The sequence below is a fragment of the Lissotriton vulgaris genome, chromosome 8 (genome assembly GCF_964263255.1).
Source record: "Lissotriton vulgaris chromosome 8, aLisVul1.2, whole genome shotgun sequence".
Classification (NCBI taxonomy): domain Eukaryota; kingdom Metazoa; phylum Chordata; class Amphibia; order Caudata; family Salamandridae; genus Lissotriton; species Lissotriton vulgaris.
Genome location: NC_141696.1, coordinates 23,880,633 through 23,952,721, shown reverse-complemented (window position 1 = coordinate 23,952,721; position 72,089 = coordinate 23,880,633).

The window sequence follows — 72,089 nt, the reverse complement described above, 5'->3', positions numbered from 1 at the left end:
GAATTGTCAAGAATCATAAAAGAATTGGAAGAAGAAATATATAACATCAAAACGGATTTAGGAACACGAATGGAAAGGGAACCTTGGGATAAATTTCTAGCAGATTTGGATATAAAACTTGATAAGTACGGGAAAGAGCTACAAGAAACGAAATTACGAAAATTCAAACGCGACACGATTGATTATAAGCTCAACGAAGCTTACACCTGGGCAGAGGTCTATGCAAAAAGAAGGTACACAAGCAAAAAGCAGCAACCAACAACATCGGATGAGAGTGGTGTTTCAGACAGTGATACCAGTACATCGAGGCAACCCCTAACAAAACAACAAGCCGCCCCATCAACTTCAACAGATACCACAAGCAGTTCAGCTCCCATTTCGGACCCTTTTTTAGAGGTGGGCCCCCAGGCCAGCAAACCGCCAGATCAGGCGACAATAACACAGGCAGACAAAAAACGAGACGAGGAAAAGGAAAAGGAAAAACAAAGGAAAGCGAGTCTAAGGAGTCAGACCAAAGCCTCGTGATAAATATATCTGAGTATCCTTTGACGACTTTTGAGAAAGATCTACTGAACAAAGGAACATCATTTGTAAGCACCTATCAAACAAATGAGCTAGAGACAGAAGTTGCGTTTTTTAAATTCATGCGTTCATTAAGGCTCAAGCATTTCTTCACGATGGTAAATCCGATACAAACTGAGGACAACGAAGATATCAAGTTCAAACCAAAGAGCACTTTTTTAGCTCCCATTTCACACAAAACACTTGACACCTTTGAAACACTAGTTAAGGCGGATCTAAGCAAAATACACTTTAAAAGGAAACTGAATAATCTAACCAAGGCTGAACATAGTGCTTTGCAAACATTAGCCAAAAATCCTGCAATCACTATCCAGAAAGCGGACAAAGGAGGGGGTCTAGTGATAATGGATTCCACATTTTACCAACAAAAAGGCACAGAGCATGTAAATGACGCAACAACATATGCTAAATTGAATAATGATCCGACTGCAATGATAGCGCAAACTTTGGACAAAATACTAAATAAAGCCGAAGAATTAAATTGGATTAACCCAACAGTCAAGCGTTATCTGAGACAAATCTATCCAAGGAGGCCGAGAATTTACTTCTTGCCAAAAATACATAAAGACCTGTACAACCCACCATTCAGACCTATAGTGTCTGGTTGTTCTTCAATATTTGAGAACTTAGGCATATTTATTGACAGCCACATGCAATCGTTCATACAGCAATGGCCCACATATCTGGAGGACACTTCTGATTTTTTAAGAAACCTCGAAACTATTGATGCTAAATCAGCAAGTGAATGGACCATCTGTACAATAGACGTCACAGCATTGTACACATCTATACCGCACAAACAGGGTCTAGAAGCCATGGAATGGGCTTTGCAGAAGGGAGAAAAGCCAGAAGAAGTCAAATGCATGGTTATCCAACTGTTGGAGTTTTGTCTAGAAAATAGCTATTTTACTTGGCAAAAGGATTTCTTCTTACAATTGAATGGTACAGCCTTGGGCTTTCCTGGGGCCTGTATCTATGCCAACGTCTTTATGGCGAAATTTGAAGATGATCATATTTTGAAACATCCAGAGTGGCAAGTAGGCTTGGTCTACTACAAAAGATTCATAGACGACATCTTTATAATTTGGAAAGAATCACAGGCAAAACTCATTGAAAATATTCAAGATTTGAATACCATTGATCCACGAATTCAATTTACATACAACATGAGCACTGAAGCTTTGCCATTTTTAGATGTTCTAGTCGAAATCAAAAATGAGTCCATACACACAAGTGTCTATAAAAAACCTACAGACAAAAACAACGCGTTACTATATGGGAGCTTCCATCCTGCAAGTTTAATTAATAACTTACCTGTGTCACAGTTCATGCGGATAAAGAGAATTACGTCAAACTCAGAGATTTGTGACAAAACTATTGAGGAACAAAAACAAAGGTATTTGGACAGAGGATATCCAAGAAAACTTCTAGAGGCACATGTTGAAAAAATTAAAACTATTCCTAGAGATGAACTATTGCAAAAAAAAACCAAAAAAACGAATAAAAGGATGGTATTTGTGACAAAATATTCCACAGCATCTTGGGAGATCAAGAAAATAGTTAACAAAAGATGGGAAATTTTACAAGCCGAAAAAGACTTTGGCTCTCTCTTTAGTGAACAACCTTTATTCGCCTACAAAAGGGCTCAAAACCTCAAAGAAATGCTCAGTAAACCCAATAGATCCAAAGGAGACATTGGACCAACAACTTACAAAGGAACAACAAAATGTCACAATTGCAAAAACTGCAATAATGTAATAACAGGGAGCGTAATCCTACACCCAAGAACCGGCGAACAAATCCAACTAAGGCACAACACCACCTGCAATTCTGAGCATGTGATTTATACTATCAAATGCCCATGCGGACTCCTATACGTAGGAAATACAGATAGAAAAATAAAAGTGAGATTAACGGAGCATAAAAGTCGCATAAGACTTAAGAACACTACGTCCCCGCTGGCACAGCACTGGATTGAAAGTAGACACACAATTGCTCAGTTGAGATTCCAAATAGTAGAACAAGTCCCACAAAAACTAGGTTTTGATAACGCAAAGACCCTGCTCCAGCGAGAAGCTTACTGGATACGGAGGTTACAGACACTTGTCCCTTTCGGGCTTAATGATAAAATGGAAATGGTATGTTTCCTTTAAACAGTTATAAAATAAGGCCAGATCTGATACCCCGAGAATTCAGGCACCGCGATGAATTGAGTAATAAAGCATACGTATAAAGTTTTAGAAAAAACACATAGCAATATATGATCATAAGACAAACTACATATAACAACCATGGTTCAGATTGTAAATAGGCAGGCATATAGAAAAATCTCTTGTGTATATATGAGTGTCGTACAACAATTGTTTTTGTAATTGGCATGTTATTTTTTATAATAACAAATGACTACTTCTCTAAATTCTTTATTTCCTTCACCACTTATTTTCATTTGCTTTAGATTAATATTTTTTCCGCTTGCGATCAAATAACTGATAGCCATTAAAATTGCCCAAAACGTGGAATGCAATCCGAAATTACGAGCACATATGCTTTAAGACATTCAAAGATGGCCGCTTTAAAATGACACGCTAGTCCTTCACTTATTTCCATGCCAACATTGACTACCAATATAGATGTAGGACTTAGAGTCCTTTGACGGCAAGAAGCTACCGAGCACAGAACCCAGCAGGACAGAGCGCTGAGAGAATATCTCGGTAAGACGCGTGAGCGTTGTATTTAAAAGACAAGATGCTTTTGAGCATTCTTTCGGCTTCGTCAATAACAATCTTTTAACACGTGGTTCGTATTTTTACAGACCACGCTGTCAACACATACTGCGGAACCGAAGCGTCCACGCCTAGGACCGCAGGTAAAAGCTGCCTTGAATTTTTGATAAAGTCACGCTAGCAATTGCCAAACTGCTAGCGAGTGCGTTTATAGACAGCTCGCTGGAGCTTTAAGTTAAACTAAAATAGCTTCTTCAACTTTTCAATAGGTTGTTGTAAGCTGGTCATACAAAGAGAAGAAAGGCGTAAACAATACTTCAGAAAGAGGTAAACAATGGCTCATTATGAATATAACAAACAAACATTTTTTACAAACCAGATTTTAATTTGGTTCCTTTTCTTACCAGAAAAGTTTCATTTGTCCTGAGCACAAGAGCGAGACCGACGCACCACACATAGGCTCGTAAGGTAACCGCAAAGGTGGAATATGACATACTTTTAATACTGTTTAAATATGTGGTGCAGTAAGTTACCCCACAATTATTCTTTATTTCTCTATAGGCAAGCTGCATACCTACAAGATTAACTTCTGGATAACGGTAGGCAGGCTTAACAAAAAGCATAGCACTCATTCAATAATATGTCTCAAATATACTTATGTGAATGCAACTCACTTTGTGTAGTAAAATAGCTCCTAAAGTAACATGAAGAGAGAAAGAATCTCATAAAATTCAGAAACTGTAAATGATTCAATGATAAAATAACTGTGAAACCTCTAAGCATTGAGAGTAACGAGTTTTCTTATTCTCTTTTTCCTTTTATTTTTTTTCCTCTTCACTAACCCTTTTGTCTATATGTATGTTTACGTAGACCCCTGACGAAGGGGCCTAATGGTCCCGAAATGCATTGGGTTGATGTATTTTATATTGCATTTTCTGTTTGATTAGACTGTGATGTGATGCACGTAATTTTGAAAAAGATGAATATTATTTGAATATGTTTGATGCATAGGTGAAACACAACATATAAATAATGGAATAAAAAAGAAGTTGAATGTTTAAAGTTTGCTAAGAGTTTACTCATTTAAGAGTGCACCCTAGAGTCCTGGCAGCCTTCAGGTGCCAGGCTAAATACATATCAGTGAACCAGGGGGCAGAGACTCGCTTATGTGTTAAACGGGGGGCCATTGCAGGAGCGAGATCATTCAGTCTCTCGGTTAGCCACACCTGCAGGGACTCTAAGTCCTTCTCCAGGTCTCCCGTAAGAGGGCAGGGATGGTCCAGAGCAGCCTGAGCCAACATATCTGGAGTCACCCGGTGATACGCCCTAGAAGCTCGTCCCTGCTGTCTGAAAGTGGTGCTAGATGGCTTCACTGTACCACATATATAAAATTTGACCAGTCTGTGGTCTGACCAAAGCACCGGTAGGAGTGCCATCACCTCTATGGGGGACGTGGAAAAAACCTGATCCAAGGTATGGCCCTTTTCATGCGTTGGTCCCGAGAGATAGGGGACAAAGCCCAAAGGGGCCGTGATATCAAACAGTTTAATAGTGTAAGTGTCCAAACACTCATCCATATGAAAATTAAAATCCCCGGCCAAAACAGAGTGCTCGGCTCTCAAAGCCAACATCGAGATTGCCGACTGGAGCTCATCAAAGAAAGATCCAGGTGGTCCGGGTGGCCTGTACACTAAAAGGCCCTTAAAGGATTGATGAGATGCCAATGCTATAGAAAAAGCAAGGGATTCAGATCCTGTGATGCCATCCATCGGCAGAATGGAACATGTGGCGAGTTTATTCACCACCAGTGAACACCACCACCCCTCCCCTTCGACCTATCATGCCTGAAGATATTGTAATCTGGGGGAATAGCTGTAGCTATATCGGGATTGGACGATTCCCCTAACCAGGTCTCTGTCAACATCAGACAGAGCGGGTTTTCCAAGACCAGGAGATCATAGAGATCCTGAGCATGTCTGCATACTGATCTAGTGTTTAAAATCAGGCAAAGATGCTTCACACGGTCCATCTCCCTATCTGGTAATGTGGCCGGAGCATAGCCTGGTAACCACCCACAACCAGGACATTGTTTCTTACCCTTATGTCGCCCGGGAAAAACTTTGTAACAGCCGCAAGATACCTTTTGCAGAGACCGAAGCTCGAGCGATGTATAACATACCGTAGTGGTAGCAGGAGTTGGTAATCGCAAAGATAGAGCCCAGCCCGCTGCTCCGCTCGCCTCCGGGACGCTAATGGGCGCAGACGGGCTGGACTCTGGCGTGACTCCGGCAGTGATCCGGCATTCCTGCTGCGCGTGACCGCTGCGCGTCAACATGACTTCCTTTAAGAGGAGGTCGATCGTCCTTGGGCGCTAGAGCGTGCACTCCACCCCCGGCGTCCTACCCTCACCCAATATGGCCGCTGCACAACTAAAGCTGCAGAGAGGCAGAGAATAAGGGATCCGGGACCCGCCAAGCGCAGTGATTTCAACTATTAAAGTTTCTTGGTCGGATTTGCATCCGGGGCAATAAGACGGGGATGAGTCGGCCCATTTACTAGTAAGGGTGCGTAGCGGTACGCTACCATACCTCCATTGGAGATACAGTTTCATAATTGATGTTGGGGCTATAATGTCTAGCAATTTCAAACCTATATCTGTCCTTAATTATTAAAAAAGATGACGTTAGGGTGACGGGGGAAGTTCCTTGCATATGGATAGCAAATTTGCTTTCCTGGTACTGGATAATAAGCTGCCTCCGTGTAACCCCGGGACAGAATCTAAGCGGGTCAGACCATAGGGTAGGAATCCCCAATTTCATTAGTTCTTTCTTAATGAAATTTAGCCATGGGATTTTCCCGATGTTTGGGAAAGTGAGAATTTCTTGCAGTTCTTCCCTATAATTGGCTAGCTCAGGAACTGTCCAAATCCTACGCCAGAATAACAATGGCTGCAGGCCCATGTCTTTGTCCAGAGGTCTCAGGGCCAGGTCGAGTCTAATAGGCAGCAAGGGTGTGCTAGAAGGAAGTAATAGAAGCTGTCTGATAAAATTGTTCTCGGTTACTACCAGATCACGATTGCACATGTGGCCCCAGAGTTCACTACCATACATAGCCGCTCCCCTGGCTTGTGCTCTGTAGATCTCTAGGGCGGGACCCACCGGCTTAAAAGTGGATTTATTCTTGGCTACTAATTTGATAATTCCGCCTGCTATTTGGGCCAACTTTAATTGCGCTTTCTCCCGTTGGTGTGCCCATGACATTTTTTCGTTTAGGGTAATCCCTAGATAGTCAAAGGTTCGGACCCTCTCCAGCTTGTTTGATCCAATGCATGGATTAGAGCGAACTTGAGATGGGGGGTTGAAGACCATATATTTGGTCTACAAAGCATTGATCTCTAAGCCATGATCTTTGCAAAATGCCTCGAAACCTCTGAGAACTCGCTGAATTCCCATTGGGGACTTGGAGAGCAGGAGGGCGTCATCCGCAAACATAATTGCGGGCACCCTGCTGTTTCCAAGTCTGGGAGCATCAGTATTCTCAACGCCATTCAAGTGCGCTATTACCCCGTTGACAAAGAGGCAGAACAGGGTCGGTGCAAGCACATAGCCCTGCCTAACCCCCCTGTCAACGGGGAATTTATTGGAGAGGGTCCCTTCGCGGCCACATCTTACCTGGGCGTAATTATCAGTATGTAGTCTGACAATCATAGTTAATAGGTGTTGTGGGACCCCCAGACCAGAGAGCACGGACCAAAGTTTCATACGCAGTACTAGATCGAAAGCCGCTCTTAGGTCAACGAATACAGTGTAGAGGCTGCCACCCTCCAGCTGTACCGTTTTCCAGAATATCATAGAAAGTCGAAAGACTTGATCTACAGTGGACACTTTATTCCTGAAACTCGCCTGGTATGGGCTCAGGACTGAGTGATCTTCGGTCCATTCTAGTAAACGGTCCAAGATCAACCTAGCAAAGATCTTTTGGGGGACGTCTATTAAACTAATAGGCCTGTAGTTGGCTGGGAGCAGAGAAGAGCCCTTCTTAAAGATGGGTACAATCTCTGCGCTCAGTCAAGTAGCAGGCACCGGCATCCCCTCCAGGATTGCGTTATATAGAACCTGCAGATATGGGGCCCAGATCGTGGGTTCGCTTTTAAATAGGTCGCCAGGAAGTTTGTCCAACCCAGGAGCTTTTTCGTGTCCAGAAGTGGCGTAGGGGTCGAACCCGTCATCGGATCTACTTGAACCTGATTGAGGTCCATATCAGCCTCAGTGTATAGAGATCTGAAATGATCCTCCCACACACTGGGTGCGATATTGGCCTCCACTGCCGGAGTAGGGTCAGCCGAACCGTTTTTGAGGATCTGCCAAAATGTCCTGGCGTCTTGGTGTTTAAGCGCATCGGTCATGTCTGCCAAATACCGTGGTCCCATTCAGTCTTAGCGTTGGCAATGAGGCATTTATACTCCCTTCTCTTAGTTCTTACCAGGTAGATATTGTGCTGCTGCTTCATCGCCGCTAGTAGATCAGTTTTAGCCTTTCCACAGGCGGCATTGAACCATGGGGCACAAGTCCCCCTTCCTTTGCCTTTAAGTTGCTTCTGCTCCGGGTACAGAACACCAGCTAAAGTGGTGCACATCTCTTAGTGGAGTACACCGAGTTCTCTATAAGTCTCTTCAGGCTAGAAAGGGTGGAACATAAGGTTGTCAACTTTTTGCAAAACAGGAACAACCTTTGCATATAGCCTCTGGATGTCCTGGGGATTTCCTGCAATTTTGGACCAGCGAACTCTACGCCGGTTTGTAGATAAAATCAATCTCGGATCTGCACAGTCACCACCACCCTGTTTTTGTGTAGTTACGCCCGGGGTTAAAAATTTTAAAATCAGCGCATTATGGTTGCTGTCGGCTCGAGGCCTCTCTGACTCCGTGAGAAGAGGTCGCTCTCCCACGTTCCCTGCCTGAATATCGCAGCGCTTGGGTCGGACTGCTTGCCTTTCTAAACACTGCTGCTTGGGTATCGTAGCTCTGACTGCTTGGCTTTATAAATACTGCTAGCGCTTGTGAACATTATTTGCTAAGATCCTGTGCCTGCTATTGTCCGCTTTGGCTCTGACTTTGCTCGCATGTAAATTCTGGCGCTCGCATTGCTAGAGTTCAAAATAAGTATTATTGCCTGATTGCGCTGGTACCACCGCCCATAGCGTCATTCATCTGTGTGCCCCAATCTCGTCCTGCTTCAGGTTTGTTTGCACTGCCATTTTGTTTGTTGTGCCTCGTAGCCAGCCTCCCCACCCCGCCACCGCCTCCCAGATGCTCCTCCCTCCCACAGACTGATTAGGCTCGTTCGTTGTTTGCAGCGCTGTGACCTCTCTGACTCCGTGAGAAGAGGTCGCTCCCCCACGCTCCCTGCCTGAATATCGCAGCGCTTGGGTCGGACTGCTTGCCTTTCTAAACACTGCCGCTTGGGTATCGTAGCTCTGACTGCTTGGCTTTATAAATACTGCTAGCGCTTGTGAACATTATTTGCTAAGATCCTGTGCCTGCTATTGTCCGCTTTGGCTCTGACTTTGCTCGCATGTAAATTCTGGCGCTCGCATTGCTAGAGTTCAAAATAAGTATTATTGCCTGATTGCGCTGGTACCACCGCCCATAGCGTCATTTATCTGTGTGCCCCAATCTCGTCCTGCTTCAGGTTTGTTTGCGCTGCCATTTTGTTTGTTGTGCCTCCTAGCCAGCCTCCCCACCCCGCTACCACCTCCCAGCTGCTCCTCCCTCGCCCCCGCCCTCTCCACTATCCATATATGACAGATGCTGTTGCGCGCAGCGATCGCACCCAATGCGCGCCGAATGCGCGCCAAAGGTAAGCCCGTCTACGCCCGTCCGTGCCTGGACCGTGCCCAGCGCCATACCCCCTGGTCCTCGCAAATCTCACTCCACCCGCATAACGTATGACGCCGCTACCCTCTTTGCCCTTAACCTCGGACGCACACCACAATGCTGCAAAGCTGCCCCAGGACACACCCATGGACCATTCGCCTGCCACTCCTGCAAGTTTGCCTGCACCATGACCCACACCAAATCCACCACCTCCAAACACAGCTCCAACTCTAACCACCTGAAGTGCATCCTGCTGAACACCCGCTCGGTCCACAGACACGCCACTGAACTCTGGGACCTACTCGACACTGCTTCGCCGGACGTCACCTTCCTTACAGAAACCTGGTTGAACGCCTCATCAGCGCCCGACATCGCCATAGCCATCCCGGACGCTTACAAGATCATCCGAAAAGACCGCACCAACCAAACAGGAGGAGGCATCGCCATCGTCCACAAGAACACCATCAGAATCACGACCAGCTCCGACGATAACCTCGCGACCGCCGAACACCTTCACTTCCAGATCCACACCGACCCCAGGGCCACACTTAGAGGCACCCTCATCTACAGACCACCAGGATCCCGCACACAATTCAACGAATACATCACTGACTTCATCAGCCCACATGCCCTCACCTCCGAGAACTACATTCTACTGGGAGACCTCAACTTCCACCTGGAAAAGAAAAACGACAGCAACACCACCACCCTTCTGGACAACCTAGCCAATCTCGGACTCAAACAACTTGTTGACACCCCCACCCACCTTGCCGGACACACGCTCGACCCTATCTTCACCTCCAGCAAACACATCTCATTCGATCACACCACAGCTCTCCATTGGACGGACCACAGCTGCGTACACTTCAGCTACAAAAAGACCACGACCCACAACCCCCTACAACCTATTCCTCGAAGAAACTGGAACAAAATCACCACCGACCAACTCTTCACTTCGCTTAACCAAAACCCTCCTGCCATATCATCGGACCCAAACCAAGCTGCCACCAAACTCAGGCAATGGATAACCCACAGCGCTGACGAATTAGCACCCTTGAAAAACCACCAGATCAAACAAGGTAGCAAAAAGGCCCCCTGGTTCAACGATGACCTTAAGAAATCCAAGAAGTTATGTCGTACCCACGAGAAAACGTGGAGAAAAAACCCAACCACTGACAACCTGACCACTTTCAAGGACGCAACCCGCACACACCACCAATTGATCCGATACACCAAGAAATCAGCATTCAAAGATCGACTCGACAACAACGCCCACAACAGCAAGGAACTATTCAACATCATCAAAGAATTTACTAACCCCACCGCCGGCACCAACGACATCACTCCCTCCCAAGACCTCTGCGACTCTTTATCCTCTTTCTTCCACAACAAAATCGCCGACATACATAACAGCTTTGAAAACCAATCCGAAGAACAGACTACTCCACCCACCTCCGAACCAAAACAGCACTCTCACAACCTTTGCGCCTGGAACCCAATCACTACTGAAGTCACCATCCGCCTGATGAACTCCATCCACTCAGGTTCTCCAACCGACCCATGTCCCCACCACATCTTCAACAAAGCAGACTCCATCATATCACCCCATCTCCGCGATGTCATCAACTGTTCCTTCAACTCCGCTACCTTCCCGGAAAGCTGGGAACATGCCAAACTCAGCGCCCTTCTGAAGAAACCCACAGCAGACCCCTCTGAACTTAAGAACTTAAGAACTACCGCCCCATCTCTCTCTTCCCATTCCTTGCCAAAGTCATTGCGAAAGCCGTCAATAATCAGCTCGCCGCCTTCCTCGAATCCAACAATTCCCTCGACCCCTCACAGTCCGGCTTCCGAGCCAAACACAGCACCGAAACCGCCCTCATCGCAGCCACAGACGACATCCGAATGCTACTGGACAACGGAGAAACAGTTGCCCTCATCCTACTTGACCTCTCCGCCGCCTTCGACACAGTCTGTCATAGCACCCTCATACAACGCCTCAGCAACGTCGGAATACGAGGAAAAGCTTTGGACTGGATCATCTTGTTCCTCGCCGGAAGAACCCAGAGAGTCCGCCTCCCCCCATTCAAATCAGAGGCCACCAAAGTCATCTGCGGCATACCACAAGGATCATCACTCAGTCCCACCCTCTTCAACGTTTACATGAGTCCCCTTGCATCCATCGCGCGCCAACACAACCTCAATATCATCTCCTACGCAGATGACACCCAGCTGATCCTCTCCCTCACCAATGACCCAAACACCGCAAAAATCAATCTACACGAAGGAATGAAACACTCATGGTGGCCACCGGCCCTAAATACAGCACCCATACCTACAGATCACGCACGCAACCTGGGCTTCATCCTAGACTCCTCCCTCTCGATGACCAGACAAGTCAATGCCGTCTCATCTTCATGCTTCAACATCCTACGCATGCTTAAAAAAATATTCAGTTGGATCCCTACAGAAACAAGAAAGACAGTCACCCACGCACTGGTCACCAGCCGACTGGATTATGGAAATACCCTTCACGCCGGAACCACAGCCAAACTACAGAAAAAACTCCAACGCATCCAAAACGCCTCAGCCAGACTCATACTGGACATCCCCCGTCAAGCTCACATTTCTGGTCACCTGAAGGAACTCCACTGGCTCCCCGTCAACAAGAGAATAACGTTCCGTCTCCTCACCCACGCACACAAGGCCCTCTACGACCTAGGACCCGAATGCCTCAACACACGTCTGTCCTTCTACACACCCACCCGCCAACTACGATCATCGAATCAAGCCCTCGCCGCAATTCCATGCATCCACAGATCCACCATTGGAGGTAGATCCTTCTCCTACTTAGTGGCTAAAACCTGGAATTCTCTCCCCACTCACCTCCGCCTCACACAGAACCACCTCTCCTTCAGAAAGCAGCTAAAAACCTGGCTATTCGATAAGTAATGCACCCACCCTCCCTCAAGCGCCTTGAGACCCTCTGGGTGAGTAGTGCGCTATACAAATTCTTGAACTTGAACTTGAGGCATTACATGAAAATCCACAATTCTGTCCCATTTGGAGATTTCCACGAATATATAATCCAGTCTTGAATTATGCCCCAGTTTGTTAAAAGTCGGTTTAGGTGGAATATCGCCGCTCACCCGACCATTGCAAGCCCTTAGGGAATTCGCTAGGGTTAGGCATGTAATTTGCACTGCTAATGGCGACCAAGACTTCACAGGTGGGCCAGCCAGTTTTGGGATTCCCCATTGTTCTTCTTCCTCATTAGATGTACCTTCTAGGAATGATGGAAGTGGCTCAAATTGGCAATTAAAATCTCCCCCAACCACGTACGGAATGCCCTTGGGGAGTGTGTTCAAGAAAAGCGCTAGGTCCTCGATAGTACTAGAAACTTTTGTTACGCCCACTGGTCTTGAGTAGGCATTTATCAATGCCAATTTAATTCAATCAGACCATTCCAAGAGTACGCATTGGACGTCTAGTGAATTAGTTGGTAAAACCCTAGCTTTGCAGCCCAGGTGGGAAGCCACCCAAATAAGTAATCCACCTGACGGGCGGCCCTTCCCCTTCCAATTCGCCCCAATTGCGAATGTATCAAATCCTGCATGCCGATGGTCCTCTCTTGCCCATGTCTCTTGAAAGAGGCATACATCCTGTAAATCTATAAATGCCCCCCAGTCAGGGGAGTCCAGTTTATTAACTAAACCAGCCAAGTTCCATGAAAGGAGGGAAATGGAGCCCCTATCGCAATGGTCTACATTGGGACGTTTAATCATCCAATTTGCATCTGAACCACCCAAGCCGGACGTAGGCTGCAGAATATTCTCATTGCGGGAGGTGGAATTTCTCTTATTAATGTAAGGACAGAATTCCTTGCTCAGCCTGGGAATAATAGGCTCACATTGCCCTTCTGTTGCCTCCCTGATGACTTTTTGATCCACGCCCCCCCTGTAGGAGAGTAGGGTCTGCTATCCTATGGTCACCCCAAATGTTTGCTTTTTGCTTCACTGTTTTATGACTTAATGTGGCTGTGGGCCTGCTAATCAGACCCACAGCCTGCTGTTCTCTCTCTAAATGACTGCCAATGCACTCTAGGTGCATTACGAATTGGAACTGGTTCACCTTATTGGCCCCTGTAATAGTGTACCCTAGGTACCCAGGGCATAGGTGTTTCCAAGGCCTACCAGGGGCTGCAGCTTGTATTGTGCCACCCCTGGCCTGGCCTCCATATTTGACACAACTGGCTGATCACTCAGCTGGGGCAAGTCGGTGTAATCACCTCTTGCTAAGGTACAGTATGCCTGTGCTTAACCCTAAACTGGACACATATGTTCCTATCAGCCACTCCTATGGAAGGCCTCATCAATCCTGGAGGCAGAGTGCTTGGAAATATGTGAGATGGTGCTTTAGCATGAGCTGAGCCTGTCTGCAGCTGTCGGGAACCACTCCCTTAACTGTTCCGGGATATTGCCATACCATATACTCTTAAGTGCATTATAATCCTCGCGGTTATTTGCTAACTTTGGTTTGGCTTTATCAAAACATGTCGAGTAAGGTGTCATACGATTTGGAATACTATCTCCTCGACAGTTCTGTCGACGGGGATAGCATTCCACCCTTCTAGAGGGACACGACATGTACATAGCCTTACCCCCGGTTAAAGTTAACCAGAGCCTCAGCATCACAAAATGGATGCTGCCACCACAGACACAAGCCTGACCTCCTGCTGCTGGGAGTCCTTCCAGCGAGGAGGGCCTGGAAAAAGGGTTTCCTGCCTTGGGAGCTGTGAGCACCACCCCAGACAGGATTTTGTGTATTGGGTAGGACAGGGCTGAATAGAATCAGACATGCCCGGGGCACACAAGGTGTCCTCGTGCATAGGCCAGTCCAAACCGGTCCTGGGACTTTCCAGACCCAGGCCTGGCGAGGAGCTGGACAAAGGAAAGGGGGTGTAACCGCCCCCCCTTCCTGGTCCCACCCAGAGAAGGGACCTAGCAGGTGATCCACCCCTCAGATTGGGAATAAGAGTGGGAGCAGTGCCAGAGCACCTCAGATCATCCTGAATCAACTTGAAACTAAGAAGACAACTGGACTTCGACATTCTGCTGCACAGAAGACTGAAGAGCATCTCCCTTGTGGCCTAGGAGTGGCCACCCTGTGAACACAGGCACCATCCAGCAACTCAACGTCTGCTTTGCCGCCGCCTCCCGACGGAGCCCGAGTCCAAAGCTTGACAAGACCCAGACTCCCAGACTTCTCACAGCCCGATCCACAGTCCCTGCAAAGAAGGGACCCGTGGAGGCACCCAGAGACGTGGTACCGGACCTCTTGAAAGACCCCCGAGAAGCTGACTGCGCAGTACCCAAGGCACCCTCGACACTGTGCTTTGGGGACTGAGAAGCCCCACAACCGAGCAGCCCTTGCACCGAAGATCAGCCCCCCAGCATCTCCACGATCTGCGTGGGGCCCTTTTGCATTGTGCCACTCGATGCGCCATCCCGGCCACTTGCCACGTGGTCAGCGGCCATCTTGGCGATGAAACCTACAATTTACACTGCGGGTATGGTTGCTCCAGACTTGCCCTTGCTCCTGTAAAAGGGAGCACCCGCTCTGACCTTGCTGGTCCGAGTGATAAGCCTTTTTCGATTCCTGCGTGGCTTGCATTAGCCAAGGCCTGTTTGCTCCAATCAAGTTGCCGACACCGCCATCAGGTAGAACCTTCATGGGACAGCTCGTGACCAACGCCTGGACGTCCTCGACCCCTTCGTGTCCACGTGGCTGCAGAGAGAAGCTACACCTCATTGCCTGTTTGCACCCGACATCGCCTGGTTCCCTCCTGGTTCCACGGTAGTCACTGGCTAGTGACTTTGAACATTGTCCCCTCTGCTTTCAGGTCTTCACAACTTCAGATCCACCCTTGGATCCACCGGAACTCTTCACATCGAGCCGCCTGCAGCATCTTCAGCTCCAAGCACCATCGACCAGCGTGACGAAACCCGACACTATTTCGACCCTATGCACCCGCGTCTTGTGGGTGAGGTAACTCAGCAACGCCGGTGTTCCCACACTGGTACACACCTCTAGTGTCTGTGTCTAAAGTTTCATCCCTCTAGGTCACTCGGAAGGTTCCTTAATAACTAACTTTGTAACTTTTACGCACCATAGACATTGCATTGGTGAGTGCGTGCACTTTAAACACTGCACCCGAGTCCCGCGGGCCTTTCCCGACGTAGTCACTGCTAGTGATTCCCAAGGCCCTAGGCCTGTTTCCTTTTCAATTGGTATCTCTTATACTACTTTCTTAGTATATGGTTTAGGTGGCCCCTAGGGCTCATCCATATTGTGCAACTTTTGTGTATTTCAACTGTGTTTTGTTTTAACGCTTGTGCTTCTGTGCTCATAAAGAGTATAGGGGATATTTGTAGTTAATAAATATATATCAATTTTTTCAATATATATCTGTGTGGTGTCCTTTCATTTGGTATTCAAGGGGGTTGTATATGGTAAAACAGCTTGATTCACATGCCTTTCAGAGTTTAGTCTAAGACTGCTTTGTCCACGCTACAAGGATAGCTGGTCTATAAGGTTGACTTACAACCAATCATCATAAGGGTTGCTTGGCATGGTACAAGGTGATCACTAGAACTAGTGAGCATCATATACCAGGCCAACTTCTCACACCCCCCAACTGAAGAATTACTAGATTTTGGCTGTCAGTCCACCATCTCTATTCAACAATACCTGTTGGCGATCGATAGGCCACCCCAATTGCCCCTGTGTGCTTGTTCCCTGGAGCCCTGTACACCCCAGGTGCCCCAATTTTCGTTCCTAGAGGGACGCCCTACTGTGTGCCAATTGCTGTCATTATTCCAGTTGCGTGTTGATCCGCTCCTGGGGGGATAGAAGAAGGAGAGGCGTTGTGTTGCGATCCCCTCGTATCTATTCTGAGTGTTCCAGGTGCATATGTAATCAACAGTATGGGGATCCACAAAATTAACCAATATGCAATCACCCTGTTCCGTTTTTCTCTCATATCCCACCCATGCTACCCTACGTACTGTCAAGATATTACTAGTAAGGTTCAGAGGTAGGGGCCTGTTTGTGTTTAGCCAATACTGGACTTTATTTTTTAAAGACCAATTGGGTTCCTCTTCAGCTTCACTCAATTCAGGGACCCCCGTCATGACCACAACATATGGACTTGCCTCGGGAGGCAAGATAACCGGTCGTCTCCTATGTGGGCCGCTGCCATTACTGATCTTATGTGGCTGCAACTTGTGGTCCCTAGGAAGAGAGGGCCCCTCTTTCAACGGGGTAACGCAGGTTCTTGTTTTGGGTACTGTTGGCTTCGTGGCGGTGGAATCAGACTTAGATTCTGTATTGGTCACAGTTGCTAGTGGTTTTTTGGTAGCAGGGGCAGTGGGTTTAGCTGGGTTTGTGCTTGAGTTAATTCCTCCTACTTTATTAGACCCCCTTAGATTTACTTTTTTCTGGGCATCGCACATATCAGCTAGCTGTTTTTCAATGCGAGCTAATCTTGTGTTGATGGGGGTGAGTTAAAGTTTAAAAAGTTCAGCAATCCTGGGTAGGAGTGCAATGTTTACCTCATCGTCCCTAACGCTGATCCTATCAGAAATGTCTGCACCTTCTTTGTTTACACTGGAGGTTGCTTCGTTTGTAGGGGCGATACCAGGGGGATCAATAACTATAGACAGGTTTTGGGCAGAGGCCAGAGGGGCCTTTCTACATTGATTACCCCTATCTCTTTTATTTTTGGGAATCGTTTTTTTTAAAATAGGTTTTTTTGGAATAGCTCCCTTCCTCCTGGCCTTCAGCTGGGTGCTACTCAAATCGGTAGGCGGGGTAATATCAACTAGGTCTTGGGTATTATTCAGGTCCACACTTAGATGAGGATCCAATGAGAGATGGGAAACTGATAGGTCTACCATAGCAGGTAGGCTCTGTCTATGGGTGTGAATATCTGCATTGGATATTGTAGGGGTTTCTAAGATAGCCCGGACCTTGGATTTTTCGGGAGTTTTGACTGTGGCGAACTGACCCATAGAGGATCTTTTTGCAAGCACTAGAACTTGGGATACTCTTCTTTCCAAGGAGGTGATTTCCTGATCAATAAAGGAATTAGCCCTTAAAAGGAAGTTGTCTAATGTGCCAGATTGTGGCGGACCCCCCGCAGCAGTTTTGCTTCTGGACCCTCTTGTGCTCATGGTTTTTAGAATAAATGATTAACCCACAGGACTCAACAGAGTAGGTGTTCCTTGGTATAACAAACACGTATAAGGCTAAAGTAAACCGAACACCTACTTATGGGTACGACAGGAAAAGGTTAGGGAGGTGGCCCAGCCCGGCCTTACACAGCCTCTAACGGGCTACAACGGGCCCGGGCTTAGCCCCGCGCTCAGTCCCGCGCGCGTCCCGCGTGCACGTTGCAGTTACTCCTTTTGAGGGAGGAGTCGCAGGAGGGGGCGGGAAGAGGACCAGCTGCGGCCGATCAGCGCCGCTGGGCAGGCTGGTCCTCGCAGTCCCGCCTCTGTCCGTATGTAGAGCAAGCAGTGAAGCCAAAGTCCTCCGGTTCCCAGGCAGTCAGGGCAAGCAAAGTTCCAGAATCAGCGAGCGGCTCCCGCGAAGCGGGGGCCGCGAGAAGTAGCGTAATAGCCAGACAAGCTGGCGAGCGACAAGGTCAGACGAGGCAGCAATCCTTCACAGGCACGCACCGGACACAGACGCTGTAGAATCTTTTTAAGCAGGAGGGGGCAGGAAGAGGACCAGCTGCGGCCGATCAGCGCCGCTGGGCAGGCTGGTCCTCGCAGTCCCGCCTCTGTCCGTATGTAGAGCAAGCAGTGGAGCCAAAGTCCTCCGGTTCCCAGGCAGTCAGGGCAAGCAAAGTTCCAGAATCAGCGGGCGGCTCCCGCGAAGCGGGGGCCGCGAGAAGTAGTGTAATAGCCAGACAAGCAGGCGAGCGGCAAGGTCAGACGAGGCAGCAATCCTGCACAGGCACCCACCGGACACAGACGCTGCAGAATCTTTTTAAGCAGGAGGGGGCGGGAAGAGGACCAGCTGCGGCCGATCAGCGCCGCTGGGCAGGCTGGTCCTCGCAGTCCCGCCTCTGTCCGTATGTAGAGCAAGCAGTGGAGCCACAGTCCTCCGGTTCCCAGGCAGTCAGGGCAAGCAAAGTTCCAAAATCAGCAAGCGGCTCCCGCGAAGCGGGGGCGCGAGAAGTAGCGTAATAGCCAGACAAGCAGGCGAGCGGCAAGGTCAGACGAGGCAGCAATCCTTCACAGGCACCCCTGTGATGGATCAAACCCAGATATTTTGACTGGGTGTGAGTGTTTGATTGGTTCAGATGCTCCGTCCATCGCCACCCCCTTTTGTACCGCTTTGGCCGCCATAAGTGTGGCAGGGTATGCTCAGACGTGAGTCCCTTGCTCACTTTGCCACTGGATTTAAGCAAGCCGGGCTGAAGACGGCTGTAATGCCAGAAACCGGTCCTCGGAAGCTTGTTTCTGGTCCAGGGAAGGCATGGCTTGGCAGTTCAGGCTGGACTGTACCCATGAGGCACAGGGTCAGACTGATTTGCATATAGCCATGTCAGAACTGGGGTGGCAGAGTGGGCTAAAGAACGGTGATGGATCAAACCCAGATCTTTTGACTGGGTGTGAGTGTTTGATTGGTTCAGATGCTCCGTCCATCACCACCCCCTTTTGTACCGCTTTGGCCGCCATAAGTGTGGCAGGGTATGCTCAGACGTGAGTCCCTTGCTCACTTTGCCACTGGATTTAAGCAAGCCGGGCTGAAGACGGCTGTAATGCCAGAAACCGGTCCTCGGAAGCTTGTTTCCGGTCCTGGGAAGGCATGGCTTGGCAGTTTGGGCTGAACTGTTCCCATGAGGCACAGGATCAGATTGATTTGCATATAGCCATGTCTGAACTTGGGTGGCAGAGTGGGTAAAGAACGGTGATGGATCAAACCCAGATCTTTTGACTGGGTGTGATTGTTTGATTGGTTCAGATGCTCCGTCCATCGCCACCCCCTTTTGTACCGCTTTGGCCGCCATAAGTGTTGAAGGGTATGCTCAGACGTGAGTCCCTTGCTCACTTTGCCACTGGATTTAAGCAAGCCGGGCTGAAGACGGCTGTAATGCCAGAAACCGGTCCTCGGAAGCTTGTTTCCGGTCCAGGGAAGGCATGGCTTTGCAGTTCGGGCTGAACTGTTCCCATGAGGCACAGGGTCAGACTGATTTGCATATAGCCATGTCTGAACTGGGGTGGCAGAGTATGCTAAAGAACGGTGATGGATCAAACCCAGATCTTTTGACTGGGTGTGAGTGTTTGATTGGCTCAGATGCTCCGCCCATCGCCACCCCCTTTTGTATCACATTTACAATGTGACGCATCGTGGCGCAAGGATAGTCAGATGCGTGCCGCATCTTCTGGAGAAAGGGCAGCGCATTGCTGGAGTCATGTCACAAGCATGAAACGACTCCAGCAATGCTCAGGGGGGCACTATACCTAACATGATGCGTTACTACATACGCCTACTTCAAGTTTTGACGTAGCATGGATGTAAAAGTGACTCCGTGAAATCTTGTAGATTTCACTGGGTAATTTTTACAGGGCTTTTTTGCAATAGAACGCCCACCCTACATACATTATACCTGACGCTGGTATAATGTAGCGCAGGGATTTACAAGATGGCGCATCTCACTAGATGCATCACTTTGTACATCTGTTGCATGGTGGGGCATTGTTTACGATGTTAGTGCATCACAGAAGTGATGCAACGGTGTTGTAAACATGTCGCAAAGGGCTTGTAAATCTGCCCCACAGTTTTTATGAGAGACACACATACGCACATACATATGTAAATATAGAGGAATGTTTCAAGGGGGTACGGGTTGCAACAGCAGGCCTCAGTTGAAGAGTGTACCTGAGCAGACGTCGCCGGAGCCAAACAGCATCTGTCTTCACTCAGAAGTGCTGTGTTCTGGTTGTTAGTAGCACTTCTATTATTGCGTGCTGTTAGCCCAGCTGCCATCCGTGCCAGCCAGAGAGTCCACAGCACCTATCCCCCTTTGAGAAGATTTCATTGCGCTTTTTACAAGAATGCAGTTTATTTAAAAAAAAGAAATTGTAAGATTTTGGTTTTCATTTACATGAATTCATCCAATGTTTGGCAGTATTCTGCACGACGTGTAAACGATTTGTAGGCCAATATACAAATAACTGCGCCCCTTTTTTAATGTTCCGTAATTTTTTTTTACAATTGTGTCAAACAATAAAGTTCTTTGAAGAGTTTGAATAGTACCCTGTCTCATTTAAATATGTTTTCCTTTAATTCATTTTTGTTGCTTTCGCAATACTTCTGAGTATTGCAAATTGGAGCACCTTCCGATACATTATATAATGCAATTTAGGGAAGTTTGTAAACTTTTAGCAAATTCTGTTCCCCTATAAAAATGTGCACTTTTGCAAATAATTATGTGCACTCACTGGACAGTTTTGAAAACGTAACATCTTCGGTGCTCATGACGGCTCCCGGCCGTCATTAGTCACGGTAGGCATGTGCTCCTGACAGCCGGTTGCCGCTCCTCCCACGCGCCATTAATTCCCCACCTGTGAGGTAGAATTAATTAGTAGGCGGAGTTCAGACAGCTCCCGGCCATCATGAGCAAACGCCCACTGTGATTTATGACGGCCGGGAGCAGTCATGAGCACCACAGCACCATGTCCACCCACTAGCCCCCCGCCCCACGGCGGAATTTGCGCCGCAGCGAAGGGGCTAACAACAGTTCTTGACAATTAGACTATTTTTGATGAAGAGATCAGGCTGTAAGTTTAATGTCCGATCCCATGCAGGGCCGAGAGAGGGCATGAACTTGTGCGGGAGGGTGGGGGGGGAATATCGGTCTCATGTAGAGGTGTCAGATGGGTTGAGGGAGGTGGTGTGTCAACTGCCACGCATGGGGTGTGAACTTGACCTGTGCTGCTTGGGTCTCTGTTGATGCCCGGGGAGCTGGGCTACCCCTCCTTGGGACAAAGACCAATTTGTTTCCTTCAGAGAGTATTTAAAGCAGGACGAGGGGGAGGAGGGGCAGCAGAGAGAAACCCCACTCCAGAGAGACAAGACCATGGTGAAGATCCAGCCTCAGTAGCAGAGGAGAGCTAGATAGGTGTTTAAGGAACTAGTACTCTTGGGTTATTCATGGGTGCCTTATTTTGTGTTGAGGGGTGTGCCGTGTAGCACTTTCTGTGTTTCTGTCTTTCACTCTCTGCGCTGAACTACATACTTTTCCCGTCTTTGGGAATAAGCGCATGATCGCAGTCTGAAAAGGCTATGAAAGGACTAGCCTGGCAAGTCCGGCTTTAAGTGAATCTGTTCGCTGTGGGTCTAAGACCCAGTAGTAATTAAAAAACATACACCGAAAAGGGTCTCCTTTGGGCCCTATAGTTATGTTCTTAACGTTGCAAGCAAAAACTACTGATTCTTATCAAGGATTGTCAAAAATGTTGATATAACCCATGTCGTTCCTGCTCATAGTCTACATGCTTTACTTAGTTTTGCATTCCTTGGGAGTATTTGTTTTTTCGAGGATGTTCCTGCATTTTTTAAGTCTTCGTGTTACTTTTGTCTAGTGCATATCTTGATTTGAGCAGTGGTGGCTGGTGACATTTGCAAGTCGTGAGGCGTAAAATTATCGCAGTACTGCACTGAGGCGAGTGAGTGTAGCGAGCTAGGCCGAACAACCAATGGGGGTTTTGGGGGGTTCCCCCCGAGAAAAATGTGAAAAAATAGTGGATAAATGGAGCATTTATTAGCAAATTTGAGGAAGCAGGAAGGTTAATAATACAATACACCCAGCAATGCCCCAGCCTCCTCCTTAGAGCTAGATCCCTGACCCTCGGTCAGTGATCAGCTCTACCCTCGCTGCTCCGCTCGTCTGCTCTCTGCACTAACGTCCCACCCAGGCAGGGTTCCAGACCCCTCCCTGCTGGGTGCCGCTTATTTTTCTTGTCTCACTTCTATGCTCCTCTAAATTGTACTTTTACCCCTTGCTCCTTTATTATTACTCTTGTTCCCTTCTTGGATTTTCCACTTGTCTCCTTGGCTTGCTGCCAGCTTCCCCCAAAGCCCATTATGCTGCCACTGCGTTAATTTCACGCCGCAACCCGTCCCGCTCTGCCCCCCAGCTGCTCGCACCTCCTCTACTTAAACGGCAACTGCGAAGCAGTCGTGCCACTGGCGCCAAAGGCACGCCTAAGGCTAGCCCGTCTGCACCCGTCTGCGCCTGGACTGCGCCCAGCACCAGACCCCCCGGCTCTGCGACCACCACAAGACTCCCTCAGAATGGCCGAACACCTACACTTCCATATCCACGTCGATCACAACACCACCCTAGGAGGAACCCTCATCTACCGACCTCCAGGACTCCGACCACAGTTCAGCGAATCCAACGCCAACCAGCACTCACGCCCTCGCCTCCATAGACTACAGCCTCTTCGGAGACCTGAACTTCCACCTCGAGAATGCCAATGACAGCAACTCCATAATGTTAATCGCCAACCTCGGACTCGAACAACTTGTCATGACAGCCACACTCCGCCGGACACACGCTCAACCAAAATCTTCTCTGCCAGCAAATACACCACCTTCAGCCACACCACCAAACTTCACTGGACCAACCACCACTGCATCCATTTCTCCTTTGAGAAACCCACTGCACACAACCAACTGCAATGTATCCCACACAGCAGCTGGAAAAAGTCACCAAAGACCAGCTCATCAACACACTCACCCGAGACCCTACACCTGAGCCCTTCGAGACCAACGCAGCAGCCAAGAATTTCAGACAATCGATCAACGACTGCACCAACACCTTCGCGCCGATTAGAAAACCTTCCAACAGGTGCATCAACACAAGAGCCATATGGTTCAACAACGACCTCCAGAACTCCAAGCAAAACTGCAGAAGACTCGAGAAGCAGTGGCGCAATGACCAGACACCAGACAACCATGCTACACTCATGAACGCCAGACGCAAACACCACCGACTCATCCGTTCCACCAAAAGAACCTCCTTCAAGGAACGCATCAACAACAATGCACACAACAGCAAAGAGCTGTTCAACATCCGTGAAATAACTCGCCACCCCCAGCTCCTGCCTCAATGACGTTCTACCATAACAAGAACTCTGCGACTCCCTGGTTGCCTTCTTCTACCGCAAGATCGCAGACATCCACAACAGCTTCGACACCCAGATGCAGACGCCAGATGCCGACACCCCCGACTCAACACCCACCAAACACAAGACCTTCTGCTCTCCTGGCACAACGTCAACGACGAAGACACCATCAAAATCATGAACACCATCCATTCCGGCTCACCTTCCGACCCTTTTCCCCACCACATCGTCCGCAAGGCAAGCTCCATTATTGCTCCCCAACTCTGAAACATCATTAACAGCTCCTTTGAGACCGCCACCTTCCCAGAAAGCTGGAAACATGCCAAGATCAACGCCGTTCTCAAGAAACCCAAGGCAGACCCTAACGACCTCAAGAACTTCCAACCCATCTCCCGCTCCCGTTCCAGGCAAAAGTCATTGAGAAGACCGCCAACAGACAACTGACCCATTTCCTGGAGGAGAACAAAGTCCTGGACCCCTACCATTCTGGTTTTTGCAGCAATCACAGAACTGAAAGCGCCCTCATCGCCGCTACCAACGACATCAGGACCATACTGGACAGTGGCGAAACCGCGGCCTTCATCCTCCTGGACCTCTCGGCTGCCTTCAATACCGTCTGCCACCACACCCTGTGCACACGCCTCTAAAAACGCAGGGATCCGAGACAAAACCCTGGACTGGGTCACCTCCTTCCTCACCGGCAGAACCCAGAGAGTCTGCCTCCCCCCTTTCGATCCGAAGCCACCACGATAACCTGCGGAGTACCCCAAGGATCATCCCTCAGCCCTACCCTTTTCAACATCTACATGACACCTCTCACCAACATCGCCCGAGCACACCACCTCAACATCGTCTCATATGCCTACGACACCCAACTGATCCTCTCCCTCACCAAGGACCCTGACACCGGCAAATCCAACCTACACGAGGGAATAAAGGCTGTTGCAGAATGAATGAAGACCAGCCGGCTGAAACTTAACTTGGACAAGACGAAGATCCTCATCCTTGGCTCCACCCCCTCTGCATGGGATGACTCCTGGAGGCCGACCACGCTGGGAGTTGCCCCGACTCCCACCCACCACGCACGCAACCTGGGGTTCTTCTTGGACTCAACGCTCTCTATGACCCAGCAAGTCAACGTTGCTCCTCCTCCTGCTTCAACACCCTCCGCATGCTCCGCAAGATCTACAGATGGATCCCCACTGAAACCAGAAGAACGGTCACACAGGTCCCCGTCAGCCGCATGCTGAACTACGACAACGTCCACTACGCAGGAACTACGGCCACACTCCAGAAGAGACTCCAACGCATACAAAATGCCTCAGCACGCCTCATCCTCGGACTCCCTCACCACAGCCACATCACCACTGACTGTTTGACCAGTAGCTGCTTCCTCCACCCCAATAGCACCATGAGACTCTCATGGGTGAGTAGCACGCACTACAAATGCATTGATTGATTGATTGATTGAATGACCCCTATTACCATCCCTTCTCTCGCCTTTGCTTCTCTCCACCTCTCTCAAGGACTGGAAGAGCAGCAGCACTTTAATCAGGCCCTCTGGAATTATGCAACAGGAAGTACCAAATTATACAGCAGGGTTGACTACATTTCACAGTGTAATGCAGGGTAGTGTTTCATTATTATGTCATTTTTTACACATGTTAACACTATGCGAAGAGCCTTCCACTGTGCAGCTACATATTACTAAATTTTTACTAACATTTGATCCTTTTTCTGATGGTTTTTGTTAAAATCTTCAACTGAGGCTGTAAATGATGGATTATATAGCTAAAGTATCAAATCCATAATTATGCCTAAAATGCAGCAGCATCGAATAAATCCTGTGGCCCTGGCTATAACACTGGTACCCCAAAGTGGTGTTGGACTGCGTGACTGCCGTGTTGTGAGATAGTGATGTATGTGATATTAGTGCGAGTGTGTTTGTGTGAGGAGGGCTGGTGTCTGTGTTTCCGATTATGTGTCTTGCTTGTGTCTATGTCACAATCTGTGTAATTCAATCAGGGTCACTGGAACTGTGTGCCATCGGAGGACCACATTATGCAGAAGTGTTGGCTCAATGAAGCAACAAGAAATGACAAATTATGCCTCATAATGCAGCACATTCTGTATTATTTTGACATTTTAATACACATTTGACCATGCATTCATACAAATTCTGATCAGTATCTCTCCATCCCTTCCCTTGTTGCATCAAAATCCAACTCTAAAAGGAAACAGCTTCCCAGCTCCCTCTGTGCTGTCCTAAACTATATCCCATATCTGCAACTACCTTCTGCTGCAGCAACTGTGTCATTCAAGCCATTTGAGTGTACCCTTAAAAATGCCATGTACTCAAACTGTCCTCTATGCACAGGTTTCTTCTGCGTCACACCAACAGGTGCACGTCTCACCTAGCATCCTTTCTTTGAAAACCAAGGTGCAAACACATCTTCATAAATCACATTAAGTAGAACACTCAAAATCCTGAAGAAATAGAATTGCACCAGCCACAATGTTTTTAGCCCTAGACAACAACGAATCAGAATACTTCCAAAGCCCACCCTCTTGCTTCAGTCCCACGCACAGTGAACAATCTGCTCTCTCCACCATGCACTCCTGTCTCTCAATCTTGACTCTCTGAAAAAGAATTAGCATCTGACATCACCTACAAAATTAACAGTATCAGAGAAATCCTTGCTACACAGCCCAAGACGTCTCTCAGAAAACCACCCTGAGCCTGCTATATGTCACCATGACACAGAAACAAGAAGGGGTACACAATCAGCGCTTCACCTCTGGGCGCTATCTGGGCAAAAGGCCACCGCACAAGAGTAGGGACTCAGGACAGATGTTTGTCGGGAAGGGGGGTGGATGGGTAGTTGATAACAGTTTAGACAGCCCCCACCCCCATTAGAAGCAGTTCCAGGAAGTGCAGTTAGTGACAGTCCCTGACAGTCAGTGACAGTTCCGCCTGCACTAGTGTGACATACCATCAGTGACAGCTCTGAAGGTGGTTGTCCAGTCAGTGCCAGAGCAGTAAGTGACAGTTGCCTGCAAGGACAGTCCCATTCGTGGCAGAGCTCGAAGTGATGGACCTAGAAGTGACAGTCCAGAGGTGACAGCTACAGTCTCAGCTTGAGCCTTGTTAATGGCTCTCTTGGCTGCACCAGTCCACTTAGTGAGTGACTGCCCCATTGAAGACAGTCTCAAGAGTTGCAGTTACTAAGTCTAATAGAGACAGCCTGGCAGTGAGAGTCCTGGTAATGACGGGACGGTCAGTGAACACCCCTTTACTGGCAGACTTGTCAATGACAGTCCCTGTCCCTGATGTCCCAGAAAAGAAAATATCTTTAATGACAGTACAGCCAGTTACAGTGGTATTACTGACTGTAGAAAGCAGGGGTCATGTCGGAGACTGTCCCAAAAGAAACCGTCTACGCATTTAGTGGCATCAGTGACAACCCGATCCGTGGCAGGCTGCAATGTCATATCTCTAGTAGGATTCTGACCAACCCGTCATGGACAGCCTAGTTAGAGAAATTCATGTGAGAGATAGTGCCTCGCAACCCTATCAGAGACAGTCAACTCACGACAGTCTCATGTAGAGCCCTGAGAGGGACCGGGCCATTAATAACCTCCGCTTCATGGACAGGCACATAGTGCCAATATCGGCAAACACTCACCCTCCCCCATACAGCATTCTTCTAGAGCAATGACCCGACAAGACACCTTCTTTGAGAAAACTGCTGCAGGTTTATTAGCATTACAAATATCCCAACATTGGTGGGTTATCTTACGGGGGTTATCTTACGGGGTACTGGGCAAAGAGTGCGCCTAGTGGTCAGGGAGAGGTATTTGTACCTCACCCCGACCCCCTCTCCCCGGAAGTGACGCGGCACACCTGGACCTCAGAGGGTCCCAAACACTGGGAGGCTGCCACCTGTGCCTCTTGTGGTACTAAATAGGCCGCCCTTTTATGCATGGTGCAATCAAACAGAAAGCCCCATCTTCAAGCAATGCTTACAAATTCCTGCATTTTTATGGTGGTAAAAAGATTCCCTCTTAATTACTGTGGCCTGAAACTCTTCCCACGAAAATGAAAGAATGAATGAACATGTCAAGTTCACAGGGCTTTAAAGACACTCCTATTCATCAATGAACTCAGCTGGGACACGTATGGATGCCACCAACTGGAAACGATAGTGCTCTAGCAAATCCCCTTGCAAAACAACAGTTGATGGACATAATGCAGAACAATGTCTTACATTCACCCCAGTACAGAGATCTGGGCCTAAATCCATCGTTTTTTTGCACTCTACACCACCCCAGTTCAGACATGGCCATATGCAAATCAGCCTTGACCCAGTGCCTCATGGGAACAGTCCAGCTCGAACTGCCAAGCCATGTCTTTCCTGGACCGGAATCAAGCATCCTAAAACCGGTTTTGGGGTTTCACATCTCTTCAGCCAGGATAGCTGGACTCCAGTGGTGTGGAGAGCATGGGACTCAGGTCTGAGCATACCCATCCTACTCGGGGTGACAAATGCAAAACAACAGTTGATTGACAGAATGCAGAACAATGTCATACATTCACCCCAGTACAGAGATCTGGGCCTAAATCCATCGTTTTTTTGCACTCCACACCACCCCAGTTCAGACATGGCCATATGCAAATCAGCCTTGACCCTGTGCCTCATGGGAACAGTCCAGCCTGAACTGCCAAGCCATGCCTTCCCTGGACCGGAAACAAGCTTCCTAGGACCGGTTTCTGGCATTCCAGCCGTCTTCAGCCAGGATTGCTTGAATCCAGTGGCAAAGTGAGCAAGGGTCTCACGTCTGAGCATACCCTGCCAATTTACGGCGAACAAAGCTGCATTCTGTCCATCAACTCTTATTTTTGCATTTGTCACCCCGAGTGGGACGGGTATGCTCAGACGTGAGTCCTGTGCTCTCCATGCCACTGGAATCAAGCTATCCAGGCTGAAGAGGGGTGAAACCCCAAAACTGGTCCTTGGATGCTTGTCTCCAGTCCAGGGAGAACCTGGCTTAGCAGTTCGGGCTGGACTGTTCCCATGAGGCACAGGGTCAAGACTGATTTGCATATGGCTGGGTTCAAACTGGAATGGCATGGTGAGCAAAAAAATGATGAATTTAGGCCTAGATCTCTGTACTGGGGTGAATATATGACATTGTTCTGCATTCTGTCCATCAACTGCTGTTTTTGCATTTGTCATCCCGAGTGGGACGGGTATGCTCAGATGTGGGTCCCGTGCTCTCCATGCCACTGGAATCAAGATATTCAGGCTGAAAAGGGGTGAAACCTCAAAACTGGTTCTTGGATGCTTGTTTTTCAGTCCATGGAGAACCTGGCTTAGCAGTTCGGGCTGGAATGTTCCCATGAGGCACAGGGTCAAGACTGATTTGCATATGGTTGGGTTCAAACTGGAATGCCATGGTGAGCAAAAAAATTATGGATTTAGGTTTAGATCTCTGTACTGGGGTGAATGTATGACATTGTTCTGCATTCTGTCCATCAACTGTTGTTTTTGCACTAGCAAATCCCCTTGACATAAAAGTACAATTTTCTGCCAAGACCGGAAACTGTGGGGAGGGTAATAAAATGGGGAACACAGAAATTTTTTAATCATATTTGTAAATGGCAATAGGGCTCAGTCTATTAGAATACTAGCCATCCAAAAGTTACCAATCACTGGAGACAAGTAGCACTTATGTCAATTGCTTGAGGTGTTAAAAATATGTGCTAATGTAGAAGTGCTGATTTGAAACCGCGAAACTGTGGGGTATATTCTCAAGAACGTGTGTTAATAATCGCATGTTTTACTTATCGCAACTTTGCATATCGCACTATATTGCAGGAAAATAACGCAGTGTTAAAGTACAATTCACAACATAGCGGGACTATGCGATAGTCCCACGATAGCGCATAAAATGTCTGCGTAAAATTCACCGGGATGGCGATAAAAAAACAAACCCTAATGCGGAGAAAGTTGCGAGGGGCCTAACCGCGATAAAGAAGTCTGTGAAAATCTTCCACAGGCCTGTAATTCACACACGTCAGGCGGGAAAAACAACTATAAAAGTGCATAAAAAACCACAAAAGACAAACCACAATGAAGCACAATGGACGCAGACGGAGCAAGTCCAGGGGACAACCAGACCCCCACAAGCACCCCGGTGGAACAGCCTGGGACACCGGGGTCAGGGAAGGCCAAGGAGAAGAAGTGCAGTGAGAAGCGATTCAGTGCGCAGGAAAACATGATCCTGATAATTGAGGTGGTAGAACACAATCAACAACTGTTCATCACCTCCACTGTATCATTGGCAACTAAAAATGGAATATGGCAGGCCATCGTGGACAAGGTGAAGGCAGTCGGAGTGCAGAAGAGGACAATGGATAAGGTGAAGAGGCGCTGGCATGATGTGAAGCGGAAAACAAAGAACAAACTTGCAGCCAACCGGAAGGCAGCAAAGCAGACTGGAGGTGGCAGTCCAGCGCGACAGGAGGACCTGGATGAGATGGAGGAAATGGTGTCCACAGTCATCAGTGGGGAGACGGTGGCAGGTGTTGGGGGATCAGACACTGCTTGAAAGGACCGGTCACAACAGACCCAGGGTGAGTAACGACCAGGGACTGAGTGGATGGGGGAGAAGGGCACAAAGGTACACATGCACACATAAGTAGGGCACAGCTGCGGACAAACCATGCCGGAGACCCCCAACTCCCACCATAAGACCACTGTCCCCAAGCAAGCAAGCTCTCAGAACTGTATAACTACAGAAGTCAAAGGCACACCCCATGAAAGGGAGAAAGGGCAGCAAAATCAGAGCAGGAGGGCCGACTCACACAAAATGCTGTACACACATAACAGGCAGAGCACATCAACATTGACTACAACGCGGTACAAATCGCAACACGCACACAACAGAACACAGGACACAACAGGTGCCGCATGTGTGTAGAAACTGGCCAACCGCATTTGGCATTGCAGGGAAATGTGAAACGATGTACAAGTACAAGCCCACATCCTTGATGGTTTCAAAATGTCCACTGTTCCGCATCAAATAGGCAGCTCCTCCCAAACAGTCACAATGTGCACTGTTGCGCAGTCTGAATGTAAACATGTACAATGTGTCAACATACATGTTAACACAATGTTAAAACGCATCTCCCCTTCACATTGCAGAGGGAAATACAACGCCTCCTGCAGAACTGTCTGAACCTCTCTTCTCTGATGTCGAAGAGGACCACCAGACCTACGACCACAACGCCATCCTACAGCTCATGGACAGCCTCCGCTGCTCGCCTCCAGATGCAAAGCAGTACAGCTGCCACAAGGAGACCCAACCCCCTGCCCAGACCACACAGCAGCCAGCACCCACCACAACGACTGCCTCCCAGGACTCCCACAAAGACCACATGGCCTTCCAACGGCGTGTGTTGGTGTGCAAGGAGCAGCTAGCTGAACAGGTACAGTGGGTATTGACCACAAAGCAGACAAACTAGATGACATACGTGGGTGTCTGAGTCCTATCTGGGACCTCTCACAGTCCCTAACGGACACCCACAGTCCGCTCCATGCCCTCCATCGAACCATGGCTGACATTGCTGGGTACCGATTAGGAGACATGAACAACTGCCTAGTCCAGTGGTTCCCAAACTTTTTTGACCTGTGGCTCCCCAGACCTAATCGGCAGTTGGCCGTGGCTCCCCATCATTTTTTTTACCAGTGGGTGGGTGGGTGGTGTGTACCTCCTGTTATCTTCCTTAAAGTATTTGGGACGCAATGAAGGTATTATATTGGTTGGAATGCTTGAATTATTAATCTCATCCACTGGCAATCACTTTGGCTGCATCCCAATCCATCGTTTTTTTCCCCAACAGAGTGCCTGGTCCCAAACCCTTATTTATGCCAGCTGCTGCTTTCAGTACCTTTTGGTACTGAGACCCGCTCTGAGAAAATGGAACATTGAGTTTGGTCTGTCGTAATCAGTATTCCAAGCCTTATTTTTACACTAAAAAGGTCTGTCCTTCCATCTGTGTGCCCATCTATATTCAAACATATTCAACCATTTGCACACCTATCCACCACATATCCTTCCGTCCATCATTTCACTCATCCATCCCTCCATCCATCCACCCTTTCACTCATCCATCCATTATTAATCTACCCACCCTTTCACGCCATCCATCTGTACAATCATCCATGCATCCACTCTTCCACCCAGCCATCCATTCACTTACTCATCCATCCACCTATTCACTTACTCATCCATTCACCCAGTCATTTATCCTTCCACCCATTCACCCTTTCAGTCATTCATCCTCCCTTTCTCTCTCCATCCCCCTTTCACTTATCCATCCATCTACCCACCCATTTACTCATCCATTCATGAATCCATCCATGGATGTATGACATTACAACGCATGCTTTTACCATGCATGCTTTTACATCGCAAGTTTTACAACGCATGCCTTTACAACACACCCTTTCACTCATCCATCCATTATTCATCTACCCACCCTTTCACCCCATCCATCTGTACAATCATCCATGCATCCACTCTTCCACCCAGCCATCCATTCACTTACTCATCCATCCACCCATTCACTTACTCATCCATTCACCCAGTCATTTATCCTTCCACCCATTCATCCTTTCAGTCATTCATCCTCCCTTTCTCTCTCCATCCCCCTTTCACTTATCCATCCATCGACCCACCCATTTACTCATCCATTCATGAATCCATCCATGGGTGTATGACATTACAACGCATGCTTTTACCACGCATGCTTTTACATCACAAGTTTTACAACGCATGCCTTTACAGCGCATAGCGCTTTGGGGTGCTGGATAGTGAATAGTTTAATTTACTATTCCAACTCCAGTCCCCGTGGATAGTAGGGAAGGTGTTGGATAGTAAATTAAAACTATTCCCTATCCTAGAGCGCCCCCCAGCGCAATGCGTTGTAATGGTTTGCGTTGTAAAAGTTGCGATGTAAAAGCCTTGCGTGGTAAAAGTTGCGTGTAAATGGTGTTTCCCTCCATCCATCCACCCTTTCACTCATCCATCCATTCACCATTTCACTTATCAATTCATCCATCCACCCATTCACTTGCCCATCATCTACCCTTTCATTCATCCACCCATCCATCCTTTCACACACCCATCCACCAATTCACTCGCTCATCAGCTGCCCTTTCACTCATCCATCCATCCTTTCACACACCCATCCACACTTTTACCCATCCATCTACCCTTCCACCCATACATCTACCCTTCCACCCATACATCCATCTATTTACCTTTTCTCTCATCCGTACTTCCATTCATTCACTCATCCATCTATCCTTTCTTTCATTATCTATCCATTCCCCCTTTCATTCATGCATTCATTCTTTCAGTAATCCATCCAGCCATTCAGACATTCCTTCACTTATTGACTCACCCACCTTTTCACACCATTCAGTAAGTGGCAATCAGCGGCAGACAGAATGACAATGGGCGGGAGGGGCTGCTCTTGTGCTCCTGGAGGAGTGCGAGGCGCATCCAGCAGCAGGGGTGAGGCCTCTGACAGGGGAGCAGCGCTGCTCCCTGTGATGGCCAAAGTTACAGATAAAAAGCCCGTGGAATTTAAGGACGGTTGGTCACCCTAGTGTGCGCGGCGCCCCTGGCACCTGATTACGGCGCACCGGGGCGCCGCGGCGCACAGTTTGGGAACCACAGGCCTAGTCCGAGTGGCTCCAGCAATGTTGCCCGGGAGTTTGGACACATGCGGACGTTGATGGAGAACATAGATGGAGAACATAGACAGGACGCAGGCGGAAAGAGCGTCAGCCATGGCAGCACACCAGCGAGAAGTAACTGGGATCCACAATGACACGCTGCTGCTACCACCTCATCCACATCTGTACCCATATTAAACGATCATATTACAACCTTACTCCACAATGATTCTAAAATAGTATTTATTGCAATGCTATAACGGTTGTATTCCTAGTGCGCCTATTTTCTTCATTGTAATCTGCTTTTGATCACTATCATGTTGACCTCAGAGGGTCTCCAAAAATTGCTAATTCTGGTCTTCAGCCACCACACGAAATTTTTTTTTTTTTCCCCTTGCCAACTCATAGAGCCAGCCACTACCCCCTGAAGTCAATCAAGTGCCAATTGCCGAAGCCAAAATCATGCTCGAGAGCAACGTCCACGAATACGCAGACGAAGGCATCTCAGCCAAGGCATTGTGAAGCCATCTTGCCGGTCAGCCGACTTTCAAGCCCCACAACCGCCAAATCATGCTCGAGAATTTCATTTGCCATGTTACATGCAAATGAGACATCTCAGCCGTACGACTTTCTCCCCCCCTAGCCGATCATGCACATCTCAAACTGCACCTGATTTAGCCAGAAGACAGAAAACTGTAGCCACAAAAGCTTTACCACATAATTGGCGCCCGATGGAGGGAGATGTTGTAGAAAACGTCTTATTTGATTAGACTCTGCTCAATATAAGAGCGACTCTTCGGAGTCAAACGGGATAGATACAAAAGGAAAATTATCGGACACTGCAAAATAGGAAGACAATAACGTCTAATTAATAAAAAGTGTAATGTGTTTAATTAGATGCGAAGGGTTTGTGATCCTTGCAATGCATTATGGGCAGCCGGATATCCTTTCAGACGTAGCCACGATACAGGAATTTTTCCGCCTAGCGTCGCTCAGGGATAAACAAAGCAGGCGCGGTGACGTCACAGCGCTCCCCCGTCAGGCGTCTCCAGTAGTCCCTGTATGGCTCAGACGCCGGCTGGAGTCGGACACCTAGTGACGACGTGCGGTACTGCACCCTGGTATCCTGTGGGAGCCTTTGACCTCACTTTTCTGGTGCAAAGCATCATAGAATCGACACTGTTTAATTAATGCAGCCCGACCTCTGACCTCAAGATAAAAACACAGACAAAATATTGCACCACTCACGGGTACCTTAAAAAATTGATCATGTTGACAAAGTCTCTACAAATATTTTGACATCTTATCTATCACCAATCGAAAAACCACTGACATAAAAAACAAGCATTTGCAACAGGCCTGCCAAGTATCATGCGACCAGAGTGACTCTAACGCATTTCAGTGCGGTGTTCCGCATCACCGCACTGAAATGCATTGTCATGCATTTTAATGCCGGCCGGTCTCTCTGCTGTACCAGCGCTGAAGTATGATTTGGCCATGCCAGGCTGCCAGCGCGCATGCCTGTGACCTGCGCAGGCTCTACCAGCACAGTCTCAGTCTAATAGCTAGCTGCTGCATTGAAAGTCCCGAGCGCCGGCGGCGCGGCTGAGTCACTCGGACTACAGCCCAGGCCTGACGTCACTGGGCCAAGGTAGTAGTCGCTATGCCAACACCAAGATAGTGACACCCGCCGCCGGGTTGGGTCTGCCTGTGGTTGCGTGATGATTGAGGGGGATGTGCCCTCACGTCCTGGGGCCTCATTTATGAAAAGTGACGCATCGCTGCGAGAAAACAGCGATGCGTCACTTTTCATTGCGCCCTCCTTGCGACCCCAATGATGCGTCATATTTACAATATGACGCATCATTGCGCAAGGACTTACAGATACGTCAGTATTTCTGACGTATCTGTAAGCGCAAAAGTGATGCATTGCTGGAGTGTGTCACAAAAGTGACGCAACTACAGCAATGCGCCCTTTCACATGGGGAAAGCTCCATGTGAAAGGACTTGCGTCGGTCTTACGCCTGCTGTGAGGCAGGCGCAAGATTTTGACGCAACAGCGTCCTAAAAGTGACGCAGTGAAATCTCATAGATTTCACTGCGTCACTATTACGAGGCTTTTTGCGGGGAAACGCCCCTCTGCATACATTATACCTGACGCAGGTATAATGTAGCGCAAGGGTTTACAAAGTGACGCATCTGCTTAGATGCGTCACTTTGTAAATAGTGCGCAACAGGAGGCATGTTTTACGCCGCTGATGCGTCACAAAAAAGGACGCATCAGAAGCGCAAAACTGACGCAAGGCCTCAAAAATGAGGCCCCTGGGGCCTTATTTATGAAGCACTTGCGCCGCCGGTGCGTCTCTTTTAAAATGGGAAAAAGTGACGTACCGGCGTCGCAAGGCCTTCATAAATAAGGCCCCTGGTCTTTAAAGCACCACAAATGAGAGCTGCAGTATCAGCGCATGACCACGACGTGCGCCGCTTCTGGCAGGCTTGAGGGTATGTGGTTCTCATGTTGGCAATAGTGCGTTATAATGTAACAACACCCGAAACAGCGGCCCGCATAACAGTGACGTCACTTTCAGTGCCCAATGGCTATGGGAATACTTATTAGGGCGGTGCTGCAAAAAGAGCGGCATTTCAAGATTGTCTGCACTTGCAGTGTGCACGCAGCGCTGCTTGCAATACCGCGGGGCAGTACATACCGTGGGCGAACAGGGCTCTCTCAGGCTCACCCGACCCTCATCAGCACCGTTACCGGCTAACTTGGACTCGCCATGGAGAGCTTGCTGCCTGTAGCAGAGAGAGCTGCTCGCCGCTGGCTTTCGGTTGGGGCTAACTTAATCCGCCCGCGGCGCGGATCAACTGTGAGAGAATAAATGGTGTCATGTGCCACATAGATTTGAGCCTGGCCCGGCTCAGAGAGGTAAGCGCTCGCATGTTTTTCACTTTATCGTTTCAACATCACAATAAGCCCAGAGTGGATCACAACTTGTTGTGATTATTCAAACAGACTGTCGGGTCGTCCCACAGGCTTTCCTTGTGTGTTCTTCAAATGTGAAAGAGAACAACGTGATCTGGATCGGCAGCCCCCACACACAGCTCGGGTGATACCTCGCCTTCATTTTTAAATGCTGGCAAGGCACCACAGACAGTCATTGCTATGCACTACTGACTAGTAGAGCAAAAATTCCAGGCGGAAAGTAAACGGGCAGTTTGGTTCATTTTACCGAGCTGCCGTACGCGGTCCTCGCCTCTAAACTTAAGTGGTGTTGGCAGGATGTTTTTCACACTGTGTCGCAATTACAGAAGGGCCTCCTGGCAGTCAGTAGAGCCCCACCTCCAAACTCTGGGGCAGAGTTACAATAAGTGGCGCATCCCTGCATATCAGCAGGGATGCGCCACTTATTGTGCGCCATGCCTCCGCCAACATTGATGCGCCGCATTTACAATGTGGTGCACCAATGGGCAAAAAAACGGCACAGATGCGTGACGCATCGGTGCCGTAAAAGCGGCGCATTTCTGGAGTTGCGTCGCAAGTGCGACGCAGCTCCAGCAAAGCTCTGGGGGCCCTATCTTTACAACGTGACGTATCTCCCAGATGCGTCACGTTGTAAGTACCCCACACCATGGCGCTTCTTTTGCGCGGCCGGTGCGTCACAAAAGTGATGCAACAGCGGAGTAAAAGGGGCGCAAGAGGCTTGTAAATCTGCCCCCACATTTCTGAGTGTCAAAAGATTGCTGAAGAATAACTAACTGTAAAGGCAATCTATAACACCAACGCAGCACATTTCACACATTTTACTCTGTAATGCATTCGCGAAGACTTTTTCCTTTTAATAACTATTATGTTTCTGTAGATTTTAAGAACACTCAGACATGACGTGCTTATTGACAATTCCCGAGAGATGTTGGAAGAGAAAGAATTAAAGGGGGGCAGATTTAAAGCCCCTTGTGCCGCTTTTACGCCACCGTTGCGTCACTTTTGTGATGCAGCGGCAGCGCAAAAGATGCGCCATGGTGCGGGATATTTACAATGTGACGCATCTCCCAGAAGCGTCACGTTATAAAGCCCTGCGCGGGAATAGGCGTACCATCGCAGGGGGAGGCGTCCAGCGCAGGAACGCCTCCCAATAGTGGCTGAGTGAAATCTACAAGATTTCACTCAGTCACTTTTGGGCCCATGCTGCGTCAAAACCCTGCGCCTGCGTAAGGATTGACACAGCATTGTGCACATAGGGCGTCGGGCTTGCAAAGCAACTCCAGCAATGCAACGTGTTTACGGCACAGAAGCGTGACTCATCTGTGCCGTTTTTGCTCCATGGTGCCCCGCATTGTAAATGCGGCGCATTAACGGTGCTTGATGTGCCAGTAATTGTGCGGAGCTGCGGCGCACAATTACTGGCGCATCCCTGCCGATATGCAGGGATGCGCCAGTGATTGTAAATCTGCCCCAAAGTATATAAAGCGGGAGAACCTGCAAAATTCAACCTTTCTACACCATGTATTTCCAGGAAAATACTCTACTTACGACATTTCCACTAGGAACTAAAATTATACATAATGGATCATAGAAACAGGAAGAAGAGAAATTGTGTTCCTATTGATGGAGCGAGATTCAGAAAATTAATATATTTCAACTCGCGAAGTTAAACTTCCATAATAAATATTTGTATTAATACGTTTTCTGCATGATATGTATTAATCAACCTAGAATAAAATCCATTCATGACACACAGGTCTAAAATCTTGTGCTCTTTGTTGCATCTGCATGTTTGTGAAAAATAATAAACTAATTTTGTCTATAGTCATTAAACGCGGCTGCATAATTAATAGCATGTGCTTATTTATATGTGCTTTTGTTTATGTTGTGTCATTGCTTTTCTGTGCTTTAAGCTAGATAAAATAAACTAATGGGTTAACATTAGCAATGATGGGTGGATAACAGAATAGTTTCCATTACTCAAATTAATTATTGTTTTGTGTTTGTTTGAATACTAGCTCGAGAAAAAGGCCCGAGGCCTAGCGTTTTTGGTGGGTGTTTTGAAATCCTGTCGTGATGAGCCGAGCACAGCAAAAGTGGAAAGTTTTACCACAAAGATGATTCATCAGAATAATGAATAAATGGAACTGCAAAGATGTGCTCTGGGTTGGATAATTTTCCAAGGACAGGAAGCGGCAGATCAGCCAAGCTGAGGAAGCAGCGAACTGTTATTTAAAAAGATGTTGGAAAATCCTCGGAAGCTAAGGTCGCCTGTGAATAAAGGACAAAGGCGTTTTAGAAAGGCACGACTTTGGATTGAAAAAATATGATTTCATATGGACTGACGGCTGTCAGTCAATCAAAATACTGAATGACTGTGAAAGAAATACATTTAGCTAAGATTAGTGAGTTAGAAAAGTATAAAACCTGGCCCCTTGGGAGGTGGCCTGTTGGCTTGTTCCCGTTTTCTGAAGGGCGTGAGATGCTGTTGGACTTTTTGCTCACGTAAGGATAATAGGGTTCATTGACTTTACATTAACTATGCATTTTCCCTTTTAGGTGAAGTGAGTTAGTTAGGGAAATAGCTATAGGGAATGAAAACTGATTTTGATTAATATTCATGTTATCAGTATAAGCTTTAAAATGTCATACCATTTTGCCCTTTCTTAAATAAAATGCTGCTAAACTGATAATATGTTAATAAATAAAGTTGCTTATTAAAATGCTTTCTCTTTGAAAAATAAAATAGATTTTGAATTGACAAGCTGGACTTGTTATTCAGTGTCTAGTTGCCATCAGTTTGATCTATCACCTAGTGACTTCATTAAATGTTTTTCCATTATAAAACCATGGTTATGATGATATTCTGCAGATGTATATAAATCTGTATATAGTTTTATAATTAGTCCCGATTAATTAGGTCACATGATTCAGCTGCCCAATATTTGTCTCGGTAATTCAGAGGTCTTGTGAGTTTATGATTAATGGTGAGTATTGTGGTTTTGGGTAGTGTTGATTGAGACAGATTTTCTATAGGGACGCTGGATCAATTCTCTGGTAGTAGAGTTACGGTTACTATGGTAACTGACATGCTACATGGTACATGTACATGTACATGTACATGCTACATGTGGAGTGGTGTGGCTCACTGGTTAGAGGCGGCAGACCCGGGAGCAGAAGTCGGCCCGGGACCAGGGTTCAATTCCCGACGCGGCAGGGTTGTGGACCAGGGTCAGCGGACTCGACAATTCTAGCCTCGGTGCCTACTCTAACCTGGGGTCCCACTTGGCAACTCTGGGCATTAGCTTGCCTAATCTCCACAACGGCCCCACCAACGCCAGGGATGCCTGGCTCCACCTTGGGGATTCCCAGTAGGGACTCACAGGGAAAGCCAGGACGGGTTCCCCAGCGGTATACAGCACCGGGACGCCCCTTTGCTGGGGCAGCTGTGCGCTTTACAAGTATATGACATTTAACATTTAGTTACATTGGATCCATGTCTAAAACATGTTAAGTTTTGTTCACTTGTTACATGTAGTCGAAAGGTTTTATTTCCAGCAGTGTGAAAATTCCTGGTATGCCGGCAAAAGAGTAGTGTAACGGGTGAAGTTACACAGTGCATGTGTTCTGTTTCAAAACAGCGGTATTGATATATCGCTAGTGTTGTGGACGTATAGCACAAGTTTAGGGATTTTAGGTGTGTCAGGTTAAATGTATAGTGAGGATTGTCTATGAAATTGTAGCTTTGAGAATAGGGACTTAGGGCCCGATGTAGGTAAACGCGATTTTCCGATTTCAAAATACCGAGGCGGGCCGAATCGGTATTCTGAAATCGGAAAACGATATGTAGGAAAAAAATACCGAATGAAAACCGAATCGGTCGGCATCGGTAATGAGAATCGGTACGTTCCGATTCAGCTCGTTCCGAATCGGAAATTACCGATTTGGCCAACAACGAATCGGAAAACACCGAATCGGCTCTCACCGAATCGGACATTTCCGAATCGGCGTATACCGATTCGGTAAAAGCCGATTCGGTCAAAACCGATTCGGCAATCATAGACCCATGGCGAAAAAGCCCATAGGAATGCATTGCATGAACCGATTCGGCTTTTACCGATTCGGATAATACCGAATCGGATTTTACCGATTCGGCTAATACCGATTCGGTAAAAGCCGCTTCGGCAATAGGCGATTCAGCCAATGAGGTGGCTCCCCCTCCCCCACCCAAACAGGGAGTGGCAACCCTGGCAGGTGCAGACAATTAAGAAGTTTCTAGAAGTTACTGGAAAGCCTGCCTGAGCCCAACACACAGTTAGCAGCAGTGGGAGAAGGAGGTTGCAGACTGAGCAGGAGCAGGAGAATATGGCAGATCAGGCAGGAAGCCAGAAGTCCTCCCAAAAGAGGAAGCCCAAATTCACCACCACAGAACTGCAGGTGCTGGTTGAGGAGGTGGTGAGGGTGCACCGCCAGCTCTTTGGCAGGCTGTCCCTCAGCGTGCCAGACAGCACGAAGAGGAGATTGTGGACCGACATCGCACAGAAGGTCAATGCTGCTGGAGTCACCCCCAGGTCCATTGAGGAACTAAAGAAAAGGTTCTACGACCTCCGCAGCCTCACCAAGAGGAAGCTGGCCGAAATCCAGAGGCAGGCTGGACACACCGGAGGAGGCCAGAACCCGGCGCCACCCCTCACCGAGCTGGAGGAAATTGTCTCCAGCACCATCGAGAGGGCGAGCATCGTAGGGATCGGGACCCTGGACAGCACTGCGATGGCCACAGCTACAGGTAAGAAGCATGCGCATCATGACACACCCTACCAGACACCTCCCCATTAGACACAATGCATAGGCAAACACCAGCACTGTACTGCCACCAACATACAAGAGACAAGCATCATGGTACATGTAGTCAGCAGAAGTTAGCCAGATATGTCAGTGCAGAATCACAAGACAGGAAACAGTGTGACACGGTGTAAGGAGATGCAAGGACATGTGGAATGCCATAATTGTACTGCCTGTAATACATCGGCACTCAGTTTACAAATGCTTCTTTGTACCTAGGGGCACCATCAGGCAGCACCACTGTGGCAGCAGAGGGAGCCTCGACATCTACTACTGCAGTGGCAGGGCCGAGCACCAGCCAGCCTGGCCAGGAGGAGGAGGATGAGGATGAGGAAGGAGACACCACAGGGCTTGGAATGGAGGGAGTCCTGGTGATTGATTTCCAGGCAGTGCACTCCCCAGAACTGCCCAGCTCACCCCCCTTGCAATTTTCACCATGCAACTCCCCAACAAGGCAGACCATTCCGCCGACAACAGCTCCTGCCACAACCGTGGCCTTGCCACCCGTCCTACCTGTCCTGGGAGCAGGGGCACCGGGACCGGCCAGCACCACACCACCACCAGTGGCACCCCAGCCCACTCAGCAGGCCGGAGGCAGCAGTGCCAGACGCCGTGCCACCACCACCACCACCACCACTGCTGCACCAGCACGGGAGGGCAGTGTGTTCCTGGGCCTGGAGGGCCAGATGGTCAAAATCCAGCGCCAACAGGCCAGATCCACCATGGCCTGCCAACGCCAGCTCCTGCAGCACAACCTGCAGATGGGGGAGTTGGTGAAGGGGTTCCAGGCTGTTGTGGACAGCAACAAGGAGGTGGCAGCAGGGTTGGGCAGGCTGACCACTGCCATCACCCACTCCTCTGCCAGGCAGGAGGAGCATGAGGTTGCGCGCAGGAGGGATGCCCGGGTGCTCAACCGGGCCATGGCCCGCCTTGCATCGGCGACCGCCCAGCTGTGCATCCGAAGCGCAAATCAGGAGTCGGTGCAGAGTCAGCAAACGGCTGAGCTGACCAGGGGGATGGCCAGAATCACCACGGCCATGGAGGCCATGTTAATTTCAAACGCCGCCTCCAATCCTGCCCTGGACCTGGGTGATGCTGGAGACAGCAGCAGCCGCAGCAGCCCGGCCAGCGCTGCATCAGAGCCAAGGAGGAGCACCAGGCGATCCGCTGATGCTGCAGGCCATTCGGAGGGGGCCGGGGGACACCCCAGTGGGTCTGGAAAGCGGGCCAAAAAATAGGCTGGCAAGGGGGGATGATCATACCAGGACCCTGGACTTTATTTGTTTTGACAGACTCCATTTTATGATGCACTTCAGTGATGTAACTGTGGTGCATCACTATTAAAAATTTTATTTTCCAAGCAACATTTAGCTGTCTTTGCATCTGTACTCAGTCAGAAATAGTTCTCAGTGATCTCCTCACGTCTGTATCTGCCATCACATGGCGTACACACCCCAGCTGGCTGTGTCAGTGGCACAGCTTCGTCGTCGTCATAGTCCTCGTAGTCAGACAACTCCACCTCAGTGCCCTTCTTGACCGCAAGGTTGTGTAACATTGCACATACAGCTATGATCTTGCAGCAGGTGATGGGGGTATACTGCCTTGCACCTCCACTCTTGTGCAGGCATCTGAATCTACTTTTCCAGATGCCAAAGGTCCGTTCAACAACATTCCTGGTGCGTATGTGGGCCCGGTTATACCTCCTTTGGCTGGGTGTGGAGGGGTTGAGGTAGGGGGTGAGTATGAATGAGCGGAGGGCATATGCACTGTCGCCTGGAAGAGAAAGGGGTCACATTAGACACATGCATACATGTATTACACCTACCTACTATGTGTTATGGGGGTCTGATGATGTGGCTCACCTAGGAGGTATCCTTCTCCAAAATCGCCAGCCATCAGCCGTGCATATATGCCGCTCTGTTGGAATATATAGGAGTCATGGGTACTCCCTGGAAATTTTGCTACCAGGTCTGTGATGGTGCACTTGGCATTGCAGATCACCTGCACGTTGATGGTGTGTGTCGATTTCCGATTGCGGTATATGTATTCGGTGTCCGCTGGTGGGCAAATCGGAATATGCGTGCCATCTATGCAACCGATGACTTGGGGAAAGTGTGCCATCTGGTAGAAGTCCGCTTTGGTTTGTAGCAGTTCTGCGTGGGTTGCAGGGAATGAGATGTATTGGTCCATCCTGTCTATCATGGCGTCAAGGAATATGTGGAAGAACCTTGACAGGCTGCTCTGGCTCACCCCTCCTGCTGCTGCTGCTCCACTTTGATAGCTGCCAGACGCTACCAGGTGTAGGCTGCATAGCACCTGGACGTGCGCAGGGATGGCGTGTGCCCTTGGGGTGTGGTGGTCCAAGTATGGCTTAAGGTCCCTGATGAGCTCAAGTATGGTGTCAGAGTCCAGCCTGTATCTCTGTAGGATCTCAGCCTCAGTGAGCATGAACAGGGTTATCCTCTGTCTGTAGACCTGTTCATTTCTTAGCCATTCCCTCTGTCCTTCCTGCTGTAGCCGTAGCCGCCTCGCAATGACATAGAAAGCTGCCATCCTGCAAGTTGCAATGCATTTTGGGACTGTTTATATGGGTTGGAGTTGGTTACCACCTGATTGCAATCCATGGTAAATACCGAGTGAATTCTACCGATTTTGAGCCGATTTCGGTGTTTCTGTGCCTCCCTACATCTCGGTATCGGGGAATTTCCCGATCGGAGATTCATACGAATCGGCATGTTTTCCGAATCGGATCATGTCCGAATCGGTATTTTTTCCGATTCGGTACACGGACCGAATCGGTGAATTTCGGATTCGGTGTCAGTAACGAATCGGTAGTGGGACCGATTCGGCGATTTTCCGATTCGGTGTCACTAACGATTCGGTAGTGGGACCGAATCGGCGATTTTCCGATTCGGTGTCACTAACGATTCGGTACATGGACCGATTCGGTCTTTGTATCCGAATCGGTGTTTTTCCGATTCGTTACATATCCGATTTTCGGTATGTACGTCTCGGATTCTTTCACATTCGGTACACATTCCGAATCGGTTTTCTATCCGATTCGTTCTGTTTCTGGTTCCCTACATCTCGATGGCTGTTTACCGATCGGTAAGGGCCAAAAATCGGTATTTTCGGCCGATACCGATCGGTAAAGCCCTACCTACATCGGGCCCTAGGTGCCTGTTTTAAAACTCACTGTGAAAAGAGTAGTAGATTTATCCAAGCATGAATGAAGGGTAAGGAAGCGTCGTCTTTTCTTACTGGCGATAGAGGATTTCTATTGGCAGGTTAAAGTCCTACCGAGATTTCACGCATGTGTGGTTAGGGTTTTCTGTTTGAATGCGCATAAATAATTTTGTGAGATTAGCATTGTCTATTTCACGAGAAAGAATACTCGAATGATTGTGAAAACTATTGCTTTATTTAGCGAAACAGACAAATAGTTTGTTTTTCTGTAGTTACTAACTGAATTTCATTGAAAAGAATTGTTAAAATGGCGGTGTGAAAATATTTTGTAAAGGAGGGGTGAGTTTACGGAGTAGAAGAAGTGAAGCTGCAGCGGCAGTTTACGTCACAAGGTTCGCACTGTGATTGAGTAGCATACGTCATAGCAAGCGCACTGATTGGTTCACGTCACCAAATCGAGCTGATAGCTAATTGGTCCATTCTGAAAAGAGTATTTTCATTGGTTGAGCAAGGTAGTGACGTGGCTTAACCTGATTGGCTTGTTAGTGAGTTTCGCGCATGGATTGGCTAGAGTAGCGGAACAACAAGGAAATATTTACGATCTTTTTCGAATTAAACGGAATAGTTTTAAATCATGAGTTATTGGTACAGAAAAGAGGAAAAGAAGCCTACTTGGTTTCAGAAGTTGAAAAATATACTTAGCCCTGACAAGAAAATTGAAACTCCTGGTGGAAAATTACTTCATAAGTACAAAACACCCGCAGCATATATGGAAGGTGAATTTGGTTATCATACTTGCCTTTGGTTTGACAATTGGATGCAATATACCAAAGATGATGGTGTATTAGCATGGCCGGAAGATGGGTCATTTAACATTAAAGTTTTGAAAAACTTGAGAGAGAGAATGACGGCTCTTGTGCCAAAGCCTAGACCTACACAATTTGAAGCTTTAGTTGGATGGGAGGTTGAAATGTTTGAACTTGAGCGAGAAACTAGAGGTATAACAAGAGGCCCAAAATTAGACATTAATAGGGAAACTCATGAAGATAGAGTACAACGCTGGAGAAAAGCAGACATGTGTGATGGATTGTACCCAGTAAGAGTAATGATTACTGAAACACCAGGTCAAAAGAATACCCAAAAGAAAAATAATATTGATGAAGAATTAGATGATGCAGTTTTGGAAGAAATGTATACAACTAAACGCAAACCGCCACCTTATCAATCAGATTTACAGTCAACCCCGAGAATTTCTTCAGAAATTTCTTCAAGTGCACCTCCCAGAGAAATTGATGAAAATTCACCTAGATTTTTAAAATTACCTGAAAGAGCAGGGACAAAAAGTAATTCTAGAGCATCAGGAGAAACAGGAATTATCCTGAAATACCAGAACTTAGAAATGAATTCCCAAGGAATGTAATGAGAACAGAGAGACTTGGGGATATACCAGATGTTTCAGAATATTTAAGAGCAAAAGGAGAATTAATACAGCAATTAACTAAAAGCATGGAAGCAGTAACAGTACCAGTAACAATTGGTCCTGTTGTACCAGTTTTTGACCAAAGAGAAAATAGACACTCAGCTCTGGCTGTACCATTAAATGCGGAAATTCAAAAAGTGGCTGAGAAATTTTATTCAGAATTAACAGAAATTCACAGAGAGAAATCAATGATGCCAGACGTGACTTTTAATCAGAGTTTATCAAATAATCAGATACCATCTGTAGCAGAATCTGATTCTGGATCTCCAGAAAAGGGCATAAATAAAATAGATTTAACACACACTGCACTGTCCCCGCAAGCCCCTGAATTTAAATTGCTTGATGTTGCAAAACTGAAAGCTGATTTGGAGGAATTAATTATTGGCACAATTGGAACTGACAGTTTGAAGTTGTATCAGGATGATGAAATATTCTTTATTTGCAAAAGCATACAATGGAAAATGAAAAACAAGTTTGACCAATTAGAGGAAATGGCTGCTGATTTAGAAATTGATTTAAGTAAACAGAAACATTTGCAGAAACATTACAGAGTGGATTTTTCAGAAAAAGACATTGAAAATTTGAATACTACAGGAAGGATAACTCATGTAAAAGAATTAATTGGATTTCTAAAAAGATTGGGTGAATTAGGCAAATGGAGAGCGAAATGGACAAAGAATAGAGAGCAAGACAAGAGAGACAAAGGAGAAGTAGCTACTGAATTTCCAATGAGGGAAATAGCCGGCAGAGGGTATGTACATGTCCCTTGGACAAGACAGGACGTTCTATTGTTTACAAATGATTTTCCCCGGCTGAGAGAAAAGCCAGTAGAATGGTATCGTCAGGTAGACAGATTTATCAAAGTGTCAAAAGTTCTGTGGATTGATCTTGATGGATTCTTTGACATTGTTGTCCCATCAGATCTTTGGACAGAATGTAAAATTTTTGTAAGTTGGCCCAAAGAAGAACCTGCTCGAGATAGCATAACAGGTGCTCCATCAAAAGATGTCATAGATTTATATGACAAAGTAATTGTCTGGTTGAAAAACAAAATTGCCCCAAAAGAAGTAGACTGGGTTAAAATTGACAGAACAAATCAGGAACCAAAAGAGTCAGTACATTCATGTTATGAAAGGTTACTGCTGGTATTTAAACAATACAGTGGTGATGAAAAATTAAGTGAGAAAGACATGAGCCACTTTATATAGAGATTTGTATATGGCCTGAGATCTGAAATTGGTGAGATGATCAGAAATGGGATTGTAGGTTGGCAGTCTCTCACAGTTGACGATATCTTGAGGAAAGCAAAATACTGCAGTGATGAGATAGACGCGAAGCAGAAGAAGCTCAAAGAAAAGGCAATGTGGGCACAGGTGAAGGTAGCTGAACAGCAAATAGCGACCATAGAAAATAAAAATGTTCATCAGAATCTAGGCAAATTTAAGGGTAACTTTATTAATAAACCAAAATTTAATGTGAATATTGAAGAGCTCAAGCAGAAGCTCCCATGTTTTAATTGCTGCGAAATTGGACACTGGAAGCGTGAATGTAAGAATCCGCCCAGAAATTTTAAAAATGCATCATTAAATCCACAGATGCAGAGTGAGATAAATCAACAGCAACAGCTACAGCTACAGTTACATGAAATAAGTCAGCAGTGACAGCTACAGCGACAGGTAGTGAATCAGCAGAGCCAAATTCCACAACCACCACTTCCAAATTGTGTGAATGGGCAGAGATACAGTCCTGAAACGGGATTCTGCGGAAGTGATCAGGTAAACAGACCGCAAAGAGTGAATGTGTCAAATGTTTCTCAACAATTTTGGTTAAAAGAATATGAAGGGAGTGATTCAGAGGATTACTCATGACGGTGCCTGAGAGAGGAGGAAGAGTGTGTCCTTGGAGCCACTCTTGAGGTAGATCAGTCCGGTCCATTTGTAAGTGGTAAAGTGAATGATGTAGAAATCACTTTTCTTGTGGACACAGGTGCTACCCGTTCTACTGTTAGATCAGTGGAAATAGAAAACCTTCCTCTCTCTGGTGAGTCAATCCAAGTAGTTGGTGTAGCATATCAACAGATTAAAACAGATTTAACAGAACCAGTAAAAATTGAGATTGGCAATTTCAAAGACAAACACAGATTTGTAGTCTGTAACAGCAGTCCTGTAAACCTGTTAGGGAGAGACATTTTGTGCAAGATGAATTGCAAAATATATTGCTCACCGAAAGGTATTGAGCTTCAAACTTTGGAAGAAGATGGCCTTTACAAATTAACAATGCTAATGGTTGAAGCAGAAGAAACTAAACTATTTCCTGCTTTTGACAAAAATAATTTAGCTGAAGAACTAAAAGAACCGGTCAATTAAAAAATGTGGGATTTAACTGGAGATGAGATGGGTTTAATGAAACATGTGGACCCAGTAAAAATTACTGTAAAACAAGGAGTAGATTTCCCAAACATTCCTCAGTATAAAATGAAAGCTGAAACAATTGAGGGTGTCATTCCTGTAATTGAGAAATTCATAAAACAAGGTGTTTTAAAAGAGGTGGAAAGTAGTCCATGTAATTCACTGATTATGGGTATCAAAAAGCCAAACAGAACTTACAGAATTGTTCAGGACCTGAGAAAAGTTAATCAGATAGTTGTTACATGTTGCCCAGTTGTACCAAACCCAGCGGTAATTCTATATCAGATTCCACATGATGCAGAATGGTACACGGTCATAGACCTGTGTAATGCTTTCTTTACAATTCCACTGCATCCAGACAGCCAACAAATTTTTGCGTTCAGGTTCTAGGATCGCATCTTAGCATGGTGTTGTATCCCTCAAGGGTATACTGAAAGTCCATCTATTTTTAATCAGTTATTGAAGAAATCCTTGGAAGATTTAGAGTTACCTGGAAAGTCAACATTGGTGCAGTACATTGACGATCTTCTCGTGGCTGTAAAAACACGGGAGAACTGTGTAACAGATACCATTACTCTTTTAAATCGATTGTCAGATGAGGGACATGAAGTGCCGAAGGTGCGCCAAAGGTAAGCCCGTCTACCCCCGTCCGCGCCTGGACCGCGCCCAGCGCCAGACCCCCTGGCCCCCGTCAAACCAACTCCACCCGCCTAACTTATGACGCCGCAACCCTCTCGGCACTCAACACCGGCTGATTACCCAACTGCCACCAAGCCGCCCCAGGACGCACCCATGGACCCTTCACCTGTCAATCCTGCAAATTCTGCTGCATCAAGACCTACACTACGCCCACTAACGCCAAACAGAACTCCGGCAATAACCACCTGAAATGCATCCTGCTCAACACCCGCTTGGTCCACAGACACGCCATTGAACTATGGAACCTACTAGACACCACAACGTCGGACGTCGCCTTTCTCACAGAAACCTGGATGAATACCGCATCAGCGCCCAACATCGCCATAGCCATCCCAGACGGCTACAAGATCATCCGAAAGGACCGCATCAACCAAACAGGAGGAGGCATCGCCATCGTCCACAAGAACACCATCCGCCTCACAACCAGCTTCGACGACACATTCACCGCCGCCGAACACCTCCACTTCCAGATACACACCGACCCCAAGACCACACTAAGAGGCACCCTCATCTACAGACCACCAGGACCCCGCATACAATTTAGCGAAGAGATCACTGACTTTATCAGCCCACACGCCCTCCCCTCCGAGGACTACATTCTCCTAGGGGACCTCAACTTCCACCTGGAAAAGAATAACGACAGCAACACCACCACCCTGCTGGACAACCTCGCCAATCTCGGACTCATACAACTGGTAAACACCCCCACCCACCACACCGGACACACGCTCGACCCAATCTTCTCCTCCAGCAAACACATCTCCTTCACTCACGCCACAGGACTCCACTGGATGGACCACAGCTGCATCCACTTCAACTTCAGAAAGACCACAACCCACCACCACCCACAACAAGTCCCACGCAGAAACTGGAACAAAATTACCACCGACCAGCTCACCACATCGCTAAACCAAAACCTTCCCGCCAAACCATCGGACCCAAACCAAGCAGCCATCAACCTCGCACAATGAATCTCCCAGTGCGCCGACGAATTAGCACCCTTGAAAAACCATCACAACAACCCTGGTAGCAAAAAAGCCTCCTGGTTCAATGACGACTTCAAGAACTCCGAAAAGAACTGCCGCACCCTCGAGAAAGCCTGGCGAAAAAACCCAACCACAGACAACATGACCGCCCTCAAGAACGCCACCCGCAAACACCACCAGCTGATCCGATCCACCAAGAAATTATCGTTCAAGGATCGACTCGACAACAACGCCCACAACAGCAAGGAGCTCTTCAGCATCGTCAAAGAGCTAACCAATCCCAACGCCGGCTCTAACGACATCACTCCCTCTCAAGACCTCTGCAACTCTCTAGCCTCATTCTTCCACAGCAAAATTGCTGACATACATAACAGCTTTGGTGACCAGTCCACCCCCCTCACCACCACCGAACTGAAGCCCCCCACCACCACCCTTAGCACCTGGGACCCAATCAGCACCGAAGACACCATCCGCTTAATGAACTCCATTCACTCCGGATCACCAACCAACCCATGCCCCCACCACATCTTCAACAAGGCTGACTCCATCATCGCACCACATCTCCGGGATATCATCAACTGCTCCCTCAAAACCGCTATCTTCCCAGAAAGCTGGAAACATGCCGAACTCAGTGCTCTACTGAAGAAACCCACAGCAGACCCGACGGAACTCAAGAACTACCGCCCCATCTCGCTCCTCCCTTTCCCTGCCAAGGTCATAGAGAAGACCGTCAACAATCAGCTCGCGGCCTGCCTCGAATCTAACGGCTCCCTCGACCCCTCACAGTCCAGCTTCCGAGCCAAACACAGCACCGAGACCGCCCTCATCGCAGCCACAGATGACATCCGAACACTTCTCGACAACGGGGAAACAGCTGCCCTCATCCTCCTGGGCCTCTCCGCAGCGTTTGACACGGTCTGTCATAGCACCCTTGTACAACGCCTCAAAAACGTCAGGATACAAGGAAAAGCACTGGACTGGATCATCTTGGTTTTCGCTGGAAGAACCCAGAGAGTCCGCCTCCCCCCTTTCAGGTCAGAGGCCACCGATGTCATCTGCGGCGTATCACAAGGATCATCGCTCAGCCCTACCCTCTTCAACGTCTACATGAGCCCCCTCGCATCCATCACACGCCAGCACAACCTCAACATCATCTCCTATGCCGACGACACCCAGCTAATCCTTTCCCTCACCAAAGACCCAAACACCGCTAAAACTAACCTTCACGAAGGAATGAAAGACTTTGCCGAGTGAATGAAGAACAGCCGCTTAAAACTGAATTCTGACAAGACGGAAGTCCTCATCCTAGGATCATCCCCCTCCGCATGGGATGAATCATGGTGGCCACCGGTCCTGGGCAGCGCGCCCAAACCATCGGACCATGCTCGCAACCTGGGATTCATTCTAGACTCCTCCCTCTCGATGACCAGACAAGTCAACGCCGTCTCATCATCATGCTTTAACAGCTCAGAAAGATCTTCCGCTGGATCCCCACCGAAACAAGAAAGACGGTCACCCATGCACTTGTCAGAAGCCGACTGGACTACGGAAACACCCTCTACGCTGGAACCACAGCCAAACTACAGAATAAACTCCAACGCATTCAGAACGCCTTCGCCCGACTCATCCTAGACATACCCCGCCACAATCACATTTCCGGTCACCTGAGAGACCTTCACTGGCTCGCAATCAACAAGAGAATAACGTTCCGTCTCCTCACCCACGCACACAAAGCCCTCCATGACCTGGGACTCAAATACCTCAACACGCGCCTGACCTTTTACACCCCCACCCGCCAACTACGATCGTGCAATCAAGCCCTCGCCGCGATTCCACGCATCCGAAGAGCCACCATGGGAGGAAGATCCTTCTCCTACTTAGCGGCCAAAACCTGGAACTCTCTCCCCACCCACCTCCGCCTTACACAGAACCACCTCTCCTTCAGAAAACAACTCAAAACCTGGCTATTTGATAAGAAACGAACACCCCCCCCCCCCCCCCCCCCCACCATCAAGCACCTTGAGACCCTCTGGGTGAGTAGTGCGCTATACAAATTTTTGACTTGACTTGACTTGACAAGTGACAGTTGAAAGAATAAAGATGATTCGAGCAATACAACCTCCAACAACACAGAGACAGGTCAGAATGTTTCTAGGAATGGTAGGTTATTGTCGTCAATGGATTAGTGGATTTTCAGTAATTGTGAAACCACTGCAGAGGCTGACAAAAGCAGACATAAAAGACCCGATTACCCTAACGAAAACTGAGTTAGAGGCTTTTGAGCAGTCTGTGTGAAGCTCCAGCATTAGGAATGCCAGACTATGACAAAAAATTTGAGCTGTCTTGCAGTGAAAGGGAAGGTTGTGCTTTATCAGTTCCAACAGTTTATCAGTTCAAACAACTACATCACTCCCTCGCAAGACCTCTGCAACTCGCTCGCCTCGTTCTTCCACCGCAAGATCGCCGACATACACAACAGCTTCGACGCACAGACCACGCACCCTACAACCGAACCAACGCCCGCCACCACCACCCTCTGCAACTGAACTACGATCAGCACCAAAGACACCACCCGCACGATGAACTCCATCCACTCCGGATCACCAACCGAACCCTGCCCACACCACGTCTTCAACAAAACCGACGCCATCATCGCACCCCATCTCTGGGACATCATCAACTCCTCCTTCCACACCGCCACCTTCCCGGAGAGCTGGAAGCATGCCGAGCTGACCGCCCTCCTGAAGAAACCAACGGTGGACCCCACCGACCTCAAGAACTACCGTCCCATCTCGCTCCTTCCTTTCCCGGCCAAAGTCACCGAGAAGACCGTCAACAGACAGCTTGCCGCCTTCCTCGAGACGAACGGATCCCTCGACCCTTCGCAGTCCGGGTTTCGGGCCAACCACAGCACCGAGACTGCCCTAATCGCAGCCACCAACTACATCAGAACCCTGATCGACAACGGAGAAACAGCGGCCCTCATCCTCCTGGACCTCTCTGTGGCGTTCGACACTGTTTGCCACCGCACCCCAGTGAAGCGCCTCAGCAACGTCGGAATCCAAGAGAAAGCACTGGAGTGGATCATCTTGTTCCTCGCCGGAAGAACCCAGAGAGTCCGCCTCCCCCCGTTCAGATCTGAGGCCACTGAAGTCAGCTGCGGAGTACCACAAGGATCTTCACTAAGTCCAACTAACTAAAAGCATGGAAGCAGTAACAGTACCAGTAACAATTGGTCCTGTTGTACCAGTTTTTGACCAAAGAGAAAATAGACACTCAGCTCTGGCTGTACCATTAAATGCGGAAATTCAAAAAGTGGCTGAGAAATTTTATTCAGAATTAACAGAAATTCACAGAGAGAAATCAATGATGCCAGACTTGACTTTTAATCAGAGTTTGTCAAATAATCAGATACCATCTGTAGCAGAATCTGATTCTGGATCTCCAGAAAAGGGCATAAATAAAATAGATTTAACACACACTGCACTGTCCCCGCAAGCCCCTGAATTTAAATTGCTTGATGTTGCAAAACTGAAAGCTGATTTGGAGGAATTAATTATTGGCACAATTGGAACTGACAGTTTGAAGTTGTATCAGGATGATGAAATATTCTTTATTTGCAAAAGCATACAATGGAAAACGAAAAACAAGTTTGACCAATTAGAGGAAATGGCTGCTGATTTAGAAATTGATTTTAGTAAACAGAAACATTTGCAGAAACATTACAGAGTGGATTTTTCAGAAAAAGACATTGAAAATTTGAATACTACAGGAAGGATAACTCATGTAAAAGAATTAATTGGATTTCTAAAAAGATTGGGTGAATTAGGCAAATGGAGAGCGAAATGGACAAAGAATAGAGAGCAAGACAAGAGAGACAAAGGAGAAGTAGCTACTGAATTTCCAATGAGGGAAATAGCTGGCAGAGGGTATGTACATGTCCCTTGGACAAGACAGGACGTTCTATTGTTTACAAATGATTTTCCCCGGCTGAGAGAAAAGCCAGTAGAATGGTATCGTCAGGTAGACAGATTTATCAAAGTGTCAAAAGTTCTGTGGATTGATCTTGATGGATTCTTTGACATTGTTGTCCCATCAGATCTTTGGACAGAATGTAAAATTTTTGTAAGTTGGCCCAAAGAAGAACCTGCTCGAGATAGCATAACAGGTGCTCCATCAAAAGATGTCATAGATTTATATGACAAAGTAATTGTCTGGTTGAAAAACAAAATTGCCCCAAAAGAAGTAGACTGGGTTAAAATTGACAGAACAAATCAGGAACCAAAAGAGTCAGTACATTCATGTTATGAGAGGTTACTGCTGGTATTTAAACAATACAGTGGTGATGAAAAATTAAGTGAGAAAGACATGAGCCACTTTATATAGAGATTTGTATATGGCCTGAGATCTGAAATTGGTGAGATGATCAGAAATGGGATTGTAGGTTGGCAGTCTCTCACAGTTGACGATATCTTGAGGAAAGCAAAATACTGCAGTGATGAGATAGACGCGAAGCAGAAGAAGCTCAAAGAAAAGGCAATGTGGGCACAGGTGAAGGTAGCTGAACAGCAAATAGCGACCATAGAAAATAAAAATGTTCATCAGAATCTAGGCAAATTTAAGAGTAACTTTATTAATAAACCAAAATTTAATGTGAATATTGAAGAGCTCAAGCAGAAGCTCCCATGTTTTAATTGCTGCGAAATTGGACACTGGAAGCGTGAATGTAAGAATCCGCCCAGAAATTTTAAAAATGCATCATTAAATCCACAGATGCAGAGTGAGATAAATCAACAGCAACAGCTACAGCTACAGTTACATGAAATAAGTCAGCAGTGACAGCTACAGCGACAGGTAGTGAATCAGCAGAGCCAAATTCCACAACCACCACTTCCAAATTGTGTGAATGGGCAGAGATACAGTCCTGAAACGGGATTCTGCGGAAGTGATCAGGTAAACAGACCGCAAAGAGTGAATGTGTCAAATGTTTCTCAACAATTTTGGTTAAAAGAATATGAAGGGAGTGATTCAGAGGATTACTCATGACGGTGCCTGAGAGAGGAGGAAGAGTGTGTCCTTGGAGCCACTCTTGAGGTAGATCAGTCCGGTCCATTTGTAAGTGGTAAAGTGAATGATGTAGAAATCACTTTTCTTGTGGACACAGGTGCTACCCGTTCTACTGTTAGATCAGTGGAAATAGAAAACCTTCCTCTCTCTGGTGAGTCAATCCAAGTAGTTGGTGTAGCATATCAACAGATTAAAACAGATTTAACAGAACCAGTAAAAATTGAGATTGGCAATTTCAAAGACAAACACAGATTTGTAGTCTGTAACAGCAGTCCTGTAAACCTGTTAGGGAGAGACATTTTGTGCAAGATGAATTGCAAAATATATTGCTCACCGAAAGGTATTGAGCTTCAAACTTTGGAAGAAGATGGCCTTTACAAATTAACAATGCTAATGGTTGAAGCAGAAGAAACTAAACTATTTCCTGCTTTTGACAAAAATAATTTAGCTGAAGAACTAAAAGAACCGGTTAATTAAAAAATTTGGGATTTAACTGGAGATGAGATGGGTTTAATGAAACATGTGGACCCAGTAAAAATTACTGTAAAACAAGGAGTAGATTTCCCAAACATTCCTCAGTATAAAATGAAAGCTGAAACAATTGAGGGTGTCATTCCTGTAATTGAGAAATTCATAAAACAAGGTGTTTTAAAAGAGGTGGAAAGTAGTCCATGTAATTCACTGATTATGGGTATCAAAAAGCCAAACAGAACTTACAGAATTGTTCAGGACCTGAGAAAAGTTAATCAGATAGTTGTTACATGTTGCCCAGTTGTACCAAACCCAGCGGTAATTCTATATCAGATTCCACATGATGCAGAATGGTACACGGTCATAGACCTGTGTAATGCTTTCTTTACAATTCCACTGCATCCAGACAGCCAACAAATTTTTGCGTTCAGGTTCTAGGATCGCATCTTAGCATGGTGTCGTATCCCTCAAGGGTATACTGAAAGTCCATCTATTTTTAATCAGTTATTGAAGAAATCCTTGGAAGATTTAGAGTTACCTGGAAAGTCAACATTGGTGCAGTACATTGACGATCTTCTCGTGGCTGTAAAAACACGGGAGAACTGTGTAACAGATACCATTACTCTTTTAAATCGATTGTCAGATGAGGGACATAAAGTGCCGAAGGTGCGCCAAAGGTAAGCCCGTCTACCCCCGTCCGCGCCTGGACCGCGCCCAGCGCCAGACCCCCTGGCCCCCGTCAAACCAACTCCACCCGCCTAACTTATGACGCCGCAACCCTCTCGGCACTCAACACCGGCCGATTACCCAACTGCCACCAAGCCGCCCCAGGACGCACCCATGGACCCTTCACCTGTCAATCCTGCAAATTCTGCTGCATCAAGACCTACACTACGCCCACTAACGCCAAACAGAACTCCGGCAATAACCACCTGAAATGCATCCTGCTCAACACCCGCTTGGTCCACAGACACGCCATTGAACTATGGAACCTACTAGACACCACAACGTCGGACGTCGCCTTTCTCACAGAAACCTGGATGAATACCGCATCAGCGCCAACATCGCCATAGCCATCCCAGACGGCTACAAGATCATCCGAAAGGACCGCATCAACCAAACAGGAGGAGGCATCGCCATCGTCCACAAGAACACCATCCGCCTCACAACCAGCTTCGACGACACCTTCACCGCCGCCGAACACCTCCACTTCCAGATACACACCGACCCCAAGACCACACTAAGAGGCACCCTCATCTACAGACCACCAGGACCCCGCATACAATTTAGCGAAGAGATCACTGACTTTATCAGCCCACACGCCCTCCCCTCCGAGGACTACATTCTCCTAGGGGACCTCAACTTCCACCTGGAAAAGAATAACGACAGCAACACCACCACCCTGCTGGACAACCTCGCCAATCTCGGACTCATACAACTGGTATACACCCCCACCCACCACACCGGACACACGCTCGACCCAATCTTCTCCTCCAGCAAACACATCTCCTTCACTCACGCCACAGGACTCCACTGGACGGACCACAGCTGCATCCACTTCAACTTCAGAAAGACCACAACCCACCACCACCCACAACAAGTCCCACGCAGAAACTGGAACAAAATTACCACCGACCAGCTCACCACATCGCTAAACCAAAACCTTCCCGCCAAACCATCGGACCCAAACCAAGCAGCCATCAACCTCGCACAATGAATCTCCCACTGCGCCGACGAATTAGCACCCTTGAAAAACCATCACAACAACCCTGGTAGCAAAAAAGCCTCCTGGTTCAATGACGACTTCAAGAACTCCGAAAAGAACTGCCGCACCCTCGAGAAAGCCTGGCGAAAAAACCCAACCACAGACAACATGACCGCCCTCAAGAACGCCACCCGCAAATACCACCAGCTGATCCGATCCACCAAGAAATTATCGTTCAAGGATCGACTCGACAACAACGCCCACAACAGCAAGGAGCTCTTCAGCATCGTCAAAGAGCTAACCAATCCCAACGCCGGCTCTAACGACATCACTCCCTCTCAAGACCTCTGCAACTCTCTAGCCTCATTCTTCCACAGCAAAATTGCTGACATAGATAACAGCTTTGGTGACCAGTCCACCCCCCTCACCTCCACCGAAATGAACCCCCCCACCACCACCCTTAGCGCCTGGGACCCAATCAGCACCGAAGACACCATCCGCTTAATGAACTCCATTCACTCCGGATCACCAACCAACCCATGCCCCCACCACATCTTCAACAAGGCTGACTCCATCATCGCACCACATCTCCGGGATATCATCAACTGCTCCCTCAAAACCGCTATCTTCCCAGAAAGCTGGAAACATGCCGAACTCAGTGCTCTACTGAAGAAACCCACAGCAGACCCGACGGAACTCAAGAACTACCGCCCCATCTCGCTCCTCCCTTTCCCTGCCAAGGTCATAGAGAAGACCGTCAACAATCAGCTCGCGGCCTGCCTCGAATCTAACGGCTCCCTCGACCCCTCACAGTCCAGCTTCCGAGCCAAACACAGCACCGAGACCGCCCTCATCGCAGCCACAGACGACATCCGAACACTTCTCGACAACGGGGAAACAGCTGCCCTCATCCTCCTGGGCCTCTCCGCAGCGTTTGACACGGTCTGTCATAGCACCCTTGTACAACGCCTCAAAAACGTCAGGATACAAGGAAAAGCACTGGACTGGATCATCTTGGTTTTCGCTGGAAGAACCCAGAGAGTCCGCCTCCCCCCTTTCAGGTCAGAGGCCACCGATGTCATCTGCGGCGTATCACAAGGATCATCGCTCAGCCCTACCCTCTTCAACGTCTACATGAGCCCCCTCGCATCCATCACACGCCAGCACAACCTCAACATCATGTCCTATGCCGACGACACCCAGCTAATCCTTTCCCTCACCAAAGACCCAAACACCGCTAAAACTAACCTTCACGAAGGAATGAAAGACTTTGCCGAGTGAATGAAGAACAGCCGCTTAAAACTGAATTCTGACAAGACGGAAGTCCTCATCCTAGGATCATCCCCCTCCGCATGGGACGAATCATGGTGGCCACCGGTCCTGGGCAGCGCGCCCAAACCATCGGACCATGCTCGCGACCTGGGATTCATTCTAGACTCCTCCCTCTCGATGACCAGACAAGTCAACGCCGTCTCATCATCATGCTTTAACAGCTCAGAAAGATCTTCGGCTGGATCCCCACCGAAACAAGAAAGACGGTCACCCAAGCACTTGTCACAAGCCGACTGGACTACGGAAACACCCTCTACGCTGGAACCACAGCCAAACTACAGAATAAACTCCAACGCATTCAGAACGCCTTCGCCCGACTCATCCTAGACATACCCCGCCACAATCACATTTCCGGTCACCTGAGAGACCTTCACTGGCTCGCAATCAACAAGAGAATAACGTTCCGTCTCCTCACCCACGCACACAAAGCCCTCCATGACCTGGGACCCAAATACCTCAACACGCGCCTGACCTTTTACACCCCCACCCGCCAACTACGATCGTGCAATCAAGCCCTCGCCGCGATTCCACGCATCCGAAGAGCCACCATGGGAGGAAGATCCTTCTCCTACTTAGCGGCCAAAACCTGGAACTCTCTCCCCACCCACCTCCGCCTTACACAGAACCACCTCTCCTTCAGAAAACAACTCAAAACCTGGCTATTTGATAAGTAACGAACACCCCCCCCCCACCCTCAAGCACCTTGAGACCCTCTGGGTGAGTAGTGCGCTATACAAATTTTTGACTTGACTTGACTTGACAAGTGACAGTTGAAAGAATAAAGATGATTCGAGCAATACAACCTCCAACAACACAGAGACAGGTCAGAATGTTTCTAGGAATGGTAGGTTATTGTCGTCAATGGATTAGTGGATTTTCAGTAATTGTGAAACCACTGCAGAGGCTGACAAAAGCAGACATAAAAGACCCGATTACCCTAACGAAAACTGAGTTAGAGGCTTTTGAGCAGCTAAAAAGAAGTCTGTGTGAAGCTCCAGCATTAGGAATGCCAGACTATGACAAAGAATTTGAGCTGTCTTGCAGTGAAAGGGAAGGTTGTGCTTTATCAGTTCCAACAGTTTATCCGTTCAAACAACTACATCACTCCCTCGCAAGACCTCTGCAACTCGCTCGCCTCGTTCTTCCACCGCAAGATCGCCGACATACACAACAGCTTCGACGCACAGACCACGCACCCTACAACCGAACCAACGCCCGCCACCACCACCCTCTGCAACTGAACTACGATCAGCACCAAAGAAACCACCCGCACGATGAACTCCATCCACTCCGGATCACCAACCGAACCCTGCCCACACCACGTCTTCAACAAAACCGACGCCATCATCGCACCCCATCTCTGGGACATCATCAACTCCTCCTTCCACACCGCCACCTTCCCGGAGAGCTGGAAGCATGCCGAGCTGACCGCCCTCCTGAAGAAACCAACGGTGGACCCCACCGACCTCAAGAACTACCGCCCCATCTCGCTCCTTCCTTTCCCGGCCAAAGTCACCGAGAAGACCGTCAACAGACAGCTTGCCACCTTCCTCGAGACGAACGGATCCCTCGACCCTTCGCAGTCCGGGTTTCGGGCCAACCACAGCACCGAGACTGCCCTAATCGCAGCCACCAACTACATCAGAACCCTGATCGACAACGGAGAAACAGCGGCCCTCATCCTCCTGGACCTCTCTGTGGCGTTCGACACTGTTTGCCACCGCACCCCAGTGAAGCGCCTCAGCAACGTCGGAATCCAAGAGAAAGCACTGGAGTGGATCATCTTGTTCCTCGCCGGAAGAACCCAGAGAGTCCGCCTCCCCCCGTTCAGATCTGAGGCCACTGAAGTCAGCTGCGGAGTACCACAAGGATCTTCACTAAGTCCAACCCTCTTCAACATCTACATGAGCCCCCTCGCAGCCATCGCACGACAACACAACCTCAACATCATCTCCTACGCCGACGACACCCAGCTGAACCTCTCCCTCACCAACGATTCCACCACCGCCAGAGCCAACCTACACGAAGGGATGAAGGACGTCGCTGTCTGGATGAGGAACAGCCACCTTAAACTGAACTCAGACAAGACGGAAGTCCTCATCCTGGGATCATCACCCTCCGCCTGGGACGACTCCTGGTGGCCCCCGGCCCTGGGCACCGCTCCCAAGCCAACGGACCACGCACGCAACCTGGGCTTCATCCTGGACTCCTCTCTGTCAATGACCAGACAAGTCAACGCCGTCTCATCCTCGTGCTTCAACACCCTGCGCATGCTCCGCAAGATCTTCAGATGGATCCCCATTGAAACCAGGAAGACCGTCACCCAGGCACTCGTCACCAGCCGACTGGACTACGGAAACACCCTCTACGCCGGAACCACAGCCAAACTTCAAAAAAGACTCCAACGCATCCAGACGCCTCCGCACGACTCATCCTGTACATCCCCCGACACAGCCACATCACCGGACACCTGAGAGACCTGCACTGGCTCCCCGTCAGCAAGAGAATCATGTTCAGACTCCTCACCCACGCACACAAGGCTCTCCACGACCTGGGCCCCAAGTACCTCAACGACCGCATGACCTTCTACACACCCACCCGCCAACTATGATCGACCAGCCACGCCCTCGCCACCGTACCACGCATCCGCAGAGCCACAGCGGGAGGAAGATCCTTCTCCTACCTGGCAGCCAAGACTTGGAACTCCCTCCCCACCCACCTTCGGCGAACCCAAGACCATCTCTCCTTCAGGAAGCAGCTCAAGACCTGGCTGTTCAAGCAGTAACTTACCCCTCTCCCCCACCGCCTTGAGACCCTTCCGGGTGTGTAGCGCGCTTTACAAATGCCGTGATTGATTGATTGATTGAATTCAGAGACATGGAAAACTGAGAAAGCCAATTGCTTACTTCTCAGCTGTTCTGGATCCTGTTGCAAAAGCATTGCCAGGTTGCTTAAAAGCAGTGGCTGCAACAAGTGTAAGCCTTGAGCAGAGTGAAGGAATCATAATGGGGTTTCCTGTAAAAGTATATGTACCTCATTCTGTTGAAATTCTTCTTACCAGAAGCAAGAATCAACATTTGACAAGTAACAGGTTGACAAAATATGAAAAGATTATTCTGGGATCAGATAATGTCTCAATAGCAAGATGTGTGAATTTAAATCCTCCCACATTGTTGTCTGGTGGTATTATTACAGAAATCAGAAATGAAACTGACATTGATCATGAGTGCTTGGATGTTTTAGATTATTGCACTAAACCCAGGCAAGACATAAAAGATGTACCCCTGGCAGAATCGGATTTTGTTTACTTTGTTGATGGTTCCTGTCTGAGAACAGACGAGGGCGTTCTGAGAGCAGCAAATTCGGTCTGTACAGTTGCAGAAGCAGTTGAAGGTTCTCCTCTTGAAGGAATTCGTTCAGCTCAAGTGGCAGAATTAATTGCTTTGATTCGTGCATGTGAAAGAGCAAAAGGAAAAAAGATTACCATAGTGACTGATAGTCAGTATGGTTGTGGCGTAGTCCATGACTATGGTCAGCTCTGGTCTCAAAGAGGTTATTTAACTTCTGCGGGAACACCAATCAGGAACGCAAAATTGATCAAGAGATTGATCGATGGCATTCAGTTACCAGAATAAATTGCTGTCGTAAAATGTGCAGCACATGAAAAAAGGGTGAAGACTATATTACCAAAGGTAACTCCTTTGCTGATGAGATTGCCAGATACTGTGCGAAAAACAATTTTTCAATTAATCAGGAAAAGGACAATAGTCATGTTTTGAACTCACTTATGCTAACATCTGTAGTTGAGACATGGCAAGGAGTTAAAGATCTACAAGATGAGGCAGATCATGAGGAGAAAGACACAGCAGGCCTCAGTTGAAGAGTGGACCTGAGCAGACGTCGCCGGAGCCAAACAGCATCTGCCTTCAATCAGAAGTGCTGTATTCTGGTTGGCAGTAGCAATTCTATTATTGTGTGCTGTTAGCCCAGCTGCCATCCGTGCCAGCCAGAGAGTCCACAGCACCTATCCCCCTTTGAGAAGATTTCATGGTGCTTTTTACAAGAATGTAGTTTATTTTTATTCTGTAAGATTTTTGCTTTCATTTACATGAATTCATCCAATGTTTGGCAGTATTCTGCACAACGTGTAAACGATTTGTAGGCCAATATAAAAATAACTGCGCCCCTTTTTTAATGTTCCGTAATTTTGTTTTACAAATGTGTGAAACTTCACAATAAAGGTCTGTTTATGGTTTGAATAGTACCCTGTCTCATTTAAATACGTTTTCCTTTAATTCATTTTTGTTGCTTTCACAATACTTCTGAGTATTGCAAATTGGAGCACCTTCCGATACATTATATAATGCAATTTAGGGAAGTTTGTAAACTTTTAGCAAATTCTGTCACCTATAAAAATGTGCACTTTTGCAAATAATTATGTGCATTCACTGGACAGTTTTGAAAACTTAACCTCTTCGGAGCTCATGACGGCTCCCGGCCGTCATTAGTCACGGTAGGCATGTGCTCATGACGGGCGGTTGCCGCTCCCTCCACGCGCTATTAATTCCCCGCCTGTGAGGTAGAATTAATTAGTAGGCGGAGTTCAGACGGCACCCGGCTGTCATGAGCACACGCCCACTGTGAATTATGACGGCCGGGAGCAGTCATGAGCACTGCAGCGCCACGTCCACCCCCTACCCCCTTCGCCACAGCAGAATTTGTGCCGCGGCGAAGGGGCTAACAACAGTTTTTTTGACAATTAGACTATTCTTGATAAAACAATCAGGCTGTAAGTTTAATGTCCGATCCCATGCACGGCCGAGAGAGGGCATGAACTTGTGCGGAAGGGTGGGGGGGGGGAATATCGGCCTCATGTAGAGGTGTCAGATGGGTTGAGGGAGGTGGTGTGTCAACTGCCACGCATGGTGTGTGAACTTGACCTGCGCTGCCTGGGTCTCTGTTGATGCCCGGGGAGCTGGGCTACCCCTCCTTGGGACAAAGGCCCATTTGTTTCCTTCAGAGAGTATTTAAAGCAGGAAGAGGGGGAGGAGGGGCAGCAGAGAGAAACCCCACTCCAGAGAGACAAGACCATGGTGAAGATCCAGCCGCAGGAGCAGAGGAGAGCTAGAAAGGTGTTTAAGGAACTAGTACTCTTGGGTTATTCATGGGTGCCTTATTTTGAGTTGAGGGGTGTGCCGTGTAGCGCTTTCTGTGTTTCTGTCTTTCACTCTTTGCGCTGAACTACATACTTTTCCCGTCTTGGGAAAGTAGCGCATGATCGCAGTCTGAAAGGGCTATGAAAGGACGAGCCTGGCAAGTCCGGCTTTAAGTGAATCTGTTCGCTGTGGGTCTAAGACCCAGTAGTAATTAAAAAAAATACACCGAAAAGGGGCATCTTTGGGCCCTATAGTTATGTTCTTAACGTTGCAAGCAAAAACTACTGCTTCTTACCAAGGAGTGTCAAAAATGTAACCCATGTCGTTTCTGCTTATAGTCTACATGCTTTACTTAATTTTGCATTCCTTGGGAGTATTTGTTTTTTTGAGGATTTTCCTGCATTTTTTCAGTCTTCGTGTTACTTTTGTCTAGTGCATATCTTGATTTGAGCAGTGGTGGCTGGTGACATTTGCAAGTCGTGAGGCGTAAAATTATTGCAGTACTGCACTGAGGCAAGTGAGCGTAGAGAGCTAGGCCGAACAACCTATGGGTGTTTTGGGGGGGTTCCCCTCGAGAAAAATTTGAAAAAATAGTGGATAAATGGAGCATTTATAAGCAAATTTTAGGAAGCAGGACGGTTAATAATGCAATACACCCAGCAATGCCCCAACCTCCTCCTTAAAACTAGATCCCTGACTCTCGGTCAGTGATCAGCTCTACCCTCGCAGCTCCGCTCGTCTGCTCTCTGCACTAAGGTCCCACCCAGGCAGGGTTCCAGACCCCTCCCTGCTGGGTGCCGCTTATTTTTCTTGTCTCACTTCTATGCTCCTCTAAATTGTACTTTTACCCCTTGCTCCTTTATTATTACTCTTGTTCCCTTGTTGGATTTTCTATTTGTCTCCTTGGCTTGCTGCCAGCTTCCCCCAAAGCCCATTATGCTGCCACTGCGTTAATTTCACGCCGCAACCCGCCCCGCTCCACCCCCGGCCGCTCGCACCTCCTCTACTTAAACGGCAACTGCGAAGCAATCGTGCCACTGGCGCACCAAAGGCACGCCTAAGGCTAGCCCGCCTGCACCCGTCTGCGCCTGGACTGCGCCCAGTACCAGACCCCCCAGCTCCACGACTACCACAAGACTCCCTAAGAATGGCCGAACACCTACACTTCCAGATCCACGTCGATCACAACACCACCCTAGGAAGAACCCTCATCTACCGACCCACAGGGCCCCAACCACAGTTCAGCGAATCCAACGCCGACCTCATCAGCATTCACGCCCTCGCCTCCACAGACTACAGCCTCCTCGGAGACCTGAACTTCCACCTCGAGAATGCCAACGACAGCAACTCCATAATGTTAATCGACAACCTCGCCAACCTCGGACTCAAACAACTCATCACGACACCCACACTCCGCCGGTCACACGCTCGACCCCATCTTCTCTGCCAGCAAATACACCACCTTCAGCCACACCACCAAACTTCACTGGACCAACCACCACTGCATCCATTTCTCCTTCGAGAAACACACCGCACACAACCAACTGCAACGTATCCCACACCGCAGCTAGAAAAAAGTCACCGAAGACCAGCTCATCACACACTCGCCAGAGGGTACAGAGCAGGAATATCGCCGCAAAAATATCGCCTAACATAAATATCGCCGCAAAAATATCTACAGGAAGAAATATCGATGACAAAAATATCGTCTGACCAAAATATCGACAGACAGGTAAGTAATATCGTTAACATTAATATAGTTGTAATAAATATCGTTTACAAAAACATAGTTTACAATAATATCGTTTTTTAAATAATTATAAGTAATGTAGTGTTTTTAATGATTATTTTAAGTCAAAGTAGTATTTTTAGTAGTATATTATTATTTAATAATGTATTTTCAGTTGAATTTAGTATTAATAGTTCCGTAGCGGGTTGTGGGTTTATAGGGGAGTAGGGTGGGAAGTAATTTAAATATAATGAAATAATACATTAATTAATGTTTTAAATGAATATAAATAGTGTAATAAATAATAGTTAATTAATTTCAATTAGTTAATTAAATAATAATTATGTAATTAATTATGTTAATTTTTTAATTATTTTTAGGTGTGTGTACAGGATTTTTTTAGTGAAAATGTTTTTGGGTAAAGGGGTATTTTTAGGGTTCAGGGTCAGTTTTCAGTTTTTGGGTAAAGGGGTATTTTTAGGGTTCAGGGTCAGTTTTCAGTTTTTGGGTAAAGGGGTATTTTTAGAGTTCAGGGTCAGTTTTCAGTTTTTGGGTAAAGGGGTATTTTTAGGGTTCAGGGTCAGTTTTCAGTTTTTGGGTAAAGGGGTATTTTTAGGGTTCAGGGTCAGTTTTCAGTTTTTGGGTAAAGGGGTATTTTTAGGGTTCAGGGTCAGTTTTCAGTTTTTGGGTAAAGGGGTATTTTTTGGGTTCAGGGTCAGTTTTCAGTTTTTGGGTAAAGGGGTATTTTTAGGGTTCAGGGTCAGTTTTCAGTTTTTGGGTAAAGGGGTATTTTTAGGGTTCAGGGTCAGTTTTTAGTTTTTGGGAAAAGGGGTATTTTTAGGGTTCAGGGTCAGTTTTTAGTTTTTGGGTAAAGGGGTATTTTTAGGGTTCAGGGTCAGTTTTTAGTTTTTGGGTAAAGGGGTATTTTTAGGGTTCAGGGTCAGTTTTTAGTTTTTGGGTAAAGGGGTATTTTTAGGGTTCAGGGTCAGTTTTTAGTTTTTGGGTAAAGGGGTATTTTTTGGGTTCAGGGTCAGTTTTCAGTTTTTGGGTAAAGGGGTTTTTAAATATAATGAAATAATAGATTAATTAATGTTTTAAATAAATATAAATAGTGTAATAAATAATAGTTAATTAATTTTAATTAGTTAATTGAATAATAATTATGTCATTAATTATGTTAATTTTTTAATTAATTTTAGGTGTGTGTACAGGATTTTTTTAGTGAAAATGTTTTTGGGTAAAGGGGTATTTTTAGGGTTCAGGGTCAGTTTTGGGTTTTTGGGTACAGGGGTATTTTAATTATATATATGTATTATTGTTGTTATATAAAGTAATGTGTAAAATTAATTTATATGTCCACATTTATTAAGTTTATAATTAAAAAGTGTAGTAAATTTGTTTGAAATAGTTAAAAAATAAAAGTAATGTAATGTATTTTGTTAATAGTACTTATATTTATTTATTATTTAATGTAATTTTAATTATTTTAAAAAGTCGATATTTTTTACATCTATATTAATTACAACGATATTTTGGAGTCGATATTTATGTACTTACCTGTTTAAGTATAGGGTGTCGATATTTTTGTAAACGATATTTTTGCAACGATATTTATGTCAGCTATATTTTTGTTATCGATATTTTAACACCCTACCCGCCAGAGACCCTACACCTGAGCCCTTCGAGACCGACGCAGCAGCCAAGAATTTCAGACAATGGATCAACGACTGCACCAACACCTTCGCGCCGATTAGAAAACCTTCCAACAGGTGCATCAACACAAGAGCCATATGGTTCAACGTCGACCTCCAGAACTCCAAGCACACCTGCAGAAGACTCGAGAAGCTGTGGCGCAATGACCAGACACCAGACAACCATGCTACACTCATGAACGCCAGACGCAAACACCACCAACTCATCCGTACCACCAATAGAACCTCCTTCAAGGAACGCATCAACAACAATGCACACAACAGCAAAGAGCTGTTCAACATCCGTGAAATAACTCGCCACCCCCAGCTCCTGCCTCAATGACGTTCTACCATAACAAGAACTCTGCGACTCCCTGGTTGGCTTCTTCCACCGCAAGATCGCAAACATGGACAACAGCTTCGACACCCAGATGCAGACGGCAGACGCCGACACCCCCGACTCAACACCCACCAAACACACAACCTTCTGCTCTCCTGGCACAACGTCAATGACGAAGACACCATCAAAATCATGAACACCATCCATTCCGGCTCACCTTCCGACCCTTTTCCCCACCACATCTTCCACAAGGCAAGCTCCATTATCGCACCCCAACTCTGAAACATCATTAACAGCTCCTTTGAGACCGCCACCTTCCCAGAAAGCTGGAAACATGCCAAGATCAACGCCGTTCTCAAGAAACCCAAGGCAGACCCTAATGACCTCAATAACTTCCGACCCATCTCCCGCTCCCGTTCCAGGCGAAAGTCATCAAGAAGACGGCCAACAGACAACTGACCCATTTCCTGGAGGAGAACAAAGTCCTGGACCCCTCCCAATCTGGTTTTTGCAGCAATCACAGAACTGAAACCACCCTCATCGCCGCCACCAACGACATCAGGACCATACTGGACAATGGCAAAACCGCGGCCCTCAGCCTCCTGGACCTCTCGGCTGCCTTCAATACCGTCTGCCACCACACCCTGCGTACACGCCTCTACAACGCAGGGATCCGAGACAAAACCCTGGACTGGATCACCTCCTTCCTCACCGGCAGAACCCAGAGAGTCTTAGTCCCCCCCTTTTGATCCGAAGCCACCACACTAACCTGCGGCGTACCCCAAGGATCAGCCCTACCCTTTTCAACATCTACATGACACCTCTCGCCAACATCGCCCAAGCACACCACCTCAACATCGCCTCATATGCCTACAAAACCCAACTGATCCTCTCTCTCACCAAGGACCCTGACAACGGCAAATCCAACCTACACGAGGGAATAAAGGCTGTTGCAGAATGGATGAAGACCAGCCGGCTAAAACTTAACTTGGACAAGACGGAGATCCTCATCCTCAACTCCACCCCCTCTGCATGGGATGACTCCTGGTTGCCGACAACACTGGGAGTTACCCCGACACCCACCCACCACACACGCAGCCTGGGGTTCTTCTGGGACTCAACGTTCTCTATGACCCAGCAAGTCAACGTTGCTCCTCCTCCTGCTTCAACACCCTCCGCATGCTCCGCAAGATCTACAGATTGATCCCCACTGAAACCAGAAGAACGGTCACACAGGCCCCCGTCAGCCGCATGCAGGACTACGACAACATCCACTACGCAGGAACTACGTCCACACTCCAGAAGAGACTCCAACGCATACAAAATGCCTCAGCACGCCTCATCCTCGGACTCCCTCGCCACAGCCACATCGCCACTAACTGTTCGACCAGTAGCTGCTTCCCCCACCCCCACAGCACCATGAGACTCTCACGGGTGAGTAGCACGCACTACAAATGCATTGATTGATTGATTGATTGAATGACCCCTATTACCATCCCTTCTCTCTCCTTTGCTTCTCTCCACCTCTCTCAAGGACTGGAAGAGCAGTCAGGAAGTACCAAATTATGCAGCAGGGTTGACTACATTTTACAGTGTAATGCAGGATAGTATTTCATTATTATGTCATTTTTTACACATGTTAACACTATGCGAAGAGCCTTCCACTGTGCAGCCACATATGACAGCATTTTCACTAACATTTGATCCTTTTTCTGATGGTTTTTGTTAAAATTTTCAACTGAGGCTGTAAACGATGGATTATATAGCTAAGGTATCAAATCCATAATTATGCCTAAAACGCAGCAGCATCGAATAAATCCTGTGGCCCTGGCTATAACACTGCCGTGTTGTGAGATAGTGATGTATGTGATATCAGTGCGAGTGTGTTTGTGTGAGGGGGGCTGGTGTCTGTGTTTCTGATTATGTGTCTTGCTTGTGTCTGTGTCACAATCTGTGTGATTCAATCAGGGTCACCGGAATTGTGTGCCATCGGAGGACCACATTATGCAGAAGTGTTGGCTAAATCAAGTGACAAGAAATGACAAATTATGCCTCATAATGCAGCACATTCTGTTGTAGTATTATTTTGACATTTTAATACACATTTGACCATGCATTCATACAAATTCTAATCAGTATCTCTTCATCCCTTCCCTTTGTTGCATCCAAATCCAACTCTAAAAGGAAACAGCTTCCCAGCTCCCTCTGTGTTGTCCTAAACTATATACCATATCTGCAACTACCTTCTGCAGCAGCAATTATGTCATTCAAGCCATTTGAGTGTACCCTTAAAAATGCCTTGTACTCAAACTGGCCTCTATGCACAGGCTTCTTCTGCGTCACACCAACAGGTGCACGTCTCACCTAGCATCCTTTCTTTGAAAACCAAGGTGCAAACACATCTTCATAAATCACATTAAGTATAACACTCAAAATCCTGAAGAAATAGAATTGTACCAGCTAAATTGTTTTTAGCTGTAGGAGAGTAGGGTCTGCTATCCTATGGTCACCCCAAATTTTTGCTTTTTGCTTCACTGGTTTCTGACTTAATGTGGCTGTGGGCCTGCTAATCAGACCCACAGCCTGCTGTTCTCTCTCTAAATTGATGCCAATGCACTTTAGGTGCATTACGAATTGGAACTGGTTCACCTTATGAGCCCCTGTAAGAGTGCACCCTAGGTGCCCAGGGCATAGGTGTATCCAAGGCCTACCAGGGGCTGCAGCACGTATTGTGCCACCCCTGGCCTGGCCTCCATCTTTGACACAACTGGCTGATCACTCAGCTGGGGTAAGTCGGTGTAACCACCTCTTACTTAGGTACAGTATGCCTGTGCCTAACCCTAAACTGGACACATATGTTCCTATCAGCCACTCCTATGGAAGGCCTCATCAATCCTGGAGGCAGAGTGCTTGGAAATATGTGAGATGGTGCTCTGGCATGAGCTGAGCCTGTCTGCAGCTGTCGGGAACAACTCCCTAAGCTGTTCCGGGATATTGCCATACCATATACTCTTAAGTGCATTATAATCCTCGCGGTTAAATGCTATCTTTAGTTTGGCTTTATCAAAACATGTCGAGTAAGGTGTCATACGAATTGGAATACTATCCCCTCGCCAATTCTGGCGACGGGGATAGCATTCCACCCTTCTAGAGGGACACGACATGTGCGTAGCCTTAACCCCGGTTAAAGTTAAACAGAGCCTCAGCTTCACAAAATGGACGCTGCCACCACAGACACAAGTCTGGCCTCCTGCTGCTGACCGAAACTCGGCAGATGGTGGCCTGGACAAAGGGTTTCCTGCCTTGGGAGGTGCGAGCACCACCCCAGACAGGATTTTGTGTATTAGGTAGGACAGGGCTGAAAAGAATCAGACATGCCCGGGGCACACAAGGTGTCCCCGTGCATAGGCCAGTCCAAACCGGTTCTGGGGCCTTCCAGCCCCAGTCCTGGCGCGGAGCTGGACAAAGGAAAGGGGGTGTAACCGCCCCCCTTCCTGGTTCCACCCAGAGGAGGGACCTAGTAGGTGATCCACCCCCAGTTTGGGAATAAGAGGGGGAGCAGTGCCATTGCACAGCAGATCATCCCGAAATCAACTTAAAACTAAGAAGAAGACTGGACTTCGACATTCTGCTGCACAGAAGACTGAAGAAGAATCTCCCTTGTGGCCAAGGAGTGACCACCCTGTGAACACAGGTACCAACCAGCAACTCGACGTCTGCTTTGTCGCCGCCTCCCGCCGGAGACCGAGCCCAGAGCCCGACAAGAACCAGACTCCCAGACCTCTCAGAGCCCGATCCACAGTCCCTGCGAAGAAGGGACCCGTGGAGACACCGAGTGACGTGGGACCGGACCTCTTGAAAGACACTCGAAAAGCTGACTGCGCAGCTTCTGAGGCATCCTCGACGTTGTGCTTTGGGGACTGAGAACCCCCACCACCGAGCAGCCCTTGCACCGAAGATCAGCCCCCCAGCATCTCCACGATCTGCGTGGGGCCCTTTTGCACTGTGCCACTCGACGCGCCATCCCGGCCACTAGCCACGTGGTCAGCGGCCATCTTGGCGACGAACCCGAAGATTTAAACAGCAGGTCTGGTTGCTCCAGACCTACCCAAGCTCCTGTGAAAAGGAGCCCTCGCTCTGACCTTGCTGGTCCGAGTGAACAGCATCTTTCAACTTCTGCGTGGCTTGCATTTGCCAAGGCCTGTTTGCTCCGATCAGGTCGCCGACACCGCCAACAGCGAGAAGCCTACGTGGGACAGCTCGTGACCGACTCCTGGACGTCCTCGACCCCGGGTATCCACGTGGCTGCAGAAAGAAGCTACCCGACAACGCCTGTTTGCACCCGACATCGCCTGGTTCCGCTCTGGTTCCACGGCAGTCACTGGCTAGTGACTTTGAACACTGTCCCCTCTGCTTTCAGGTCTTCAACTCTTCCGATCCACCCTTGGATCCACCGGAACTCTTCTCATCGAGCCGCCTGCAGCATCTTCAGCTCCAAGCACCATCGACCAGCGTGACGAAACCCGACACATCTTCGACCCTGTGCACCCGCTTCCTGTGGGTGAGGTAACTCAGCTCCGCCGGTGCTCCTGCACTGGTACACATCCCAAGGGCCTGTGTTTTAAGTTTCAGCTCCGTAGGTCACTCGGAAGGTTCCTAACTTTCTAACTTTGTGCTTTTTACGCACCATAGACTTTGTATTGAGAAGTGCGTGCACTTTGAACACTGCGCCCGAGTCCCGTGGGCCTTTCCCGACTTAGTTAACTCCAGTCTCGAATAGCTCCAGCGATTCCCAAGGCCCTAGGCCTCTTCACTTTCCTTTAGGTATCTCTTATACCACTTATTTAGTATATGGTCTAGGTGGCCCCTAGGGCT